Source organism: Barbus barbus, assembly GCF_936440315.1.
Source record: "Barbus barbus genome assembly, chromosome: 2".
In the NCBI taxonomy this organism is placed as follows: Eukaryota; Metazoa; Chordata; class Actinopteri; order Cypriniformes; family Cyprinidae; genus Barbus; species Barbus barbus.
Genome location: NC_136730.1, coordinates 1,593,993 through 1,660,242, shown reverse-complemented (window position 1 = coordinate 1,660,242; position 66,250 = coordinate 1,593,993). Strand labels below are relative to the sequence as shown.

The 66,250-nt window shown below is 37.8% G+C and overlaps 2 protein-coding genes and 1 pseudogene across 3 annotated transcripts; 2 read left to right on the top strand and 1 right to left on the bottom strand.

Annotated features, from left to right (window-relative positions):
- The first annotated feature begins 7,978 nt into the window (after positions 1–7,978).
- Positions 7,979–20,115, top strand: LOC306876794 (annotated as a pseudogene). Its single transcript has 10 exons — positions 7,979–8,066; positions 9,799–9,885; positions 13,971–14,080; positions 14,151–14,246; positions 14,325–14,421; positions 15,279–16,106; positions 16,174–16,488; positions 17,967–17,976; positions 19,604–19,754; positions 19,930–20,115. The product of its transcript is annotated as an uncharacterized misc_RNA (transcript).
- A 3,106-nt stretch (positions 20,116–23,221) lies between these two features.
- LOC306887843 (ependymin-like) lies at positions 23,222–27,495 on the top strand. The gene is made up of 6 exons (XM_079445843.1): positions 23,222–23,448; positions 24,725–24,759; positions 24,965–25,099; positions 26,052–26,238; positions 26,977–27,064; positions 27,162–27,495. The coding sequence occupies exons 1-6, from the start codon at positions 23,373–23,375 to the stop codon at positions 27,274–27,276; spliced, it is 636 nt and encodes a 211-aa protein (XP_079301969.1). The 5' UTR covers positions 23,222–23,372; the 3' UTR covers positions 27,277–27,495.
- Positions 27,496–27,791: 296 nt separating this feature from the next.
- dctn1a (dynactin 1a) lies at positions 27,792–61,731 on the bottom strand. The gene is made up of 26 exons (XM_079445834.1): positions 61,574–61,731; positions 54,900–55,151; positions 53,380–53,461; positions 53,237–53,268; positions 48,093–48,248; positions 47,691–47,888; positions 46,467–46,750; positions 44,417–44,576; positions 43,155–43,259; positions 42,880–43,071; positions 41,794–41,910; positions 41,533–41,685; positions 40,706–40,866; positions 38,702–38,870; positions 38,543–38,611; positions 37,599–37,811; positions 35,205–35,366; positions 34,676–34,807; positions 34,457–34,582; positions 33,930–34,072; positions 33,678–33,841; positions 31,255–31,385; positions 31,002–31,179; positions 30,017–30,090; positions 29,857–29,946; positions 27,792–29,780 (listed from the first exon to the last, which is right to left on the bottom strand). Exons 2-26 carry the CDS (start codon positions 55,125–55,127, stop codon positions 29,643–29,645), a joined length of 3,657 nt encoding a protein of 1,218 aa, XP_079301960.1. The 5' UTR covers positions 55,128–55,151; positions 61,574–61,731; the 3' UTR covers positions 27,792–29,642.
- Between the last annotated feature and the right edge of the window lie 4,519 nt (positions 61,732–66,250).

The window sequence follows — 66,250 nt, the reverse complement described above, 5'->3', positions numbered from 1 at the left end:
ATTCAGGAGTGTGTACAGAGTGTTAATGTCTAAAGTGTCATATGTCACAAAAGTATAGTAAGTAACATTATAGTCCAATCTAAAGGGTTAACTCAAAATACATAAATATAACAAGGCATTGTATTTTATGAAGATTAGACTCCAAAAAATAAAAATAAAGCATAACCAACTCGTTATTATCTTTATTACCACATGGTGTTATGGAAAAGAACCATGTGACAGAAATTAAAAGCAATAATTTGAGACCTGAAAAGCATCACATAACTGTAAGAGTAAATAATAATAATAATAATAATGACTATGCATCCGTTTGTAAGGAAGGTTGTAAATTAACTAATTTCTCTGTCCAAAACTGTCACGTCACGTGACAAAAGAACGAACGACTCAAACCCGAGACTCGAGAGGTGAACTAATCAATTCTCTTTCTGGCTCAGGCTGCGTTGGTTAAGCGTATGGGGCTGTCACGTGATGAACGAACGACTCAAACCCGAGACTCAAGAGGTGAACTAATCAATTCTCTTTCTGGCTCAGACTGCATTGGTTAAGCGTATGGGGCTGTCACGTGATGAACGAACGACTCAAACCCGAGACTCGATATAGACGAACTAATCAGTTCTCTTTCTGGCTCAGGCTGCATTGGTTAAGCGTATGGGGCTGTCACGTGATGAACGAAAGACTCAAACCCGAGACTCAAGAGGTGAACTAATCAATTCTCTTTCTGGCTCAGACTGCATTGGTTAAGCGTATGGGGCTGTCACGTGATGAACGAACGACTCAAACCCGAGACTCGATATAGACGAACTAATCAGTTCTCTTTCTGGCTCAGGCTGCATTGGTTAAGTGTATGGGGCTGTCACGTGATGAACGAACGACTCAAACCCGAGACTCCAGAGATGAACTAATCAATTCTCTTTCTGGCTCAGTCTGCATGGGTTAAGTGTATGGGGCTGTCACGTGATGAACGAACGACTCAAACCCGAGACTCGAGAGATGAACTAATCAATTCTCTTTCTGGCTCAGACTGCATTGGTTAAGCGTATGGGGCTGTCACGTGATGAACGAACGACTCAAACCCGAGACTCCAGAGATGAACTAATCAATTCTCTTTCTGGCTCAGTCTGCATTGGTTAAGCGTATGGGGCTGTCACGTGATGAACGAACGACTCAAACCCGAGACTCGAGAGATGAACTAATCAATTCTCTTTCTGGCTCAGTCTGCATTGGTTAAGTGTATGGGGCTGTCACGTGATGAACGAACGACTCAAACCCGAGACTCGAGAGTTGAACTAATCAATTCTCTTTCCGGCTCAGTCTGCATTGGTTAAGCGTATGGGGCTGTCACGTGATGAACGAACGACTCAAACCCGAGACTCGAGAGATGAACTAATCAATTCTCTTTCTGGCTCAGTCTGCATTGGTTAAGCGTATGGGGCTGTCACGTGATGAACGAACGACTCAAACCCGAGACTCGAGAGATGAACTAATCAATTATCTTTCTGGCTCAGTCTGCATTGGTTAAGTGTATGGGGCTGTCACGTGATGAACGAACGACTCAAACCCGAGACTCGAGAGTTGAACTAATCAATTCTCTTTCTGGCTCAGTCTGCATTGGTTAAGTGTATGGGGCTGTCACGTGATGAACGAACGACTCAAACCCGAGACTCGAGAGTTGAACTAATCAATTCTCTTTCTGGCTCAGACTGCATTGGTTAAGCGTATGGGGCTGTCACGTGATGAACGAAAGACTCAAACCCGAGACTCGAGAGTTGAACTAATCAATTCTCTTTCTGGCTCAGTCTGCATTGGTTAAGTGTATGGGGCTGTCACGTGATGAACGAACGACTCAAACCCGAGACTCGAGAGTTGAACTAATCAATTCTCTTTCTGGCTCAGTCTGCATTGGTTAAGTGTATGGGGCTGTCACGTGATGAACGAACGACTCAAACCCGAGACTCGAGAGTTGAACTAATCAATTCTCTTTCTGGCTCAGACTGCATTGGTTAAGCGTATGGGGCTGTCACGTGATGAACGAACGACTCAAACCCGAGACTCGATATAGATGAACTAATCAATTCTCTTTCCGGCTCAGGCTGCATTGGTTAAGCGTATGGGGCTGTCACGTGATGAACGAACGACTCAAACCCGAGACTCGAGAGGTGAACTAATCAATTCTCTTTCTGGCTCAGTCTGCATTGGTTAAGTGTATGGGGCTGTCACGTGACAAAAGAACGAAAGACTCAAACCCGATGACTTGTCAGATAAGAGGTGGTGCGCAAATCTTAGACTAAAGACCCAGGTAAACAATGAATTAATATTTTCTGTTTCTTATAGCATAGTTTTGTATTGTTTGTAGTGTGATAAACGTTTGCATAAGTAGTAGATGTGTTTGGAAAGTAACACGTAACATTTTAATTATATTTTGCTAAAATGAATGAAATGAACGAAATGACTCGAAAAAAGATTCGTTCATTTTGCTGAACGAGACTCAAAGGTCCGAGTCGGTAAAATGATCCGAACTTCCCATCACTACCACCTCGGCCGAGGTTCCAAGCGAGCCGTACCGTTACCAAAATATGATCTGTAAACTCTGCTAATCACTGATTGGCCGGAGAAAATCGTTACTGCCTGCGTCACTGAACTTTCGGCACGAGACACAACAGACCCGCTAGATTTAAATCAGCACAGCCAGCGAAGGATCGAACGCAACTGTTTTGAATGAGCGCACCTTTTTTAAACAACCAAAAAATGGCGTTGTCTGTTGAGGAAGTACAGACGATCCAGCGAGAGCGTGATGGAGAGACGCGGAATTAAAAAGAGATGAGTTTTCAGTTGTTGCTTGAAGATTGACAGGGATCCAGCATTCCGGATCCTGAACTCTGACGTCAATCAAACCCAGGTGCGCACCAAAAGTGCTAGTGTGAATGCGCCGTTATCTAAAGTGCTAGAAAAGAGAGAGTCCATAGTTTTTGTTACATCATCAAGTTGTTCTGAGCTATTGGATATGCTGAGGAATTGAGATAAATCAAGAAGATTATTTACAAAGCAGTCTTTTGTGGTAGAAGTAATGGTTCTGCCATATTTGTAACAAGTCGCTGAATTAACAGCTTTAACTATATGGAGTATACATGAGTAGAAAATGTTTTATGCCATTAACGTCAATTCCATGACAGTATTAAATCTAGAGTATGATTTTGACAATGAGTGGGTCCTGACACGTGTTGTCTAACCTCAACAGAATCCAGAATGTTTATAAATGCTAATTCCTGTAATGGAGTCAACAGTAGAAGCGTGTGGATCCATATGCCAAGTTTATTCTCAAACATGGGCAAAACAGGCAAAGGTGGGACAATGGCAAATAGGTATTCAGAGTGCAAGACAGAAGAGTTGTCCGATAAACAGGCGTCAGTCGATCGATGACAAACATAATCCAAAGGATGAGGCAAGCGAATAATCCATAGACAGACAATAATCCAGGCAAGGTATGAACAGAGTCCAAACAACAAGACAAGAGAGAAATCCAAGACAGGCAGGTGATCAGGAAACAAACAATCAGGCAAAACTAGACATTGCTAAACTGGACTAGAACTAGGAACTAGACAAAACTCAGACAGGAAACTGGCTCTGCAAAGTGCTATCACTAGGAGAGTGACAAACGCAGACAATACTCAGCGGTTTGCGAAGAATCATCTGAGTGAGTGTAATATAGTGTGTGTGTGTGAAGTGAAGTGACATTCAGCCAAGTATGGTGACCCATACTCGGAATTCGTGCTCTGCATTTAACCCATCCAACGTGCACACACACAGCAGTGAACACACACACACACAGCAGTGAACACACACACACACACACACACAGCAGTGAACACACACACACACACAGCAGTGAACACACACACTGTGAACATACACCCGGAGCAGTGGGCAGCCATTTATGCTGCAGCGCCCGGGGAGCAGTTGGGGGTTCGGTGTCTTGCTCAAGGGCACCTCAGTCGTGGTATTGAGGGTGGAGAGAGCGCTGGACATTCACTCCCCCCACCTACAATCCCTGCCGGCCGGAGACTCGAACCCACAACCTTTGGATTACAAGTCCAGCTCTTTGACATGCGTGCGTGCGTGCGTGCGTGCGTGCGTGCGTGCGTGCGTGCGTGCGTTTGTTTGACTGCAGGTGAGTCCAATCAGTGCAGTGGAACATGGTAAATGTAGTCCAGGGTGATGTGTGACAGAGTGAATGTGCTAGACTGACCAGCAGATCTGACTCCTATTGAATATATAGGACCAGTCATGAAAAGGAGAATCAGACAATAATGCCTATGGACTGATGAGCATCTGAAGTCTTGAATCAAGCGAGACTGGACAAAAGTTTTGCGTGCAAAACGTTAACAATTAGTATCCTCAATTCCCAAACAATCAAACATTGTAATTAGAAGAAAGGTGATGTGACAGAGTGGTAAACATGTCCCAACTTTTTTGAAGCATGTTGCAGATGTCAAAATCAAAATTTGTTTATATTTACAAAATCCATTTAAGTGGATCAGCGAAAACATTGGAAATCTTTTCGTTGTACTTTTGTCAAATAAAGGTTAAAGATAACTAACAAATCACAGATTCTTGATTTCATTACATTTAAATAAATAAAAAAAAACATTCAAACTTTTTCTGATTTGGGGTTGTAAAAATAAATGTGTGGCTAATAATACTAATACTAATAATAATGAATAATTGTCAAAGTATTAACCTAATTTATGATGGATCATTAACATAATTCATATTGTTATAGCTACATAATTAATTATACAAATGATTATACAATTATATCACAATTTTTTTTATTTTTTTATTTCTGCATGTATGTAAGCCTAAGGAAACACTGAGCCCTGCTTGACATCTGCAGGAGCAGTATGACATGAAAATACTCCTAGACCAATGGTTATTAATCCTGCTCATGGGGACCCTGCTCTGCACATTTTGTACATCTTTCTTCTCTGACACACTCAGTTCAGTTCATGGAGTCCCTCCTAACGAGCTGATGATCTGAATCAGGTGTGTTAAAATAATCTAGACACATTTGAATGTAAGTGAACATGAAAGGAATTTAAGAGCTTTTCAAGCAATCCAATACCATGCATGAGTCATACTGTTTTCTTTAATGTTGTGATTATGTGATGATAGTTTGTCAATAGCTTCGTGATGCTTCTTTGTCCAGTTTGCATGAGGATGAGATTTTTCCTGCTGAACTCTCCTCTTTATTTGTTTAGTTTAAAACAGACAGTGACAAATGAGCTCTGGGTTGATGTAATGCTGTTTAGGAGGTCAGATGAGGTTTTATTAACCCATGCAGTAACTAATGCAAACTAATGCAAACACTCTTTGCATATTCATGAATTTGTTAAGCTAATGGTGCATGTCAAATGCATTTACACAAATACTGACAAATCTAAGAAATTGGTTATTTGCATGGAGAGTCAAGTTTTCATTGACAATTGTTCAGGATGAAGAGTCATTTGACCTGGGATGATGGGATCTGCAATGTGTTTTTGAACAAATATCAACCAAGCTTTATTATATTTACAGTAGCTATTACAAATGGACTAGTAAGAATCATAAGAATTTGTTAATGTCTTGTCAGGAAACTGAACACAGGTAGATACAAAAATATATGTTTGTGTAGTTACAATAGTATCTTAATTTTGGAAGATAAAAAACAAAAATGCGACTCCGGTGGGACTCGAACCCACAACCTTTGAATCTCTTCGCTAGATTCGCCTAGAAGTCCAATGCGCTATCCATTGCGCCACGGAGCCACCTGTTGCGCGTGCTGAATATTACTATAATATCTATATTATCTCAGTCTCACTGTAGAGCTCTCGTGATGTGGATTCTATGAGTATTTGTAACTTCAAATGTCTGTTAACCCGTTACACTATGAATAATCGTTAACATCTTATTTTAGATCAGCGTCGTTTGTTTGTCTTGTGTCGCTTCAAGCATGCCATGCGATGCTGTGATTGGCTGAGACGGGCAGACATGTGACACGGAAGCGAACGCAACATGAATCGGATCCGATAGTGTTATTGTAACAAATAAACAAAGTCCACAAACATATTTTAGTATATGGTAAGTTTTAATAAGGCATCTGTATCTCAGCGGTCGTCGGACAGCGTATTGTTGTCATGAGTCTTACTATGAGAACCCGAAAGCATCAGACTCGCTTTCATAATTAAGATTGTTTACGGGGTCTTTTTTACCCCAAATGACTTTTGCTCAATTTTTAAAAAAATTTCCCTTTGTCCAAATGGTATGAAACCTTCTACGGCTCTCAACACTTTCTAGATCTACAAAAAAAAAAATTAATTGGAATGATATCTGTTTTTATGTTAGCGTGACAAAATTTGTGACACTCGTGGAAATAGACAAAATTCATCATCAAAATCAGAAACAACGCAGAACACATCGACAGAAATGGCACAAATAAAGTGGCACACTTCCACCAATGCAAAAAACATCCACAATGCTAAATTATATTGCTCACAACACACACACACACACACACACATAGAGGAACACAGTTTTGAGACTATAAAGACTGTTCTCTTATCATTTGTAAAATAAAATCATCCAAAATGCAGTAGGCTACCACCACAAAAATAAATTGGTGACACTGACACATTGAAAATGTGCACACACACACACACACACACACTCACACACACACACTCACACACACTCACACACACACACACACATTTGTAAGGCTATAATTTGTCAAATAAAATCATCCAAAATGCAGAACCAACACAAATATAAAGTGGTGACACTGACACCGACAATGTGTACTCACACACTCTCTCACACACACACACACACACTTATTGTTCCTCGTTGTTTGATTTCTTTTACTAAATTTGATCTTTTTACTGCTTTATTTGCTCACTTGTTATTGCTGTTCAGTTCATGTGTTCATATGTAATATAACTGTTCATTTCTGTTCATTTTTGTTCTGTTACAGTTAGTAACTGAAATATTGATTAAAATTGTAGAATTATGTTAAAAATAGATAATTGAAATAAATGATAAAATCTTAAGACTCCAACATTTCTCTTTGTAACATTTTGTTCAGGTTTGATTCTAATCATAATGTAACATTATTGAAAAACTGGGGGTTTTTCAGTACAAAAAATACTAAACTTTGACAAAAAATATTTTATTTTTGTTATAATTGTGATTTTATAATATTTAGATATGAATCCAACTGAATCCAACTTGTGAAAAGATATCTTTCAGGTCTCTCAAATAGCAAATAGTGGAGCTCTATGGCCATCTAGTGGTTAAAGTGATATTTTTTTATTTTAAAACTGCATTTTCCAAAAAATGGGTATAAATGTTACATTAAATCATTTAAAATGATCCATGTTATCCCCATGAATGAAAGTTAGAAAACTGGGCCTTTTATAAAGTGAATTTTACATCAAATGCTGTTTTTTTGTAAATTTGTAATTTAAATAAATATTTATTTATTTATTTATAGAAATTTAAAAGATATCATAAATCCTCCAAAGACTGCACAAATGTTGAGTAAAAACATTAACAAACAGAGTAAAATTACATTTGTAAAAAAAAATAACTATTATCTTGTTACAAAATTAAATGTTATTGTCTGGGGTCTCTGGAGACCCCCAAAAAAACTATAGGGTACAGAGATCTAAACCATCAGAGGGTTAAGGTAAAAACGTTTGTACTTTTATTTCGTATAAAATCGATTATTTTACCGGTACATTGTAGTTGTTATTTGTTCAAAATGATCTGTTTCCATGTTATTCGCAATGTAATCTTGTTTGGAAGTTTAAAATAGGTTGAAAAGTTGAATATATTAAACAGTAATTTATATTGATTTATTTATGAAACCCCAGTATTTAATTGGTAGGCTACTGTATGGCAATGCCTGTATGAATGCTGTGGTTGTGTTTCTGCATGTGAGAGCATGAGCGGTCAGCAGGTGTCGCTGTCGCTGCAGGAGTGTCTGAGGCGCGCGGTCACCGGACCTCAGGGAGACACGCAGCTCCACCGCGGTAAGAGGGCGCTAGTCGAGCAGATTTCTACAGCATCCGCCTAGTTTTAACCTAAAACAGGCTGTGTTTAACTCGAATGGGCGAGACTTCCGGTGTCGTTCACGGCCGGTTATGGTAACTGTACAGAAACAGGACGTTATGCTGCTTGATGTGGCAAACTGCATGGCATTTCTTATCATTATCATTTAAATTTATCATCATAATCATAAACAAACTGGCCTGTAGCACAAACAGTTTTAGCGTTCACTGCAATTCTGTCTTATTTACCTAGAATCATAAATCTGCACATTCACAGAAATCGCTTCCTCTTGCAAAGTAAAGACAATAGACCGCAGCCCAACAAATATTTATGCTTCATTCACTTAAAAAATAATGTTTGCATTAGGTAATAAAGTGCAAGTGGTGTTGATTTAAAAAGAAGTTAGTTAGCTCACGCACAAAAACAAATCATTTGGCAAAATGAAGGTTGTGAAACTTCATTCAAATGTCATGGTAATATAATGAAATGTTGCATACTGGATGAGTTTATTCCTTTCAACTCTCGAATACACAGAATGCAGAACAAATAGGCTACATTTTATATATAAATAAATATATGTATATGTGTACACACCCATATATACATATATTGGATGTTCGTCTAATGTTTTTGAAATGTTTCTACTTGTTTCTTGTTGCAGATGGTTGAAAGAACATTGAAAGTAACGTTCTCATAATGATTACAAAATGTTACAATTGAACATTCCTTTAGTGTTTTCTCTAATGTTCACATAACCAAGACAGAAAGTTCTGAATGTTCTCAGAATAACATGTTTGTAGTTTAATAGGAATGTAGCTAAATGTTCTTAGTGATCGTTCTTATTTTGGGTAGCTGGGTAGGACCTCATTGACTTTCACTGTCTGAGCCAAGAAAGACACGCAGCGTCCCGTATCCTTATTAAAGTCTTGACCTCTGACCCCCAGGGTCCTTCCCGGAGGATCTGAACACGCTCCTGCAGGAGGCCAAGGACAGAAAGTGCTGCAGTTACTGGTAACAATCAGACCGTGAGTTACGGCAAATAACGGCACTGAAACGTCGTGCCCCCAAGTTATTACAGCGCTGCGCATTATAGCCAATCACACACGAGTCTGTTGAGCTTATGAGTGCATGGACCAATCAGAGGCGTTCAGATGAGTCATCGCTGAAACACTGGTGTTTTGTTCGGTGATTCGCTGGAGAATTCTCTCATCAGAAACAACAAAGAGCTGATGTGCGGACGAATTTAACATATTCATTTGACAGTCTACACAGCTTCAGTGATTTTAATGAGAGAGAGCTTGAACTCTAGCTGGACTGAATGAAATGTGCTTTGCTCTCTTTCTCTACAACGAAAGTATTATAATTACTCAATTACAATGTTTTAATTAATTTCACATAAAATACAAAGTCAGTCGTATTAAAAAATATTTTATGGCATGACACCCATATCTGGTAGCCTACCTTGGGTTTTTTGTGTAGTTAATAGATTACACTGTTATAGTATAATATAATCTATAAAGGTGCAAAAGGCATTCACTTACACATATTTGAAAATCAAGATATTTCATGATATATGATGACCTGCCCAACTCAGTCCCAGCAGCTGAGTCCTTAGCCGTCTTCAGGAATCAGCTAAAAACACATCTCCATCTATATTTGACCCTCGAACTCTAGCACTCACTATTCTCTAGCATGCTGTTTCTGGTGATTCAGACTCGTGGTCGTATCAGAAGACCAGTGATCAGACGCTAGTGCAAGCCGTCAGTCTTCAGGTGCGAGGACAGGTGCTGCAGACGCTGGGTGAGATTTGCTCTAAAGCATCTAAACTCTGAGTGAAACAGGTTCAACAGCAATCTAATATTGTAGAAACATCCAGCTTCAGCTGCTGCTTCAGAGTCAAATCTTCTCTGATTTTGATCAAGTAAAGGTCAGAATAACTGCAGTCATATCTCCAGATGAACTCTTACTGGACTGAAGCAGCTCAGCTTTACTTGATTCTCCATCAATCATTTTCTAGATAAATCAGTGCGTCTCAAATCTGATCATCAGGATCTTTTGAGGAGCGTTTGTTTCCAGAAGCTTTACTTTCACTGTTCCTCAGCGGAGGAATGATCTTCATCTCACATCTTCTGAGGAGCGTTTATTTCTTCATCTCTCAATCATTGCATTATATGTTTGGATCATTTCAATCTCATCTTACTGAGACTTATTACTGGAGATATAGACCTATTACTGGAGATATAGACATATTACTGGAGATATAGACCTATTACTGGAGATATAGACCTATTACTGGAGATGTAGACCTATTACTGGAGATATAGACCTATTACTGGAGATATAGACATATTACTGGAGATATAGTCATATTACTGGAGATATAGACATATTACTGGAGATGTAGACATATTACTGGAGATATAGACCTATTACTGGAGATATAGACCTATTACTGGAGATATAGACCTATTACTGGAGATGTAGACCTATTACTGGAGATATAGACCTATTACTGGAGATATAGACATATTACTGGAGATATAGCCATATTACTGGAGATATAGACCTATTACTGGAGATATAGACCTATTACTGGAGATATAGCCCTATTACTGGAGCTATAGCCCTATTACTGGAGATATAGACATTACTGGAGATATAGACCTATTACTGGAGATGTAGACCTATTACTGGAGATATAGACCTATTACTGGAGATATAGACATATTACTGGAGATATAGACATTACTGGAGATATAGACCTATTACTGGAGATATAGACATATTACTGGAGATATAGACCTATTACTGGAGATATAGACCTATTACTGGAGATATAGACCTATTACTGGAGATATAGACATATTACTGGAGATATAGACATTACTGGAGATATAGACCTATTACTGGAGATATAGACCTATTACTGGAGATATAGACCTATTACTGGAGATATAGACCTATTACTGGAGATGTAGACCTATTACTGGAGATATAGACCTATTACTGGAGATATAGACCTATTACTGGAGATGTAGACATATTACTGGAGATATAGACCTATTACTGGAGATATAGACCTATTACTGGAGATATAGACCTATTACTGGAGATATAGACATATTACTGGAGATATAGCCATATTACTGGAGATATAGACCTATTACTGGAGATATAGACCTATTACTGGAGATATAGACCTATTACTGGAGATATAGACCTATTACTGGAGATGTAGACCTATTACTGGAGATATAGACCTATTACTGGAGATATAGACATATTACTGGAGATATAGTCATATTACTGGAGATATAGACCTATTACTGGAGATATAGACCTATTACTGGAGATATAGACATTACTGGAGATATAGACCTATTACTGGAGATATAGACCTATTACTGGAGATATAGTCATATTACTGGAGATATAGACCTATTACTGGAGATATAGACCTATTACTGGAGATATAGACCTATTACTGGAGATATAGACATATTACTGGAGATATAGTCATATTACTGGAGATATAGACCTATTACTGGAGATATAGACCTATTACTGGAGATATAGACCTATTACTGGAGATATAGACATTACTGGAGATATAGACCTATTACTGGAGATATAGACCTATTACTGGAGATATAGACCTATTACTGGAGATATAGACATTACTGGAGATATAGTCATATTACTGGAGATATAGACCTATTACTGGAGATATAGACATTACTGGAGATATAGACCTATTACTGGAGATGTAGACCTATTACTGGAGATATAGACCTATTACTGGAGATATAGACCTATTACAGGAGATATAGACCTATTACTGGAGATGTAGACATATTACTGGAGATATAGACCTATTACTGGAGATGTAGACATATTACTGGAGATATAGACCTATTACTGGAGATATAGACCTATTACTGGAGATATAGACCTATTACTGGAGATGTAGACCTATTACTGGAGATATAGACCTATTACTGGAGATATAGACATATTACTGGAGATATAGCCATATTACTGGAGATATAGACCTATTACTGGAGATATAGACCTATTACTGGAGATATAGACCTATTACTGGAGATGTAGACCTATTACTGGAGATGTAGACCTATTACTGGAGATATAGACATATTACTGGAGATATAGTCATATTACTGGAGATATAGACCTATTACTGGAGATATAGACCTATTACTGGAGATATAGACCTATTACTGGAGATATAGACATTACTGGAGATATAGACCTATTACTGGAGATATAGTCATATTACTGGAGATATAGACCTATTACTGGAGATATAGACCTATTACTGGAGATATAGACCTATTACTGGAGATATAGACCTATTACTGGAGATATAGACATTACTGGAGATATAGACATATTACTGGAGATGTAGACATATTACTGGAGATATAGCCATATTACTGGAGATATAGACCTATTACTGGAGATATAGCCATATTACTGGAGATATAGACCTATTACTGGAGATATAGACCTATTACTGGAGATATAGTCATATTACTGGAGATATAGACCTATTACTGGAGATATAGACATATTACTGGAGATATAGACCTATTACTGGAGATATAGACCTATTACTGGAGATATAGACATTACTGGAGATATAGACCTATTACTGGAGATATAGACCTATTACTGGAGATATAGACCTATTACTGGAGATATAGACATATTACTGGAGATATAGTCATATTACTGGAGATATAGACCTATTACTGGAGATATAGACCTATTACTGGAGATATAGACCTATTACTGGAGATATAGACATTACTGGAGATATAGACCTATTACTGGAGATATAGACCTATTACTGGAGATATAGACATTACTGGAGATATAGACCTATTACTGGAGATATAGACATTACTGGAGATATAGACCTATTACTGGAGATATAGACCTATTACTGGAGATATAGACATATTACTGGAGATATAGACATATTACTGGAGATATAGACCTATTACTGGAGATATAGACCTATTACTGGAGATATAGACCTATTACTGGAGATATAGACATATTACTGGAGATATAGAGTGATATTTAGATCATTTTATGTCAGTATCTGCTGTGCTGTTATAAAGATCTCATTGATGTATATTACAAGCATCAGAAGTTCATCATAGAAATATCATCAGCATCTGCAGCAAATTCATATTTTTGCTCAGTTTGAGTCTCTGAATAAAATTGAGCAGTTTTTCCTCCATAATCTTACTATATCATATAAGCCATGAATCCTGGACTGAATATGATATGAAACTTAAAAAAAAAGTCTATTCTGCAGTATACCTTTTTAATTATACTTTTGTCTTGTTTTCCAGTAAAAATATTTACTATTTATTAATAGAAATAGAAAATAGAAATTACTGTTTAAAAAAAAAAAACTTAAAAGACACATTTATTTAATGTGTAATAATTTTGCCATTTTTAATAGCTAAAATGCTTGCGTTACGAACAATGTCACATCCTCATCCTGCTGGCAAAGACATTTCTTGTTTTGAATATTATGCAACATAAACTCCACATATATCCTCTGTCTTGCACAGTCTGCTTCTAAATAAATGTTTCGATATTTTATTCTATATTTACTTGATTAAATGCCATGTTGAATTTATGCTGTCATGAAAAGAAAAACGAATAAACGATGGCATATGGAGAGGACTGTCATATAGCATTATGGGTAAGGATATGTTTGAATGTAATATCTCACGCCGAATGGTAAAGTATAAATGTTTTTAAAGCTCTGTCCACACTATAATGAGAGTGTTTACCGTATGTCTGTTAATGTGTAATGTGTAATGTGTCATGTTTGTGTTTATTAGGTCTGTGGCTTCAGGCTGCTGAACTCATATGGGATTCTCTGATTTTTACGCTCTTCCATAACCTGATAAAATGTTCTGGGCTCACTCTACACTCCACGCTCTCACCGTCTGTCAGTCCTTTTGCCCATACCTGTGTCTGGAGTTATAGTTTGTGAATATCACTCATGAATCTGTTTTCAGGGTATTGGAACGTCTCTTGGGCTCCTGGCAATCATACTGACCTCCATGAATGACCGAGACTTCGCTGCGCTTCAGAAACAGCCTCATATTGACCTGGTAATACAGTCCTAAATATCCTAAATCAGTGATTTACCCGTGTTGAGCTGTTATCAGATGCTCTTCTCTCTCGTTCAGAGTTTTCTAGGAGAGAGTCGCCTTCGGCTGCTGTCTGCGGCTAAAAATGGCCGTGGTGTTCAGTCAGTATGGATCGCTGTATGTTTTGGCTAATGTGGTGAGTCTTTAAGAACAAACAGAATCGTGTTCCCTTTTGTCTCGTTCCATAAATAGTTCATTTGATGTCTTGTGACATTTTTCTAAAGTATTACAGGCATTCAGTTTTCTGTTGGGACAACAATCATGTGACTGTAAAATGGTAAAAACATGTTATATAATCTAACCACTCAAGTAAATCTGACTTTTTATCTCATAATTATGACTTAGTATATTATTTGTTTGATGTTTATCTCATAATCTTGAATTTTTACTTACCTCATAATTTTGACTTTTTTTCCGCTTTGACTTTTTATCTCATAGTCTATCTCATAACTTATGTCATCATTTTGGCTTTCTTATCTCATTTTTATAGATTTATATAAAAATTGCCTGATAATTCTGACTTTTTTTGGGAAAAATAATCAGGTGAATATTTTATGAAAATATATATTAAAGGTATATTAGCATTTAAAAAGCATAGAACGATTTAAAGACACAAATAGGATAATTCAAAATTAACAAAAAGTTGAAATTGTAATGTAACAATCTTGACTTTTTATCTCACAATTCAGATTTTTAATCTCATAATTGTGACTTTTACTTTTTACTTTATATGTAATTTAGCCTTTTATGGCATAATTGTGATTTAAGAAAAAAAAATATATATATATATTTCTCGAATAGCAAACATGCGCAGCAACCCAATGACTTTATTTGGCATCCGTGTAAACACTGCATTCAGGTTCATCAATCGGAATTAATTGAGTCCAGTTGAAACAAAAGTGGTGCATGTAAACATAGCAAGTGACAGTTTAGTGGCCTGATATTCTAACACTAGATGTATTCATCATTTCATCTCCTGATGCTCTTTTGCAGGTCACCCAGGGCATTTGTTTACTATCCTATAGTTTCTCAAAAAAATGCCCTGCGGAGGATCAGCGGATGTACCTGGCTTTAGCTAAGGAGGCCTTTGAGATCGGCTTGTTAACAAAGATGACAGGAGACGTTGTCACCAGCAAGCTGGAGCTGCACACGTTCCTCAAAGCCGCTTACTGCTTAGCCACGACTCACAGACGGATGCTCGGATCATCTCAGCGATGAGCACCTGTCGGGAAGCCATGACTTTATTCATCGATTACTGTGCCAGAGCAGATTCCACGTTGTGCACCGAGATCATGGCGACGATACAGCAGATTAAGTTACTGTTGAAGGTGGAAACGTTTCATAATTCCGATCCGCAATCTTTTATTCCTGACAGCTACCGTTTAATGGAGTTCGCTCCTGTTTTGTTCATGCTCAGCGATTTTGCGAAGGCATTGGATGTTTTTGGAAAGCACCACAAGTATGTTTGCGAGGCGTTCGAGAACCGTGTTGGACGTGGTTCGTGCTCGAATCACATGCAGTGTATAACGGCGTTCCAGACGGACACAGAAGTTCTCGCAACAGAAATGCAGAAAGCAGATCATTCACATCCGTTTTCCTCCAGCGAGAATCCATCTGTTGAAGACAACCCATCAGAAACATCAAAATCCCAGCGGAGAGCAAATCAGAGGAACCAGAATGCAAGAGTGCCTTCGAGTTCCTTCAGCAGTGGTTCTTCATGGGAACGTGTTTCAAGACAGTCTCAAAGTGGCATAGAAACCGAGGAGGATGCTGCAGATCCCTCTCATGATGGCAACGATGCAAGGGTTGGTTGCACCAAAGGTGGAAGCATATCTTCGTTTTCCCTCTTCATGGCAAAAACTCCCCATAAGCCCCGTCTCTAATGTAGAACGACTTGAATTAACGCACAAGAAAGAAAGGACAGATCAGCATCTTGAGGTCCCAGACAAGATTCCAGAATGCCAAGGAACGACTCTGCCGTCCACTGAGAGCGACCTGTTTGAGGAACTGGGGTTTGAGCATCTGTCAACTCCCTCATCATCATGCAAGGACTGCTTTGAGAAATGCATCATGGGAAGCGACGTCCTGACTGAGCGTGACTACCGATCTCTCTTGGCTGGAGTTTGTCAGCGATGCCTGGTTGAGAGACTGCCGAACAAACCGCTGAAGCCTCTGGATCCCACACAACTGGAGAAGGCCTACGGTAAGTGATAGGGCTGTCAAATAAAATTTAGATTTTCAAATATTCATCAAATTTACAATAAAAATCCACATTCAAATGCAAAAAAACATTGCATTCAAATTTTAAGTGTGATGATGATGTACGTGTCATTGCTTTTGAATGTTTTGTTAGCCTATCCAGTTGAACCTACTATATGCGGTTGAGTTGTTCATTCAAAATATTGGAAAAAAAAAAAGAGAGAATATAAATGCAGGGAAGATAACGTCAAAACTGAAACCAAGCCGTTCACACAGAACACATATTTTTCTAGAGGAACATCTATCACCGTTGCACTCGCTTCTTGCACAAGAGAGCCGCATGTTTAGAAAGCCATGTCAAATTAATGTTTTTTCAAATTAACATGTCTTGAGACTTTATAGTGGTTTTTTTCATCCCACTGCATCTCGTGTTTTTAAATGAAAAAGTAATCGTTGTGATTGGCAAAGCGTGTATTAAACTATGCATACATGATGTTGTTTTGTTCATAATTGTTTGAGCAACTTAATTATATTTGGTTTATAAAAAATTATGCACTTTTTCACAGATAGTCGTGTTATTTTATTGCTTATAATAAATGTGCATTAGTAATGTTTTGCTCGATGCACACTCGATGCACACTCCCCCCAACTGAAATTATGCCTTTTAAATTCAAATATAATTGTGTGTATATAGTGTCTTTTAACAGGTGTGGTTCCTGCTTATTTGAAAGTGGCTACTGTCACACCTCACCTCAAGAAGCCTTCACTCGACCTGTCTGTTTTAAAAAATTACCGCCCTATCTCTGTTCTACCATTTGTTTAAAAGGTTTTGGAAAAGATTGTGTTTTTCCAGCTTCAATCTTTTCTTGCTCTAAACAGTCTGTTTGAACACTTTCAATCTGGTTTTAAGGTTGCTCACAGTACCGAATCAGCCCTCTTGAGAGTGTTAAATGACATCTTCTTAGCCACTGACACAGGGGACTCTGTGGTCCTTGTTCTCTTAGATTTATCAGCTGCTTTTGACACTATCAACCATTCCATATTAATTAATAGACTTGAATCTTGGGTGGGTCTCTCTGGCACAGTTTTAAAGTGGTTTCAGTCATTCCTGTCGGATAGGAAATATGTGGTTAGGCTAGGAGATTTCTTCTCTTCCACTTCCTTTTTTCCCTGTGGTCTTCCTCAAGGTTCTGTCTTAGCTCCCACCTTATTTTCACTATATATGCTGCCTCTAGGCTTCATTTTTAGGAAACACGGGATGTCATTTCACTTCTATGCTGATGACACCCAAATTTATCTACCTTTTAAGAAAAACAATCCTATGGCCATGAATGCTCTGTTGTCTTGTTTAGATGAAGTTAAATCTTGGTTATTTAAAAATTTCTTATCTCTAAATGAAGAAAAAACTGAGGTGATAGTTTTCGGTCCATCAGATAATATGAAGGACTCTGATTTTGACCTAGGACCTTTATCTGCTTTTAGGTCCTCACAGGTACGGAACCTGGGTGTTTTATTGGATGACACGCTAAAATTTGATAAACAAATTTCCACCGTGATTGGATCTAGTTTTTATCAGCTCCGTACACTTGCAAAAATCAAAAATGTTCTCACCGACAAGACTCTGGAGATGGCCGTTCATGCTTTTATTACGTCGCGTCTAGATTATTGTAATTCTTTATATTGTGGCATCTCTAAATCACAAATTGCCCGTCTTCAATTGGTCCAGAACGCTGCTGCTAAGTTTCTTTTAAAAAAGAAAAAAAGGGATCATGTCACTCCGCTCCTGAAGGCCCTTCACTGGTTGCCTATCCAATTTAGAATACACTTCAAAATTGTATTATTTGTTTTTAAATCGTTACATCATCAAGCACCCATTTACCTATCCGAATTGCTCCACCAGTATACCCCTTTGAGAAGTTTGAGATCCGGCGACCAGAACCTCCTCTTAATTCCACACTCTAGACTCAAGCGTAGAGGTGACCGTGCCTTTTCAGTAATTGGGCCTCGTCTTTGGAATGACTTGCCAGTTGAGATTAGAACGGCCCCTCTTAATCATCTCTTAAATCACTCTTAAAAACCTACTTGTTTTCAATGGCCTATTAGGTTGTATTTTATCTATTCCATTTCTTATTTATGTGTCTTGTTTCCTTTTAATTTTTCTTGTGGATGCTTCCAAGTGTAAAGCACTTTGGTCAGTCTTCTGGCTGTTTTAAATGTGCTATATAAATAAAGTAAACTTGAAACTTGAAACTTGATAATTCAAATGTTGATCATCTTCAAATGCAAAATCTGTAAGTGATGTGCCATGATGTTTCCATTGCAAATTGAGGTGAAACAGTTGTAATAGAAGCACATGTCCTCATCTGATTTGGCAGATGCTGTGGTCTTGAAGTACCTGAAGGCCTCTGACGTCTGGATAGGCTCAAGAATCAAAACATTTTCAGGGATGTGATCTTTTTTTTTTTTATACTGATTTTGCTTTTTACTACAGATTTTTGTATTTCCCGATCCACAAAGTATGGCCCAAGAACATTGCATAAATCTGAGGAAAACATGCTATTTTCAAATAGCAATCCTACAAAATACTGTAAATGTATTTAATGCATGGATTGCTTCCAACAGCATTGCATGTGCTAGCGGCACCACCTCATGGCTATTTGGGAAACCCTTAGCATCTCAGCCAGTGTCCAAAATTAACATGCAAATGTTTATAAATCTATTGTAAAAAAAAGAGAAGATTTTAGGTCTCAAAGCCTTTTTCCGCCAAAATAAAAGTTCTATAGTAAAGCAAAGAAATGAATACTATATATAAATATACACACATTTTACAGAACAACAATAAATTGTTATAATTATGAAATATTTTACAGTGCAGTATTACTGCAATAGTAATATATTTCTTTGATTTGTTACATTTGTATAATTTAAATAAAATAAAAATATTGTTTAAAATAATAATTATTATTAATATTATTGTTATGATTCTTTAGTCATATTTAATGGGGGGGGGGGGGGGGCTGGTTTTGCTTCTGTCTTGTTCTTAGAGGATCATATGCATGATTGCAGTATTGTATTCAGAAATGTTATGCTGTGTACGTTTGCAATCTTTCAATCTTCAGCTATGTAGCAAAGGAATACCTGAAGGCTAAAGGGCTCCATGCACTCCAGAGACAGATGACTGCACAATACTACGTTACTGAGTTTAATAAACGCCTTTATGATAATAATGTCACAACCCAGATCTTCTTCATCCCATCTGAAGTGCTGCTGGTGAGAAATACTTTATTTGCTTCATCAAACTGGTCCAAATAATGTATGTCTGTAGGGACCATATATTGATATTCTATTGTGGATATGGGAAATCATGTCATGGTTTATGAGTAAGATCCAACATTAAATCAGAAGTGTAGAGTTTAATGCAGCTGTGTTCATACGTCTGTTTCAGATTCTGGAGAAGGATCGAATCGTAAGCTGTTTGTCTGGGACGTTTGTAAAACTCACAAACAACGCAAGAAATACTGACAAGAAGCGTGAGGCGACTAAATACGGTATTGCCTTTGGTCATTTCACCTACGAGTTCTCCGGTCATCAGGAGGTCGTGGTGGATCTGCAAGGTGAGAGATCTGAGTAGAGCCCTGCACAGGTCTCAAATTTAGGTCCTAGCCTGGCCCTGGCCCGAGACGCTCAGGCCCTCGCCCAGCCCGTGTCCGACAGCTTATCAGAATTACCCACCCGAGTCAGACCCGAGCCCGTCTTTGTCCCCTCTTCTCCCAAAACAGCTGATACTACTGTTTCAGCTATTCAAATAGTTCAGTTTTGTATGTAATCGCAAATTGATTATATTTCGTTTCGTTTTTTTATTGTTAATTTAGAAAAACGTTTGGAGCATTTTTTTGTTCATTATAAGTTTTTTTTCTTTTTTAAAGTAACGACCAAGCGGCAGACCGGCAGGCTGATCATAGTTTGATCAATTTATCCTTCTCAGATCATCACGACTTGCCTAACATAAGATCTATAGATATAAAACAGTTCAAGCATATACCAATGTTTAAACGTTAAACCTAGATAAGTGTGCGCTGCATCAGTAGTTTGTGCAGAGACTTAAAATACTCTGTAATTTTTGCTCATAAAGGTAAGAGTAATACATCATTCGGAACTTTTATTTGTGTGCACTCACAATATCAACAAAATGTTGTGCTATAAAATAAAGAAAATAAACATGATGTCTTAAAAAAGAGCCCTTCACAACTCAGAACTGAAACTCAGCGAATACATGCCTCACAGACATGATAAATATATCTATAGAAAGCTTTAAATTACTACTTAATGGAATAAATCAAATCGAAAACAAAACTCTTTCATTATAATCATAATCCATAAAGATGCATTTCTCTCTAAAGGCTAATGAGGAGACGGCGAGTCCGGATCATCATCTTCATCTTTGTGACACTGACTCAGAAAACACTAGTTTATTAGTCAGTAATTCAGATATCTCCTTACTGTTTCATGCTAATTACTCTTGCTGGGGCTTTACTGCATGTATTTGAAGGCAGAACTCGTCTGCTGTGCTGACTGCATGCTCTCTCTGCTGCTGCGGGACTCTAAACGCCGTCGAGCTGCTCTCAGTCGCGGCACGGTCTCCTGTTGTTTCCAGCGCAGCAGTTGTTTTCATCACTTATTGATGGATGTCTAAAATATTAAAATAAGGAGAAGCCTAAAACAGGCCCGAGGCCCGGCCCACGTCTGAACTATAATGTGAAAATTGGCCCCAAGCCTGGCCCTAGGGATGTAAAAAAGTCTCAGGCTGAAATGCAGGGCTCTAGATCTGAGATCATAAAACAAATGTATAACCTCGTCTTATTGACAAATGCCTCTCAGTGTACTTTGTAAGCAGATTCTGTTAAGCAACTTGAAAGTCGACAAGATCATTTCCAACTACAGTCCTTAACCGCTGAGAGCTGAAGGACAAAGAACTCGTCTTTAGAAACCTTTATGGAGCAGTGTTTGTTTCGATGTCATACAAACATGATGGAATTTAAGGCAATTTAACCAATAAACAGCATCAGTTTGTTGATACCATAAAGAATTGTGTACATTTTTAGTATTTTTAGGTTTCTGAAATGTTATGTTTAAATGTGCAGTTTGAGGTATTATCTAATAAAATACACACTAATTTGCATCCACATTTTTCTAGAAAATGAATCTGAATGTTGGCTAAAGCCAGGCTCGTGGTTTGTGTATGATTGTGTTGTTGAAGGATTCTGGATTTCTCTTTTCATCGCTCCATAAATCAGAAAATACTGTCAACAGACAGAAAACAAACACATTTTCAGCATTTCTTTAAAAGTGCAATGTTGTACAAATATGATATGAATGATATCTGAACAACCCCCTCAGTGAAATCCTTCAGAAGATAGAGAGGAATAAAACTAAATATTGGTATCTGTGAGTGCTGCTGAAGTGCAGAAAGATTTTTATTTATTTAAGAAAATAGCCTTTAAAAATATGTATGGTTAAACTGAAATCTAGACGCAAATAGATAAAGTGCAATAATAAAACCAGGCAAATATCAGAATGTAGAGAGGTATAAAACATTGTTTTGTTGCTTCTTGCTGGAAACTAAAAATGTTCTGAAAAATATTCCAGCAACTTTCCCATTTTTAATGTTCTGTTTTTTCTCCTGCCTTAATTTACCCTAATATAAAATATGCTCCTATAAAATATCAGATGTTTTATTTATAGAAATGTACAGGCTATAAAAACAATGATCATATGAGATATGAGGAAGTGACTGTTGTTATCAGTTACACATTATCTGAGCGCAAGAGCATGCAGTTCCTGATTGAGAAATATCTGGGTTATGATCAAACAGAGTCATATGACAGTGTCATCATTAATGCTGCGGCGTGTCATGTGACTGAAACCAGATCGACTCCATTCCAGAGCTTCATAACAAACACTCAGCACTCCTGCGGTTACCCCCGACCGGCCAGGCAACAGTGAACATGCCTTATAATCTCAACTATTGCATCTGATTCTAAACGACTCGAAAGGGTTTTGGACAGTCATGAAAATATCAGACTTAAAAACTTCGATTCGCAAACCTCGAAGTGTTATCATGTCAAGTGAAATTGATTTTTGTAGTGTTTTTCACATTACATAACATTTTAAAGCAGCTTTACAGAATATATATATATATATATAAAATCAGACTACTTTTGACCTGACTTGTTTATGATGTTGATTTAAACAGGATAATGTTGTAGCATATTGATATAAAATTGAATCCGTTGGTTGACAGACAGCATGAAGTGCATTAAACATTACATTATCAAGCTTTCCCAAACTGGGGTTCATAGCACAAATGCAGGGTGTTTGTGAGTTTAATGAAAAGCAGATCATTCATTAAATCATAAAAATGTCAAATAAAATTAAACGTTTTAAAATAACATCAATAAAAATAAAAGAATTACTAAAAAATGTAAATATTTTATTTGTTTACCTGCGTGTCATGTGACCATTAACCAACATCAGAGACCTCTGAACATGCAAATGTGTTACATAATTATTATTACACACACACTACAAAACAATAACATATTTTTAGTATACATCTCCATATATCATAGTTATGCTCAGCCCTTTCAACAAAATAATACAAATATAATAATTTTTATCATCTATAAAAAACCTAAAAGTGCATTACCCGGAATAATAAAGAGCGAGTGTTAAATGAAAGCATTAGGATGAGGTTTCTGGAGCTGGTTCTGATCCTCGGGGCAGGCGCTGGAGTCTGGACTGAACTCTCTGTAGTGAATGAGGAAGTGCTGGAGGTGTTTAGAGCAGCTGAAGGCTCAGTGAGGCTCAGATATCTCCGCTGCTGTAAGCATGAAGCTGCTGCTGGGGTTGTGTTCGGCTCTGGTTCTGACTGGAGGATGCTCAGCACAGATGCCGCATCGATGCCGTGAGTCTGTACTGTGTTCAAATAGCAGTTTTATGGCAGATATTGTTTACTTCATTTCAAACATTTTTACAAACAAATCAGTTTCAGGTAACAATAACAGTCAATCTTTAAGACAGAGCTGAAATGTATTTTCAGGGATAGAAGTATCGCTTTTTATTTGCGTTTTTTCATTTATTTGTTTATTATTGAAATGTTGTTATATGCATGTGTCAATTTTATTTAATTTATTAATTTTCTTAAATATGTGGGTATATAGTATTTATAGAGTTCTAACTTTTTAGTTTTAGTTACTTTTTCTTATTTGTAAGTCGCTTTGGACAAAAGCGTCTGCTAAATGACAAAAGTAAGTATTTTATTTAAGGAAAATAGTGTTTTCCGATGTTGGTCACAGAGCATTTAATCAACATGAATGCATGTACAACTGTTACTAGTAGCTAGTTTATACATCATGAATCCTTCAGCCTAATAATTACACAAGAACACGGAAACATGTTGAGCATTTAAAGCATGTCAGTTCATCAGTAATCTGATCTCTCATGTAAGAGAACAGACCTAAAACACACGGCTGAGGGTCCAGACCAGAGGCCCTGAGCTCATATGAGATCTGCCTTGCATAATCAGATTACAAAAATAAAGTACTTGCAATTAGACTTTTTAAAATACTTGTAATCTGACTACAGTACACTGATTTATGGATTACATATTATTTACACAATAGCAATATTTACCAGTTCTCCCTAATTCCTCTTTTAAATGTGCCTTTCTAAACTAGTCTACAGCTTATATACAGTCAGAAAGCTCAGTTTTGTGGATATTCACAGAGATCAGTCATAAATCAGGCGCTACACTGCATTTAAACATCATCTCAGGTTTCAGAAGTGTTTCAACATTGCAGCAAATACTGATGAACACTGATTTTTAGTTGAATTATCACTCAGTTATTTGACCATGTATTTCTGTCTTTGGGAGGCTTTCCTTTCAAACACATTAAAATGCACAAATTCACAAACCTTGTTGTTGTTATCTGATCCTCTTTCTCCTAATATATTTACTTTGAGCACCCCTCAGATTTTAAAATATATGAATATATTTCCTTATGTTATAATGTCCCAATGTTATAAACGTGATAGGTGAAAAGTTGTTATTATACTATGATTGCCTGAAATGTGTCATGTAATAGATTACGTTACTGTAATTTGTAAACAGTAGCAGATTACAGTTTGTGCTGGCTCTGTAAAGCTGCTCATGAGTGAATGGTGTGGTCTCTGTGTTACAGGAACTCCTCCGCTGCTGTCCGGCAGTATGAGCGTGGTGAGTTATGACATATGAAACATTACATGAAGACAGAAAAGAGCAGCTCGTTAATGACCATCCACTCCCATGATGCACTGCTCTGAGAATCGGTCTCTCTGTGTATTTGCATTTCAGTATATTGTGCACTGTTCAGTTGGACTGCATCGTTCATAGTTAAACTGTTGTGTACTGTGTCCGTATAAAGGCCTGTAATGTGTTTCAGAGCGCTCGAGACGGCCAGGACTGGGCGGTTGCCAAATATCGTTATGATGCTTTCGGCCAGCGGATCCGTTTATGGGAGTTCGGTCAAGTTCAGAGCAAATCGTTCCATGTGAACATGCTGTTCCTGTTTCGAGAGGTGAAGCACAAACACAACGTGGAACTAGAGCTTGATTTCTCAGGAACAGAAACTGACTCGCTCCACATCCTCATCAGCATGCAGAAAATATCATTCAAAACATGTGAAATTCATACAAAAGTGTAAACACTATGCAGAACATATGCTGAAGTTTGAGCACTTTTGACTTTTAACGGAGTAAAATATGGATAAAGTATCTAAACAAACATTTACTAAATTCAGCAGATCTTAACTGAACCACAACTGTTTTTATGTCAGCATTATTATCATTATCTTAATTATGGCTTTTTAATGTGCTCATTTTGACTTTCTGTTATAATTTCAACTTTTTAACTTTAATTTTAGTCGTAATTGACTTTTTATTTCATAATTATGACCTTTTATGCCATAATTCATATTTTGACTTTTTATCTCATGATTATGATTTTCATGTAACAGTTGTGACTTTATTTCACGATTGACCTTTTATTATAATTACATTTTTAAATCTCATAATTATGACTTTTTGTTATGATTTTTACTTTCTCATAACTGTCAGAATTTTGACTTTTTAATCTTATAATTATGAGACAAGTCATCATTATGATGTCGATTTATTTCAGTTAACATTGTCATAATTTTGGATTTTTATCTGAGAATTATGACTTTTTATTATAATTTTGACTGTCAAAATGGACTGTCATAATTTCAGTTTATCACATAATCATTACTTTTTATATCATAATTTTGACTGTCTCTATTGACTCACAATTTAGACTTTTTTAATTTAGACATATTTGACTCATAATTTTGGCTTTTTAATCTCTTTTTGTCATAATTTCAATTCTCTCATAATTATGACTTTTAAATGATTTACCAACACATTTTTCATACGTGCCAGAAACGTGCTTCCATACGTTCAGCCATACGGTCATGTGCTGTAATCAATGTGTTTCTTCGTTTATTTGCTCAGAGTGTGGTCTACACCATCAGCTACAGGAACCGGACGTGTCAGAAGAATCCTCTCCATGACTCTTTCCACCCCTCACGCATTCCCCATAATGCCTCGCTGCTGTCGCAGGTGGTTCTGGGAGGATCATCGGCGCCCGGGGAAGGGCTGCTGGTCAACACCTGGATGGGAGACGTACCTGAGACCGGAGGTGAATGTCATGTGGATTTCACTTCATTTTTTACATTTACAAACTAGTAACAGAAATGAGTTCTAATAATTTTATAATTGTAATATCTATAGGATGCACAATGTATTTAAGATGATTTTTTATTAATAAAACATGCAATGCATTTTGTGATAAAAAAAAATGAATAAATCTGAATAAATAAAAAGGAATTTTTCTAATTATTGAATATAAATTTAAATATATTTAAAAAATCAAAAAAAAAAAAAATCTCTAAAATGCATTTAAGATATTAATATTATATTAAACAAGATTATAAAATGAAATATAATCATAAAATGTAATTAAATTATTTAAATTGTATTTAAATCTAATACAAATGAAATATTAAATTATGGTATAATTATTGTATAAGTATAATTTTGTTTTTATCAAATCTATTTGATAAATCTTTAATAAAAATATCTGTAGGATGCAGAATGACTTGCCATTAATAAAACAAGATGCAACTTTTTAACCAATTTCATGCAGATTAAACTGTTACTGATGAATGAAATCAAATCCCACATTTGATTGTTTGTACTGCTTCACAGAAATGGCTCGCATTACTAAGTGAACAGTATTGCACATTGTGTTTCCAGCTGAAGTGTTTTAGATGAGCAGTGCATTAATGCTGATTAATGTTTAATTAATGTAATCAGTTCCCCTCTGAACTGCTGTGTGGAGTCTACAGTTAAACTCATTGCATATTTTTATTCCCAGGGAAATATGTGGCCACAGTCACAGAGTTCGGTTGCATCCCGGTGTCGACGCTCTACTACACGGAGAAGACTGGCTGGATCGTCACAACGTAAGCCACAGTTCATATATGAGAAGACATTCTACACTGTTTTTATGCTTTTCTCTGACCGTAGAAATAAGTAACAGTCATAATGTTCATTTTTCAGCTATTTTAATGCGGTGAAGGGGATCGAGGACCCGGAGCAGTTCATTCCTCCCTCGTTCTGCTCCGATGCAGAGACTGAAGACGAGGAACTCGATTTCTTCAGCGCCTTTCTCTGAGGAATCTGTGTTTAACCTGATGTAACTCTGCCACTGAAATAAACACTTTATGATGATTTTAACCATTCTAAACCAATTAATTTAGCATTAGCAGAATGCTTGTTACATTTTAAATGCTGTTGCTGCTCTTTGTGATTGGCACATTTAATGCATTTACAATCTAAAGCACTTTCATCACTTACAGAAGGGAAAATAAACTTTTTTTCCTCAGACACTAAATGTGAAAAGTCTTTTCCTTTCTGGCTTTTTCACCAGTATGTTTGCATTTAGCGGACACTTTTCAGGTCTCTGCATGTCTTATAAAGGGGACATTTTTAAGACTTAAGACCAAGATAAGAACACAATGTCTCTAAAATCAACTCGGATGAAAAGGAAAACAAGTTTTCATTCCCCAGTCACAGATCTGTGTTTTAAGCATAGACTCATTTGTTCAATTTCTCAGAAAACAAAACTAAACTTCTCCAGTAAATCTATCTTGATGTTTAAAGATTTGCATTGCAAGACAAGACAAAACTACTGTGCAAGATATTCATTTAATGCCATGACTTTATGAATTTAAGCACATGCCACTGCATTTTTAAGGCCTTCATCTGTGGGAAGGAGGCTTTTTGATACTCAGAAAGTGAGCTTGAGTGGATACAAAAAAAAAAGCACAATTTTTTTTCCTCCCAACTTTATTGCAATCGTTTCTATTGAGAAACATGTCAAATGCATAAACTATTAAAACACTGACCCAACCATCAAAGAGAATAAAAGCAAATCAACCAGAGAGGAGCTCAGAAGAGTCACAAAACATCTGCAAGGGGTGTTAAATACAGGAACGAGTGACTGAAAACACACTTGTGCTTCGTACAAACGATCTGCCTCTTAATAGTCGTGGCTCTTGATTGGTCCTTTGATTCTAATGAAGCGCTAATATATGAGTTACTGGTGCAAACCTACGATTATCCAAACCTACTGATCTCTTAGTGCTGCGTTTCATGTGAGCTTCGCTACAGCGTTAGTACAGTTAGCCTCCTTTACCAAAGCTTTATTCAGAAAATGACATCAAACAAACCTCCATGCCTCATTATATGAAATGTGAAACCAGACGATTAGACTAAATCCAAAAGCAAAGCTATCTGTGAGCCGTTTAAAGCATTGCAAGCACTATGGCATTACGTTCAGGTAATTCAAAGTTAAAGGTGTTTGACCGCACAGGTTCAGCTTGGAGTAAGTCTTCCTCTGTTAAAGGAATAATTCAACACCACGGGCTGAGAGTGTTTCCAGAGAAAAACTAAAGCAGAACTTGCTCCTTTTGAGTTCCTCTGAAACATAAGAAACGTGCTTCCGCATGGAGAAATAACAAAAAATTACTCACAATTCAAGACTTTATTTCATGCTATTCTTTTGAAATTTTGACTTTAGATCTTGCAATTTTCCTTTTTGCACGTTTATATAATTCTGAGTTTACATCTCGCAATTCTATTTTTTCATTTCCACCATGAAACAAAAACCGTTTTCTCACAATTTCAGGTTTATAGCTCCTAATATTTAATATCTTGAAATTCTGACTTTCATTCTCAGAATTGTCAGAAAAAAGTCAGATATGCCATATTTAATCTCTTAAGTTTACAAGAGAAAAGCCGTCAGAATCGCAGTGCTTTCATAATTCTGAGTTTACATCTCACAATTGTTTTTTTGCCACAAAATGTTTATTCTTATCATTTTTATATCTTCCAATTCTAAGATTTTGCCACAATTCTAACTTGTGAGCTATAAAATGAAAACAAGAAAAGTCAGAACTGCCATATAACTCAGAATTCTGACTTTTTTCCACAATCCTGAGTTGACATCTCGCAATTCTGTTTTTTTTGCTTTCCGCCACAAAAATGTAGACTCAGAATTACAAAAAAAAAAAAAGAGAAACTTAGATTTACTTTCTCGCAATTACAAAAAAATGAATTACTTTATCTTGCAATTTGACTTTTTTTTTAAATCGCAATTGCAAGTTTATATCTAACAATTCTAAGATTTTAATTCTAACTTCTGAGATATAAACTCAAAATAGTCAAAACTGCGATATAACTGATTCTGTTTTTTGTTGTTTTTCACCACAACATTTTTACTTATTTTCTGACAATTCTGGCTTTTTGGCTCAGAATTGATTCTGCATTTTTTTATCTTGTAATTATGTGTCAGAATTCTGAAAAAAGTCTGAATTGTGAGAGAAAAGTGGCAATTATTTTAGTTTTTTTTTTTATCCCATGTCAGAAAGATGAAGGCTGTGTTCAGGCGCTGGAGGACAGAAGACGAGCTGCTGGACTGTGATGCGTCTTTGGCGCCGGATGTTTCCTGAGAGCGTGGGATTGTGGGAGGAGGCGTGTTTACGTCATGAGCAGGCGATGCACGCGCTGCAGCTGCTGCTGCGACAGGACGAGGCAGTGCGTCTGCTCCGCGCCGCGAGCGCAGGGAATCATCACCTTCCCCACCAGCACCGAGCCGCTCTGCTGCTCCGCTTTGGCCTGAGGCACACGTCTGCAGGGTTACTCCTGAACACACTCACCGAGCGACAGACTGTGTGTGTTTGTGTGCTCTTACCTTGACGAAAGACGCGGAGGGGAACGAGGCGAAGTCTGAGGACACACGAGCTCCAGGCTGCTGCGACACGACGTGCTGAGACACTTCAGCCTGAGACAACACACACCGTCAGACACCGTCAGCACACACGTACTTCATCAGAACACACTGTCACACTGACCTTCAGTTTATCCAGCGCGTCGCTCAGAGACTTCAGTCTGGCCGTCTGCTCCAGCAGCTGAGCGCTCGCACTCGCTGCAAACACACATATTACACTTGCATATATCTACATCCACCGCCGCTCAGTTTGGAGCACAATCATTTAGTTTTTGGAAGAAATTTATACTTTTTCTCTCATCAAAAAAAAAAAAACTGTTGTTCCTCACAAAAAAGTTCTCTTATCAAAAAGTGTTCGTTCCTCATGAAAGCATTTTTATCCCTCTCTTTTTTCCATCATTAAAAAGGAATTTTCGGTCATCAAAAAATCTCAAAAACTTCTTATGCTTCAACATTTTCTTCTCACTAAAAAAATTTTTTACTCAAGATTTTTTTTTTTTTTTTTGAGCAGATTTTTTTGAACTTTTTGAAGAAAGAAGATAGAACAATACAGAAGCCCATTTCTGCCGCGCAAGACAAAATGCATGCCTTAAAGTCTAAATTATGACAAATCATTATTACAAGATAAGTCAAAATTATGACTTACCATCTCGTATTTATGACTTCAGTCATTATTACAAGATAAAAGTCTAAATTATGACAAGACATTTTTACAAAATAAGTCGAAATTATGACTTAAGTTGAAATTGTGACTTTAAAAGTCTCATAATAAAGAGACTTTAATTGAGACTTTTAAAGTCATAATTTAGACTTTTTCTAAATTTCTCATAATTATGTCTTGTCATAATTTCGATTTTTTTTGAAGGCATTAATTTTTTTTTCTTACGTGGTGGAAATGGGCTTCCATAACAAAAAAAAATTAAGGAGAAAGAAATTATCTTTTTGAGAAAAATATTTTTTTGTTTTGTTTATTAATATCTAAAAAAAAAAAAAAAACCCCAGCACAAGAGCTATGAAGCAGTGTTTCTGGTGGTTTCCTTCAGCAGTTAGCGGAGTCGGGTCTGATTTTCTGAGATGCTGCAGGTAATGTGATGGCAGTGGTGGCTCACCTGAGGTTTTTCCGCTGATGTCGACGACTCTCAGGCCGGCGCTCATCTTCAGCAGGTTGTTGAGCAGCAGGTCAGTTCTGCGGTACAGAGGTCCGGCCGGAGCCTCCTTCATCACCGCAGTCATGTTCGCCGGCTGCAGCGGCGGCAGAGACGACAGCTGCGCTCGCATCTTCTCAGCCTGCCGGGGTCAGAGGTCACAGAGTGAGAGTGTGTGTGTGAGAGTGTGTGAGTGAGTGTATCTGCCCACACAGACCTTCAGTCTGTAGTTTTCACTCTTCAGCTGCTTGATGGCGAGACGCTGCACGTCGATCTGCTGTTTGAGGAGAGGAGAGTCCACCACCTGAAGCACACCTGAGACGCCGCTCACGCCTGCCAACATTCCTCCTGAACACACATCTCTTTTAGATTTACTGTCTTCAGTTTCATTTTAGTTTCAGTTTTAGTAATTTAGATGAATATGATTAAAAGATGAATATGAGACAAAACTACAGAATTGTATTATTAGCCGTTTCAACACAAAGATGTTTTACCAAATAAAAAGAACAGCACTTTTAGAGTTCATCCCACTCATTGATGAGAGCATAAGTATTGGAGCAGTTGAACATAAGGCAGATATAAAAGATTAAAAGCTATTATTTAGTTGCAGATCCCTTGCACACAATCACAGCAGTGAGTCTGTGACCCATAGACATCACCAGACTCTTGCTCTCATCCTTTGAAATACTTTTCCCAGCCTTTAATGAAGCCAATCCCAATTGTTGCTTGTTTTGTGGAGTTTCTGCCTTTACTCTCCTCTCCAGCTGCTGAAATTCATGTTCAATCAGATTTAAATCTGGAGATTGACTTGGGCAATCTAACACTTTCCATTTCTTTGCTCTTATAAAGTCCTTGACTGAACTGGCAGGGTGTTTTGGGTCATTGTCCTGATGCAATATGAAGCACTTCCTAATGAATCTGGTGGCATTTTCTTGAATATTGGTTGGCAAGATGGTTCTGTACCCTTCCAAATTCATTCTGCTACTGTCATCATACATTAAGTCATCAGTAAAGTTGAGAGGGTCTGTTCCAGAGACAGCCATGCATGCCCATGCCATGACACCACCTCCACCATGCTTTACAGATGAGGCTGTATGCTTGGGATCATTGCAGTTCCCTTTTTTCTCCACATTTTTGCTTTCCCATCACTTAGATAAAGGTTCATCTTTGTCTCATCGGTCCATAAACACAGTTCCAAAACTCTTCTGGATCACCTTTGTTTGGTGCTGGTCAGAGGTTTGCATCTTGCTGTGTAGCATCTGTAATTCTGTGTCAAAGTCTCCTGAGGACAGTAGATTGTCAGAGCATCACCCCAGCTTTCTGGAAGTTGTTGCTGATTTTACAGACACGTCTTTTAGGATTCATTTTCACAGCTTTTATGATTTGTCTGTCATCATCTACTGTTGTTTTCTCAGCCGATCAGGTCGTTGTTGGTTGCTGGTGTCGCTGGTGGTTTCCAAACTCTTGATTTCTCCATGTCCTTTGTTTTTGCTAGAGCTCTAACTGACTTCCTCTTTTCTTTTAGCATCCAAACTGCTTGCTTTTCTCTCAAAGTCAGCTCCCTCGTCTTCATCCTGGTTTGTGTGTCATCATTGAATGCAGGATTCAGAATACAGAAGTAATGGATATAAGTGATACGACACATTCCCTGCTTTTAATATCTGAAGAATTAATGCAACAGGACACAGCTGATCACTTAGAAAGACCTGAGAGGCAACTGCTCCAATACTTATGCTCACATCAGATAGAGGGATGAACTCTAAAAGTGCTGTTCTTTTTATTTGGTAAAACATGTATGTGTTGAAACGGCTAATAATAAAATGTGACATTCTGTAGTTTTGTCTCATATTCATCTTTTAATCATATTTGGAAATGTCTTGACTCCACAGCCAACAGAGCAATTTTGTCTTTACTGTTCCAATACTTATGGAGGGGACTGTATATTAGTAGCAATAGACAACATTGTATGGATCAAAATTATACATTTCTCTTTTATGACAAAAATCATTAGGATATTAAGATAATTTTCCATGAAGATATTTAGTAAATTTCCTACCGTAAATGTATCAAAACTTCCTTTTTGATCAGTAATATGCATTGCTAATAACTTCATTTGAACAACTTTAAAGGAGATTTTCTCAATATTTAGATTTTTTTGCTCCCTCAGATTCCAGATTTTCTAATAGTTGTATCTCAGACAAATATTGACATATCATAACAAACCATACATCAATGGAAAGATCATTTATTCAGCTTCAGATGTAGTATATTAATAATAAAAATAAAAATATATTAATGGTCATAGTTTTAGTTAACTATAATATCTTTTTTTGTATAAATGTTATACTATCATAGTTTTTGTTACAATTTTAAATTTGATTTGAATTATATTTTTTCTATTTTCACTTTAAATGTAGTTCAAGTTTTAGTACTTTGATTTTTTTTATGTCTACATAGTTTATGTAGCTATTACATGGTTATTTTTAATTATTAATTTAAGTTAATTTAGTTTTGACAATTAGCTGATCTCAGTTAATGTTTATTTTATTTCAAGTAGCAAAAATGTTTTTCTAATTTTAGTCATCTATAGTAACCCTGTTGTGTGTGTGTGTGTGTGTGTGTGTGTGCGTGCGTGTGTACCAGCAGCGGTTCCCGTGACAATCGAGGCGATTCCAGATGCTTGCGGTCCACGGAAACCTTCGGCGGCTCGTGATTGGTTGCTGATCCTCAGCTTTAGCTCCGCCTTCTCTGACTCCAGCTGATCGATGTCGGCCTGCAGTGCATCCATCGTCTCCTCAAACTCCCTTCAGACAGAGAACAGCACTCATTAAACGCTTTAAATAATGAACGTTTCTCGCCGGGGTCATCTGATATCAGCGGAGAGACTCGTACTTCTCCTTCTTCTTCAGCAGAGTCAGAGCCTCGTCTAGTTTGGTCTGGATCTTCTCCACTCGCTCGTCTGCGTCTCTGGTCGACGTGTCCAGCTTCTTCTCCAGTAAACTCAGACGAACATTCGCCTCGCTCAGCTCCTCACCCTGGGAGATTGATCACATACAGATTTCAGCATGTATGCGTGACCCTGGACCACAAAACCAGTCATAAGGGTCCAAATGAAGTTCTTAGCAATGCATATTACTAATCAAAAATGAAGTCTTGATATATTTATGGTAGGTCATTTACAAAATATCTTCCTGGAACATGATCTTGACTTAATATCCTAATGATTTTTGGCATAAAAGAGAAATGTATAATTTTGAGCCATACAATGTATTTTTGGCTATAACTACAAATACACCTGTGCTACTCATGACTGCTTTTGTGCTGCAGGGTCACATATTACCCACTGTACATGTATGTACGCATGTATGTTTATAATGTGTCATATAAAGATGGACGTGATGGGTTTCCTGCTATCTGACCTTGATCTTGAGGGATTTCTTCAGCTCTTTGATGACCGTCTCTCGGTCCTCCAGCTTGTTTCCCAGACCCTCGGCGTCGGTCATCTCGGCTCTGACAGCACCGGCGCGGATCTCCACCGGCGGACGCTGCACAGAACACATGCAGCGCATCAGACAGAGCAGTGGCAGCATGGGATTGAGCAAGCGTTACAGTCAGAGTGTGTGTGTGCGCATGTGTACCGGATGCTGCGGCCGCTCCGCGTCATACTCTCCCTCCTGCATGGCGGTGGCCATCTTGTTCATGGTGGCGATGACCGCAGCGCAGGACTGACGCAGACACTCGAATGCATTGAGTCCATGAGCGCCGTACACCTGCAATCACACACATGCGTGCTGTTAGTGACTGAAAGCGTTCTGAGGAGTGAGTGTGAGTGTGTGTGTGTCTGTGAGAGTGAGTGTGAGTGTGTGTGTGTGTGAGTGATTGAGTGTGAGTGTGTGTGTGAGTGTGTGAGTGAGTGAGTGTGAAAATGAGTGAATGTGTGTGTGTGTGTGTGTGTGAGTGAGTGAATGAGTGAGTGAGTGAGTGAGTGAGTGAGTGAGTGAGTGAGTGTGTGTGTGAGTGATTGAGTGTGAGTGTGTGAGTGAGTGATTGAGTGTGAGTGAGTGAGTGTGAAAATGAGTGAATGTGTGTGTGTGAGTGAGTGAGTGAGTGAGTGAGTGTGTGTGTGTCTGTGAGAGTGAGTGTGTCTCTGTGTGTGTGTGTGCGCACCTGATCCACTGCTTTGAACATCACGTCCTCTATCTTCAGCGGCGACAGTCCCTCGGTCTCGGCCAGCGGAGCGATCATCTGAGCTCCTGCCGCTGCTACTTCCTGCAGAACCGCCACCACACGCGTCAGCTGCTTCCTGCAGTCCGCCAGCGCCTCGCCCACCTAAACAAACACACATATACAAAATTATTGAAATTATTGCACACAATATCAAAACGTAATAATGAAAATACCAAAAAAATTACCAAGCACAAAATTAAAATGGCATTAGAGGGTTACTCCACCCCAAAATGAAAATCGTCATTAATCACTTACCCTCATGTCGTTCCAAACAAACAATTCAACATTTTTGGCAAATTCAACAATTCGGCACCGTAACGCCATTTTGGAGACTATCGTTGCACGGAAAATGTGTACACTCTTCCGTGTCAGTTGCGACATAGGGATGCACTGTTTGCGCTCAAATCAAAGCGTCAATCCACGTAAGAAAACGCATCTGTGTGTCCTGATATTCTCCAAAATGGCTCTACGGTGACGTTACAGTGACGAATTGTTGAATAAAGTCGTTAATTTTGTTTTACTTCCATACAAAAAGCATTATCGTAGCTTCATAATGTTACAGTTGAACCACTGATAGCAGATGGACTATCCTGACGATGTTTTTCACACTTTTCTGGGCCTTGACGGTGTAATTTACTTGGCAGTCAATGGGACAGACACAAACCTCCCGGTTTTCATCTAAAATATCTTAAACTGTGTCCCAAAGAAGAACGAAGCTTTTACGGGTTTGGAACAACATGGGGGTAAGTGATTAATGACAATTTTCATTTTGGGGTGGAGTATCCCTTTAACATTAAAGCTGCAGTACCTATTTTTTTTGGGTTAAAATGATCCAAAAATCAATATTTGAGCAAATACATAACCAGCCAGTGTTCAAAACTATCTCCTTACTTTAGCTTATAATAATGTTTTCTAATTCGAGTGGTACGGGTAGGTTTCCGTGAGAGATTCGAGCATGGCACTGCGTCATTATGTCACGTCTGTAAACAAAGAAGTTGTCCTGGCTAGTAGTTTATCACATGTGAGGATCCTGCAGGTGGAGGATCGTTTATAGCCTTTTCTCACAGCAGCTGGAATACTTAAATGTATCATTTTGATGGCGGATTGTGATCCAAAAAGGATTGTGTGTTTATGAAAGACGTGAATGAAATTAAATTATATTCCAGTTTGAAATGTGCTTCTGATTACAGAAGCCTGGGATTACACAGGTTTTGTATTTTAAAGAAAACCAGTTCGAAGGGAGAATAATTAGCTCTTTGGACTGGATCTTAATAATAATAAATATCAATAATACTACAGATGCACAAATGTAGGATAATAATAATAATAATAATTATTATTATTATTGAAACAATAACAGCAAAAATAATGTGGATATTAATATATTTATATAAATAATAATAACTACTACTATTATAATCACACTAATAGTAAAAATATTATAATATAAATGTGGACAATAATAACAGTATTAATATGGCTATTAATGATAATAGTAGTAATAATAACATTTTAATTATAATAATTACAACAATATGATAAAAATCACAACAATAAAAAAAATTACAATAGCAATAATGATTATAATAATATTCATATAAATTCTAATGTTATTTTTAAGACAGAAATATATTACTATTGTAATACAACTGCGCTGTAAAATAAAAATAAATATTTCATAATAGGTACATTCATTATTTTACTAAATGTTTCAAAATTACAACACTTGTGACTTAATTTCTTCTCTCGCAGGAGTTAAATCTCTGAGCTCTTATACTTCCTGTGATAACAGCTTTACAAACACATCTCGTTACAAATCCAGTGAAAGCATGATCTGCTGTAATCAGTCCATAAACATCCGTTTGCTTTCAGAAGGAGCAGCATTTAATACGCAGAGCCGTAATCACTGACAAGCTACGCAATATCACGTTCATTATCGCAGATGAATCACATTCCATTATGAACGTGATATTGCGTAGCTTGTCAGTGATTACGGCTCTGTGTATTAAATGCTGCTCCTTCTGAAAGCAGGCTATGGAGATTTACTACTGATCACAGAACCGGCTTTACTGACGAGATGCGCATGATCATCGAATGCGATTTATCGTGCAGCCCAACATCAGTGTGTGAAAAACAGACTCTTTTTTGAGGATGTGGATGTGTGTGGAGAGATCGTGTGTGTGTGTGAGTGAGCGTGTGTGTGTGTGAGTGAGTGAGTGAGTGAGTGTGTGCGCGTGTGAATGCGTGTGTGAGTGAGTGAGTGTGTGCGCGTGAGAGAGTGCGTGTGAGTGAGTGTGTGCGCGTGTGAATGCGTGAGTGATCAGATGTGAGCACCTGAGGAGTGAAGCTGAGCGCAGCAGGAATCCCCGGAGCGTCTGTTCCTGGCATCCTCCTGCGGATCTTCTTACAGAACTGACCAATGTCTCCACAGGAAGTGTCCAGGTCCTTCAGCAGCACAGAGACCTCTGCCCCTTCCTGTCCCGGCTGCAGGAAGGCCCGCAGACGGCCGACCTCTGACCCCATGCAGTCTAGAGCGCTCTGGGTGAACTGCAGGTCACAGATCAGTCGTGTGTTACAGCATTATTCAGACGCGCTCAGAAACCGAGGGACGCGTTATTATTTAAAAGAAAATGCTTAAAAAAAAAAAAACTTCAGCTAATTGCCAAAATGTCATTTTTTATTTTCTTTATATTGAACTTAATTAAAACTAAAGTAAAAAAGAACTATATAGACATTTTAAAATAACAAAAATTTCAAAAACAAAAAGCAGCAAATAAAACAATTAAATTATACAAAATTAAAAACGAAATCAAAATATTGATTAAAACTGTAATAGTATATCAAAGATAAAACAATAACACCAAAATTACTAACTGGAAATAAATAAAATAAAACTGAACTAAAACTAAAATAAAAAATTAAGTTAAATGGTAATATAAAAAAAAAAGTCAAAAGCACATAAAATTACAAAAGAAAATTAAAACGAAAACTAGAAATCTAAAAACAAAAATAATTCAAAATATTAATAGAACTATGATAGTACATCAATAATTATTACACTGAAATCACTGTATATAAATAAGCCAAAACTGAAGTCAAAATAAAATAAGAAACCTAAATAATCATTTTAAAATGAATGAATGCAAATTGCACATAAGAAAATGAAAACTGAAAATAAAAACTGAAAAGCTACTTTGAAATAATAAAGAAGCAGTCAGAATCGTACGAGACGAGAGGTGTGTGGTGTTCAGTGGTCTCTGATGACCGAAGCGCTGTACCTTGATGTGATCCGCCAGCTGGACGGTGCAGTCCTCGTGTTGATCCGACAGATGAACGCTGTACAGTTGCTGCAACGATCAGCATTCACACACATCACATCACTGACATGCTACAGAGATCTGATACCCAGAGGTGTGTGTGTGTGTGTGTGCGCGCACCTGGTAGTATTTGATGGCTTTGGTGAGCGGCTCCACCTGCACCGTCTCGTCCAGCTGGTCTTTATGCAGCAGATCGATGAGGAAGTCCAGCGATCGCTCGTGAACGCTCATCTCCGAGTACAGCGTGCCCATGTGCTTATACACCTCCACATCACACTGAGCCAGAGCTCTGAGACACACACACACATTACTGCAGCACCACACACACCTCACCTCACGTCTGAAAACAACATTCACTGAGAGAGAGGTTTTCTTATTCTTATTTATTTATAATAAGGCTGAAAACCATGTATATTTACACACCAAAATACATGTGTGTGTGTATGTATATACACTACCATTCAGAAGTTTGGGATCAGTACGATTTTTAGTGTTTTCAAAGAGGTTTCTCGTGCTCATTAAGGCTCTATTTATTTGATCAAAAATGCATTTAAAAAAAAATAATTTTGTGAAATATTATTGCAAATTAAAATAACAGGGTTAAGAGCTGCTCCTAGTAACAAAATTCTTAGAAATGTGGGTGTTTCCTCTTAAAATTAAAGAAAAAATCCTAGTAAAGAAAAAAGTAATTCAGAAAGCATCTTAACCCTTAAAAGAGGTCTTAAGGTCCAAAATTGTTAGGAGTGTGGACGAGGACTTTTAAGGGGGTTAAGAGTTTCTTTAGCAGCGGAGGAAATGGATGAAACATGAAGAGGGAGAAGAAATGTGTTGCACACAATGCATGAGAGTGAGTTAATAAGACGCTACACATCAGATCGTGCTGGGATCATGTTTGTGATGATCTTATTAAAGACATGCTAACATCTCCGACACCACGCAGAATTGCCATAGCGCCAGAAATCACTACATTAACATATTTGGCAACTGGAAAAATGCAACTATGCAGCAGTGATGATTTGGGTCTGTTACAGCACTTATTAGGCTTATATGTCTCTGTTCATTTCCTATAAAACACGGTAAGTATAGAATATATACATATATATAATGTGTGTGTGTGTGTGAGAAAGAGAGAGAGGAAAAATTAAGCCTGTAATTTCAAAGTGAAGGCTTATAATAAACCCTACTCTTAAAAGCGCTCTTTTATTTCCTTCTTGACAACCAGCCAATCACCGTCTTCAAAAGACTGTCATTCCTAGCAACGGGGTCAGGCCCGCCTCCTCACTAAGATACAAGTGTGTGTCTTTTCCTCGCTCAGAGTTGCTCTCAGATTGGTCCTGAATCACTCTAAAGCTAAGACTCCTAGTTAGAAATGTTGAAGCTACAATAGGAGCTCTCTGAGAGGATTCTTAGAACCTTTAGGAATACGGGCCCAGATTTCTATTTTAATATACTTTAAACTGTAATATATTCCTGTGATGCGCAGCTGTATTTTCAGCATCATTACTGCAGTCTTCAGTGTCACATGATCCTTCAGAAATCAGTCTAATATGCTGATTTATAATCAATGTTAAAAACCGTTGTGCTGCTTCATATTTATTTGTAACCTGTGACACTTTAAAGAAATTAATGCTTTCCTTCAGCAAGGATGTGTTAAATGGATAAAAGTGATAGAAATCCTAACAATACAAGTCTTACTATTTTGAATAAATGCTGTTCAACTTTTCTTTTTTTTTTTTTTTTTTTTTTAAATCAAAGAATCCTGAAAAAAGCATCACAGGTCCCAAACAATATTAAGCAGCACAACAGTTTCTAACATTGATTATAAATCAGTATATTATTATGATTTCTGAAGATCATGTGACTCTGAAGACTGGAGTAATGATGCTGAAAATACAGCTGCGCATCACAGAAATAAATTACAGTTTAACACATATTCACATAGAAATCTGTTATTTTAAATTGCAATAATATCTCACAGATTTTTCGATCAAATAAATGCATGTTTGATGAGCAGAAGAGAAGTCTTTAGAAACATTAAACATCGCTCTGATCCCACGCTCCAGAACAGCGCTGTAGTGAGAGTTGTCTGATCTGTCGAGCGCAGGAGTAATGATGGACACCTACAGCTCGTATTTGTGCAGCGTGGCCTGCAGCAGCGTCAGGGAATAAACCAGACCGGACGCGAAGCTCAGCTGCTCTCCGGCGGCTCCTCGCAGTCCAGCGCGCTCCGGAGAGCCTCCGCTCAGATCGAACTTCTCCTGCGCCTGCTTGCTGATCAGCTCCGCCTGCGACAGCATCACACACCATCACTGCAGAAACCGGCCAGCCTCAAGACAGTAAAGCTCAGGCGGCTTGAGCCAGCGCCTCATTTACAGCTGTTCCTACGAACGCAGAGGACGCCTGGCGCATCTTCAAAATACCTTCATGGAACATGATCTTAATATCCTAATGATTTTTGTCATAAAAGAGAAATGTATAATTTTGATCCATACAATGTATTGTTGGCTATTGCTACAAATATACCTGTGCTACTCATGACTGCTTCTGTGCTGCAGGGACACATTTAGGTTAATTTATTTTTATTTCAGTTTTAGTTTGTTTTTTTTCCAATTCAAATGTATATTTATTTTCCAGTTATAAATTTTAGTGCATATTTAAATATTACCATTTAGGTTTTCATTTATTTTTATTTCCTTGTTAGCTTTAATTCAGTTTAATTGTTTATTAAGAGCTTCGTCTTGAACTTGTTTCATCTAATATTTAAATGTTATCTTATTTCAGCTGTATTTCAATGAACAAAGATGTTTTCGACAGTCTTAATTCAGTCTAAAGTCGATATTAAGATTAAAGCTGCTGTAAGCAACGAGCAGTAAATGATCTTAAATCCTGAAAGACATGTGTAATAACAGTCCTAAAGGCTCTGCAAGCGGTAAACAGCGTCAGACAAGAACCTTGCAGATGAGTCTGGGGATGAGCAGCAGCACGAGGATGCAGTCGTGGTCTCCTCCATGTCTCAGGAAGGACTCCGGCATGAAGGACATCAGCAGAGACACCTGACGGTTCGCTTGATTCACCTCCATCTTGCGGAGCTCCATCTCGATGGCCTGCGCGCACACACACACACACACACACACACACACACACACACACACAGCTGTAACGCTCGTTCTCTGTGTGTTTCGAGGCTCGGCTGAAATGAGGGCTGAACGTACCTTGGCGTAAGCTTTGGTCTCAGCAAACTTGATCTTGAAGTCGAAGAGTTCTGTGGTGGGCTGCTGCAGCTGCTCGGCCGAGCTGCTCTGCTGATTGGTCAGCTCTCGGTTCACTTCCTGTTCATGCAGCGGAGAAAACCTCAGCTTTACAACAGTGGCATACAGTGGAAGAACGAGGGATGCACAGGAATGTAGAGAATCTGGGGCAAAATCTGAGTTCATATCTAAATTTGACTTAAAAAGCAGCACCAGAATGGATCCAGGTTTAGTCATATTTCATGTAAACGCCAGCAGTAGGATTACTATGAGACATTACCATAATTATTTTTCTTTTATTCTTTAAAAATGATCTACATTTAAATGGAAAATACTTCACAAAAATGTAATTATTTAAACTTATTTCAACCCAATCAGTAATGGTAAACTCAAACCAGCTTAATTAATTTAGTGATCACTTTAACAAACAAAATAGTTAGAACTACTGTGTTCTGCATATCATACAGTAAATACATAAGAAATATGATCACTTTGAAATAGAATTTGTCACCTTTACTTTTATAATATAGCATTGTTTTAAAGTCAATATTATATTGATCAACACTGACATTTGCATAATCAATGTTTTTCACATACAGAAAATGTTGTGAAAATATTACATAAAAATAATGCTCACTTGAGCTAAAAGAAAAGGTTTTATTGTGATAACTTTATATTAATCACAAATGATAAGATTAGATTATAAATTCTAAAACTTTTTCTGGCAAAATTATACTAAACACTTTAAGTGAGTTGACTTCATAAAAGTGTTTTCTACATGCATTAAAAGCTGGACAGTCTAAGGATTGCAAGAAAAAGTCAGAAGTGCAAGTTTATATCCTGCTATTTGGACTTTATAACTCGTAACTGTTAGTTTATATTTCACAATTGCAAGAAAAAAGTCAGAATTGCAATAAAAAAAAATTTTTTTTTTTTAATTCAGTGGCAGAAATGAGCTTCCATAAGAACCCAAACAGATCTATTGAAGTTAAGTCTGTTTGCATGCATGTTATTCAGCTGCTCCTCAACAAACGTCTGCGTCTCACTGACCTGCAGGTGCGTGGTGAGCTCTCTGTATTTGCTGATGGTCTGCTGATAATCGGCCACTGTCTCCTGCGCCGCCTCCACTCTCTTCTGAGCCTCTCGAACCCGAGCGCCAGCCAGATCCAGCTGCTCGCGCAACTCCAGCTCCGTCTCACGCGCGTTCTCCTGCAGCTCATCATTCATCTCGTTTATCGCTTCCTGAGCGACGCGTCAGAGAACCAAGATCAGTGCACATAATTAACTCTGATGATTAAAACGCTGAACGCGAACGAGCGTCTCACCAGGTCACTGACGGTCTCTCGGAGTTCCCGCACTTTCTCTTCCAGGTCTAAGTTTCTCTCCGTCAGCGTCTCCACCATCTCCTCAGCTCCTAAAGCCGCGTCCACCTGAAAACACACACACAATATATCATACGGTTCATACAAAACAAATCCTGAGCTTTAAAATTCTATCAATTTTATCACCAAATTCAATCAACGAATGATGTTTTTGTGGCTCTTTAATGTCTGGTGACAGATTACTGCAATAAAGCGATCATCTTTTCCTCTTTACTACTAGTTGCAGCACCAAATAAACATCAGAAGCAACCTATCATTGATTTAACCACAGAAAGACGTCAATAAAACACCTTGAGATCAATAAAGTAATGTCACATATGCATTTAATGACCATAAACTCGATAGTGGACTATAAACTTGAAGTTATTATAATAAATTTGTATCATATAATACATTTTATCATAAAACAGCCTTGTCTGCAATTTAACTGTTTGTTTACAAATCACTTCAATGTTAGCAATATGTGACCCTGGAGCACAATCCAGTCATAAGGGTCAATTTTTATGAAATTGAGATTTCTACATCATCTGAAGCTGAATAAATAATCTTTCATTGATGTATGGTTTGTTATGATAGGACAATATTTGTCTGAGATACAACTATTAGAAAATCTGGAATCTGAGGGAGCAAAAAAATCTAAATATTGAGAAAATCTCCTTTAAAGTTGTTCAAATTAAGTTCTTAGCAATGCATATTACTAATCAAAAATTAAGTTTAGATATAGTTACGGTAGGAAATTTACAAAATATCTTCATGGAACATGATCTTAATATCCTAATGATTTTTGTCATAAAAGAGAAATGTATAATTTTGATCCATACAATGTATTGTTGTCTATTGCTACAGATATACCTGTGTTACTCATGACTGCTGCTGTGCTGCAGGGACAGATACTAGTAATGTACCAACTGACGGTTTATTGTATTGCTTCAGTAGCGAGACCTTTATTCCTTGAAAACAAACTTATGTACCTGATTGTCTATATATTCAAATGAATCAAACTGAATTTAATCTAGTAGTAGCCCTTTATTGTCACTAGTCACAAGTACCAGCGAAATTAGCCATCGACCTGTCCATACATACAATATGACAAGGGAATCTAGACTGAAATCCTACTGAATCGCAAGCTTGTGAATCAAATCATGGAATAATCTCAATACCCAGCTCTACTTGTGTGATGCTGAACACGTGTTTCTCAAACTAACCTGCTCCTTGAGCTCATCTATCGTGGCTTCAGCCTGCTTCATCTCCTCCTGCAGCTTCTCCTTCTGCGCTCTCAGAGTCTCCAGCTCAGAGTTCTTCTTCTCCATCTGTTTCTGGAGCTTCACGTGCTCCTGCTTCTCCGACGACGATAGATCCCTCATCCTGAACACACACACACTCAGGTGAAGATGCTGAGCACATCTCAGGAACATGCAGAACAACACAGATGTATGGCTGGGCGATAAATCGATAATGATAATTATCGCAATATAATTTTGAAACAGCGCTGTGAGATCCGTGTGAAGCGCTTTAAAATCAGCGAGTCATTTGTTGTTCGCTGAGTTCAAGCCAGATGAAAGCTCTGACTAACAGGAGAAACACTGTGCGCAACGACACAGTCAGGTTTTTCAATCTACAAATCGCCATCATTTACCATGGATTTACCGTAGTCACAGTAACTGCACTGTGGTATTACAGGAGTAATGGAATATAACTATAGTATTTTGATTAAGCTATAGCATGTGTGCATTTATACTAAATGTCTTTAGACTACTGTTTTTCATACACATACCTAAAAACCATAGTTATATTTTCACCATGGTATTGAGGTGCTATGTGTGGTTTTAACTGTGATTATCATGATTTACATGAATGCTACTATGGAAGACCAGCGATTAATAAAAAATAAAATAAAATAGTCAGAATAATTTCATTTCACCATATAATAATGAGGTTGCTACAATTCTTACAGATGTTACTGATTTTGATAATGATGAAAAAAGAAAAAAAAAAAAAAAAAAAAACATCGCATCTGCATCCTAACAAGCTATTACTACTATTAAATGTATTTTTCTAAGAGACAAAAAAAAGTAATATTATTATTAATATTATCAGGCGACACAAACCTGTTTCTTGATTTGAAACAACATCACTCATTAGAACATGCAGAAACTAAGAAATTAATGATTCTATTAAGATATGTATTTTGTTAACAGTCTGGTTTCAATAGCTTTCACTTTGGAGCAAAAGTCTGCCTTTAAACTTGAAATAAATAAAGATTTGACCAGAGGCCCTGTCCAGTTGGTGGCAGCAGAGCGCGGGATCATCAGCTCCAGAACAGTAATTCTGCTGTGTTTGATTACACAGGCGAGTATCCACTATTAAAGCGAAAGAGATGATCAGTGCGCTGCCGCTTCGCTTGATCTGAGGTGTCTACTGCGATCGATCACGCCACATTAAACTGCGCCAAAACAGTATTCATTGCTTGAATTTCCAAAAAAAGGACAGAATTTGAAATCTGAGACTTTGTTTCATATCAAAAGTAACAAAGCACAAAACTTAGCCTATTGCGATTTACTGGATGAGAGGCGCACTTTACGTACGGTTCATTCATCAACTGAAAACAGCATCGATTGGGATTTAAGGATCAATATTGTTTTTTTTTTTTACCCAGCCCTTGCATATTTAGTTGTGTTTCGTTGCCTCCGCTGTCACTGCGGGGGGTGTATTGAACACACACAGCCTCTGTTTATCTGTTCTAATCATAAATAAATGCATAAGCCTATATGCTCGTAGGTTCATTATTAAAAATGAAAGTGTGAACAAAAATACAAGCAATTAAACGTGTTATTAAAATTAAAACACGAAAATTAAAATGACGGGTAATAATTAATGCTGTCAAACGATTAATTGCATCCAAAATAACAGTTTGTGTTTACATAATATATGTGTGTGTACTGTGTATATTTATCATGTATATATAAATACACACACACATAGTAAATATTTAAGAAAAATATGTTATGTTTATATTTTAAATATATACATGTAAATATTTTCAAAATGTGTGTATTTATATATACATCATAAATAAACCGTACACACACATATATTATGTAAACAAAAACTTATTTTGGATGCAATTAATCATCGTTTGACAGCACTAATAATAATAGATCATGACAATGTTAAAGTCTAATGTTTGACGTTTCTGGTGACAATGACCGATATGGAGTGATATAAATCAAATGATGGTGATGAGCCATGTTTTACCTGACCAGAGCCTCCTTCAGACGGCTGTTCTGCTCCTCCAGCTGCTTGAGGTGGTAGCTGGACGCCGCTCCGTCCGAGCCCTTCTCCTCGATCTCGTGCTTCAGGATCTCCAGGTCCATGGTCAGCTCCTCCACCTTCTCCTTCAGAGCCTCCACCTCCTGCTGCATCGACTCGGCCCGCTCCTCCGCCATCTCTTTGTCCAGCGTGGCCATCTCGATGGCGTCTGCCGTGTCGGCCATCTCCTCCATGTATCGGTCTTTGGCCTCCAGAGCCTCGCGCGCCTCCTGCGCTCGGACACAGAGCAGCTCAGGGTTTGATCGGGTCAGTTTAGCTTCAAACAGCTGAATTACTCTGAACCACATTCACATGATACACACATTTTAAAGCAGTTAAAACAGCCAAACGTGTTTCTACTGAGCTACACCACAGGCTACTGAACAATTAGCTGATTAATACCAAAGCTATTAATGAGGGCAATCTAATCTAATCTAATCAATCAAACCTGCACTTGAGGCTGAACTGAACAGTAAAGCAGCTCTTTGAGATAATCTCTCTACATAAAATCTGTTTTTTGTTTTTTTTCTCCACATCTCGTTTTATTTGCCTAATTAACTGAAATCATGACAAGTATACAATTTAACCACAATTATTAAACGTTCATCAAAAAATTTATTTTTAAGGCCCAATGAAATCGTTTTCATTTTTCAAGATTCAGTTTTAATAACTAAATTAAATTTTAGTAATAAAAATGGATGTTTAATTAATTGACAACACCAATTTATTAAAAGCCTAACAAAAATGACATTTTCAGGGTCTTATGAAGTCAGTATTATTTTTTGCCAAAATACATTTTATTTTTTCCAAATAGTTTTTATTCAATTTTTCTGGATCCTGTTTTATTGATTAAATTAAATGTTATCAAAAATTATGTCTAATTAATTAAAATCATGCAACCTTAATTTATAAAAATTTATCAAATACATTTTATTCTTTCCAAATTCTGTTGCTATGTTTTAGTTACATCTTAATCACAAAGCATGTCTAACTTTAACTTACAAAGCTATTAACTATGATTTGTTTCAGACACTGTCTGTTCTATTCTTTTTTTTTTTTTTGTCCAGAATTGATTAAACTGTGTGCCATTCTGAGTTATACTGTGAATTATAATTGTCACGGCCTGATTCGCTCTGTGTGACTGATCTGAGTGTGCTCTGTCTCCAGCACCTTCTTGGCCTCTTTGAGCTGCTTCTGCAGCTCGTTCTGCTGCTCCTGCATCTTGTTCTTCCACTCCTGCAGCTGCTCCAGCTGGATCTTGTGCTTCTCCATCTCCTTCAGTTTGGCTTTATCCTCAGAGCGCTTCATCCGCAGCGTCTCCAGCTTCTCCTCCAGATCCTTGACCTGAGCTCGGAGACTCTCCTCCTCCTACAGACACACACAGAGTCATTTACATCTGCCATGACAGAGGCATCAGTTACACACACATCCTTTACTGGGACAGAAGCATAAACCTTTAACTGTATCGCACAATTCTGTACCAGAAGTGCATAGACCATGCTGTGGTTCTGTTTAATATGACATCAAATGCAGAGGGAGAGTGCCGTATAATGAAGGTCAAAGGTCGCTGACCTTGCTGGGGGTGGCAGGAGGAGGGGCGCTGGGTGTGCCGCTGGGCTGGGGTACGACCGGAGCTCCCAGTGCAATCTGGGAAGGTGCTGTGGACTCATTCTCTGCTAACACTGACTCTGAAAGCCCTGACCCTCCGACAGAGGCACGACCCGTCGCCTGCGGACAAAACAGATGCAGTTATTCACAAACAGATGATGAGCTCGATCCTGTCTGACCTGTGACCTCTGACCCCAGCACACACACACAGTGCTCACCAGACCCCTGACAACAGTGCGCTTCAGTGACCGTTCTATAACATCACTGGCCTAGTTCACACCTGCATTTACTGTATACTCAGTACAGGTGTAAACAGATCCAGTGTGTTCAGTAATTAAACCCCCTTCCATCCACGGAAGATCAGGATGAGTTTGTTTCTTCATCAGGTTTGTAGAAATGTGTCTCTGCATCAGTGTCTCAGCAATGGATGCTCTGCAGTGAATGGGTGCCGTCAGAATGAGAGTCCAAACAGCTGATAAAAACATCACAATAATCCACACCACTCCAGTCCATCAGTTAACATCTGGAGAAGACTAAAGCTGAAACAAATCCATCATTAAAGAGATAGTTCACGTCATCATTTACTCACCCTAAAGTAGCTCTATACCTGTATGAATGTCTCTGTTCTGCTGAACACAAAGGAAGATATTCTGAAGAAAGTCAAAAACAGAGCAGCTCTGGGGTATTTTCTTTTTCCTACTATGGAAGTCAATGGTGCCCCAATACAGCCTGTTTCAGCTTTAGTCTTCTCCAGATGTTAACTGATGGACTGGAGTGGTGTGGATTATTGTGATGTTTTTATCAGCTGTTTGGACTCTCATTCTGACGGCACCCATTCACTGCAGAGCATCCATTGCTGAGACACATTTCTACAAACCTGATGAAGAAACACACTCCTCCTGATCTTCCGTATGGATGGAGTAATGTTACAGTTACCATTAATATGGTAATTAATATGGTGTTCCGTATTAATTACTGAACACCTGTACTGAGTGCAGCTGTAAACCGGGCCAGCGATGCTGTGATGAATGGTGAGGGTCTCCAGAAGTGTGTGGTTCCCGCTCAGAGAGGGTTTGAGATCTGGGACGTACCATGATGAGAGAGGGGAGGGAGCTGGAGCTGGACAGACGGCCGGGTGTGAGCCACTGTTAGGCACATTAAACAACATCACACACCTGCCTACATACAGACACCAACACGTAACATTACACACACGCTTGTTACCATTAAAACACCGGGTGCTAGACGACCTCAGATGATCTAATCATTAAGTCACGCAGATTCACAGAGATAAACAGGAAAATAACCGTCTTAATGCTGCAAAAGTCATCAATTATGAAACTAATTCACTTCCAGCTGCTCTACAGAAATCAACAGCATCATTATACAGATCAATTCAGATTCAATGTGGTTCCAATTCAGTTCAATAACAGCGTTGACGATGCAAAATTGGTCAATTATGAAACAAATGCAATTCAACTATAAAGCAGCTCTAGAGAAAAGTCTCGTTATTCCGCTGAAGTTGTGTTCTCATTCAATAATTGATAATATTACTGATATAAATGATTTAATGCTAATGAGAACACTTCAGCGCAGTCAAAGTGAGAATAAAGCAGATAAATGAGAGCGAAGCTGAGTTGGGATGGGAATACTAGCACATGTTCCCAAACAAACCATCAGAAAAGATGGAAAATCATCTCACCAGATAACATGTGAAAACTGTTCCAGGCGCTACTGTGTTACATTAGTTGCATGGTTCATTTGGTGACCTCCAATTTGAATCTCAAACCGTAAAAATAGTATTCCATCCTGAACACGGCCCTACATTGGCCCAGACATTTCCCAGAATGCTTTGCTGCGGTGTGCAGGCTCACCTTGGTACTACGGCGCATAGGAGGCTGGAGGAGGAGCACAAAACACACACAGGGGAACACAGAGAGAGAAGAGGGTACAGTTGAGGGGATTGCAAAGAGAAAACCAGCAGGAAAGAGATTTCAACAGAGAAAGAGAAACACTGCATGAATGGATGGAGGAACAAACACTGAGGATCTGCAGCAAATGAATAGTGTCCATAAAACAAAAATGCATTTAGGAAATTAATATGATCCCACAGCCACAAAAGTATGGAAACTCATTTCTGCCATGAGATAAAAATAAATAAAGAAAATAATTTTCTCTCAATTCCGAGTTTCTTACAAATCTGACTTTTTTTTTTCTCACAGCATTATGGGATCTAAACAGAGGTGCAAGACATAAACTCACAAGTCTTTTCTGGTTTTATTCTGTGGCAGAAACGGGTCTTCATGAAAATGTCACAGATATGAACTTCAGCATGAGGAACTTTGGCTGATGCCGGGAGATATTTTGATTATTCTCTAAACACTGTGTGTGGAATGATTTTGCTGATGATATAACTATGCACTTGCATGTTATTGCTCTTTTGTTGATTTTGATTGCTTCTATTGTCCTCATTCGTAAGTGGCTTTGGATAAAAGCGTCTGCTAAATGACAATGTAAATCTAAAATGAAAACCTTCATATTTTGTAATCCTAATTATGTTGATCAAAGTTTGGAGCAGGTAGATTATTATTAGATAAACCTTGATTTAATCTTTTAATCTAAACGCCCAATCCTTATCGCTGAGTGTTTTCCTCATGCTGAACTGATCTGAAGGATGCTGCTCTGCTCTGTGACGCCTCAGAATATCTGGAAGGTTAAGATCTTTATCATCAGTCAATCAGCATGGTTTCTGACAGTGGTGACAAGGAAAGATGATTTGCAATCCGCATGAGATCATGCAAGCATTCGGTGCGTGGGTGTTTCAGATGCTGGCATGGAAACTGCAATTTTACACCACAGAAGTGAAAACCACCAAAACAAAAAAAACAGCCAACAACTCGTAAAATAAAGAGTGAATGTAAACAATGTGCAATGCCGTGTTCGGACAAATGAACTGAACCCACAGAGTACTCATCTACCTTCTTTGCTGATGGAGTCTTTTCATCATGTTAGCAAAAACAGCCAAGCACACACAAAAAACCTTCACTTCCATCTTAAATATAAATTTATACATGCATAGATACATATATACAGTGCCCTCCATAAGTATTGGAGCAGTAAAGACAAAATTGCTCTGTTGGCTGTGGAGTCAAGACATTTGCAAATATGATTAAAAGATGAATATGAGACAAAACTACAGAATTGTATTATTAGCCGTTTCAACACAAAGATGTTTTACCAAATAAAAAGAACAGCACTTTTAGAGTTCATCCCACTCATTGATGAGAGCATAAGTATTGGGACAGTTGAACATAAGGCAGATATAAAAGATTAAAAGCTATTATTTAGTAGCAGATCCCTTGTACACAATCACAGCAGTGAGTCTGTGACCCATAGACATCACCAGACTCTTGCTCTCATCCTTTTCTCAGCCTTTAATGCAGCCAATTCCAATTGTTGCTTGTTTTGGGGAGTTTCTGCCTTTACTCTCCTCTTCAGCTGCTGAAATTCATGTTCAATCAGATTTAAATCTGGAGATTGACTTGGGCAATCTAACACTTTCCATTTCTTTGCTCTTATAAAGTCCTTGACTGAACTGCAGGGTGTTTTGGGTCATTGTCCTGATGCAATATGAAGCACTTCCCAATGAATCTGGTGGCATTTTCTTGAATATTGGTAGGCAAGATGGTTTTGTACCCTTCCAAATTCATTCTGCTACTGTCATCATACATTAAGTCATCAGTAAAGTTGAGAGGGCCTGTTCCAGAGACAGCCATGCACGCCCATGCCATGACACCACCTCCACCATGCTTTACAGATGAGGCTGTATGCTTGGGATCATTGCAGTTCCCTATTTTCTCCACATTTTTGCTTTCCCATCACTTAGATAAAGGTTCATCTTTGTCTCATCGGTCCATAAACACAGTTCCAAAACTCTTCTGGCTCACCTTTGTGCTTTTTTGCAAACTCTAATCTTGTCTTTCTATTTTTGGAGCTGGTCAGAGGTTTGCATCTTGCTGTGTAGCATCTGTAATTCTGTGTCAAAGTCTCCTGAGGACAGTAGATTGTCAGAGCATCACCCCAGCTTTCTGGAAGTTGTTGGTGATTTTACAGACACGTCTTTTAGGATTCATTTTCACAGCTTTTATGATTTGTCTGTCATCAGCTACTGTTGTTTTCTCAGCCGATCAGGTAGTTGTTGGTTGCTGGTGTCGCTGGTGGTTTCCAGACTCTTTACTAGAGCTCTAACTGACTTCCTCTTTTCTTTTAGCATCCAAATTGCTTGCTTTTCTCTCAAAGTCAGCTCCCTCATCTTCATCCTGGTTTGTGTGTCATCATCGAATGCAGGATTCAGAATACAGAAGTAATGGATATAACTGATACGACACATTCCCTGCTTTTAATATCTGAAGAATCAATGCAACAGGACACAGCTGATCACTTAGAAAGACCTGAGAGGCAACTGCTCCAATACTTATGCTCACATCAGATAGAGATGAAACTCTAAAAGTGCTGTTCTTTTTATTTGGTAAAACATCTGTGTTGAAACGGCTAATAATAAAATGTGACATTCTGTAGTTGTCTCATATTCATCTTTTAATCGTATTTGTAAATGTCTTGACTCCACAGCCAACAGAGCAATTCTGTCTTTACTGTTCCAATACTTATGGAGGGTACAGTGTGTGTATGTTTAAACATTTTAAGATTCATTTTCGCACATTTCAAAAAATATTATTTTGCAGCTAATGTTTCTCATATCTGAAATATTATTTGGAAGGCTACCTCTAAAATCTTTTTTTTTATTTTTTCCTAATTAAAATAAAGCTGAAATAAAATACAAATATTAGACAAAAATGTATTTTAATTAATTACAAAAGCAACATTTCTGTTAAATGTCAAAATAACAAATAAATAAATAAAATCAAAATAATAATATTTTAATTAATTAATAAATAAAATCACAAAAGCACAAAACTAATTTACTAGAGATTTAAATAAAATGGAAACAAAAAGTAAAAAAAAATAAATAAGTAAATAAAAGCATATTCAAATATGAATAAAATCTATAAGAGAGTATAAAACGTTAGTCTAATAACACTGGTTCATACCTGCTTAACAGCTTTTGGCGTCTCCTGGACTTCTGTAATATTGAATTGAGAGACAAATAAAGCATCATGTGGTTGACTGAACACCACACATCATCTTACACAGCGTGAATACGATGGCATGAAGGAATCTGAGACGCTCGCACCTTTCTTCAGCAGTTTGGCCACACCTGAGTCAGGTGTTTCTGGAGACGTAGCAGAGCTGCCGCCGTCATCGATGAGCTGAATCTGAAGAAAGAAACCAAGAGATCATGACTGGGTCTGTCTGTGTGGATTCAGGCGAAGAACGCCGTCAGCAGGGTCTCCTGCAGGAAACAAGACTTCTTCCCTGTAAGGACGCTCACAGGACAGAGAGGTTTGCATCACATGACTGGTTTATATTGGTGCATGCTTCAGCACAGGTTTGGGTGGCAGAGGCGGTTTCTCTGCTATATACTGCACGAGTCATTTGGGCTTCAGTTGTTTTGTTCTTGACTTTATGGACGCTGTCATTACGGTGAGACACTACAGATAAAACACTTTATGCACTGGACAATTTAGAAATGTTGGTGTATTTTGCTGTCACAGCATTTCTGCTTCAGACTAATGACAAAAAAACTAACAAAAAACATCCAAAATACACATTTAAGGGTTTCATTACACTTCATCTATTAGATTAAAGTCTGTTTTCTCTAAATGAGTTCATTCCTCTCTATATTCTGAAGGATTCTACAGAGGGTTTTTGGATATATTATTCACACTAGATAATATATAACATTTTATTCCTAAAAACAGTGAAAATGCATTTATTTCTGTCTGTTGATTTATGGAGTGATGAAAAGAGAAATCCAGCATCCCCTCTGGAAAAGCATTTAAGTTTAATACAGGGCTGCATAATAAATCGCATGTGATATTCATGCACATCTCGTCAGTAAAGCCAGTTCCGTGATTAGCGGTAAATCTCCATCACCTGCTTTCAAATGGAGCAGCATTGAATACACAGAGCCATAGATCACTGACAAGCTACACAATATCACGTTCATTATCGAAGGCGATTCAGCTGCGATATTGCGTAGCTCGTCTGTGATATAAACCAGTCATAGGGTCAATTTTGTGAAATTGAGATCTATACACCATCTGAAAGCTGAATAAATAGCTTTCCATTGATGTATGGTTTGTTATGATCGGATAATATTTGTCTGAGATACAACTATTAGAAAATCTGGAATCTGAGGGAGCAAAAAAATCTAAATATTGAGAAAATCTCCTTTAAAGTTGTTCAAATTAAGCTCTTAGCAATGCATATTACTAATCAAAAATGAAGTTTTGATATATTTACGGTAGGAAATTTACTAAATATCTTCATGGAACATGATCTTAATAACTGATTTTTGTCATAAAAGAGAAATGTATAATTTTGATCCATACAATGTATTGTTGGCTATTGCTACAGATATACCTGTGTTACTCATGACTGCTTTTGTGCTGCAGGGACACATTTAAATAACATTTCATAAAACTTGTAATAGAAAACAATTGTCATGATGTACTGTGATTATTCAACTGGGGAAGTATGACTATATCTATTCGTTTGTTTTTTTTAAACCGGTAGCATATTAAGTGTTGTTGTACGGAAAAAGAGCGTTTCCGTCATACGTTATAATTGACATAAATGTCTGATTCTTACCTGAGACTGTCTGACGAATATCCCATGATTCTCCTCGCAGGTGAAGTAGCGTTTTCCCTGCACCGTGCCGTCGTTCTTCCCCTTGGGTTCGTCCAGAATGACCCCCACCCATTTCCCCGAGGCGAACAGGGTGGCGCCGATGTAGGCCACAGTCCCACGTTGCCCTTTCCCGATGACCTCCACCAGAGAGCCCACCTTCACAGGCCTCCCGCCTCCATCTGAACTCATCCTGCTGACCACAGCGCTCTGCAGCTGACACACACACACACACACACACACACACACATACATAAGACCACGTGTGTCACACACTCCAGATAAACTACCTCACCTCACTGATCGACTCTCGCCGGAGAACTGAGAACTTTTTACACAATATTATCATTAGCTGTAAATGTTTTAATCTGCATGTCAACTCAACATAATGCTCTACCTGTCAAATATGCTCTTCTATACAACAGCAGTATGCATTAGTATTGGAAATCAGGGTTATTATATGTATGATCCCCACTTAAAAAATAAATAAATGAATGCAAAGTGCCATTAAAAAAAAAAAACACTTTTTCACCAAGATGTCAAGGCAGCATTTATTTTCATTTAAAATGTTTCATTTCGCAGTGAAATGAAAATTAATAAAACTTATGACACATTTAAAAAAAAAACTGAACTTAATTACTAAGACATGAATAAAAATAATGAATACAAATAATAATTGTATCACACATAAACAGAAAGACGCATTTCTTAAAGCAATATTTCTCAATTTTACTTTATCCTAAAATTAGTCAAATTAAAACTGAAGAAATATTAATAAATATTAATAAAAACTAGAGCTGTCAAATGATAAACTGTGACTAAATCGCATCCAAATTAAAAGCTTGTTTACATAATGTGTGTGTACTGTGTGTGTTTATTGCATGCATGTATATAGTTAAGAAAAACATGTTATGTTCATATATTAAATATATTTTTCTGTCATATAAAATTTAATTTGATACTGTCATTTCGGTGTATCGCATAGAAACGAGATTGTATTTCACACGTCCACAGCTTACAGTTCAGTGCATTTTACATATAAATTCAATAAAATTATTTAAAATACTACAACACAAATATTCTAGTAAAATTATTTAAAATGCTCTAAATGTGTTAAAGATTAACCACAATAAAGTCACAAACTCTGATTTAGCAGCCTAATTGCTGTGGGAAGAAAGCTATTCAACAGCCGAGTTGTTCTGGTTTTTATGCTGCGGTATCTTTTTCCGCGGTAAGGCATTGTTGGGCCTTCTTGATAACAGCTGAGGCGTTATCTCTGGAAGTCAGCTTGTCTGTCAGATGGATCCCCAGGAACTTGGTGCTTTGGACCCGGTCCACCTCAGAGCTGTTTATACGGGAGATGGTGATGTTGGCCAACCCTCCTAAAGTCTATGACCATCTCCTTTTTCTTATTGGTGTTGAGGGTCAGGTTGTGCACCAGGCTGTGAGTTTCTCCACCTCTTTCCTGTATGCCGATTCATCAGTGTTGGTAATAAGGCCGACAACATCTGCGAACTTGATGACATGATTGCTGGCAGTACAGTCATATGTCAGCAGCGTGAACAATAAAGGACTCAGAACACACCCTTGTGGTGTACCTGTGCTCACAGTTATTGTTTTAGATGTTAAACTCCCAACTCTGACTGACTGTCTGTCGTTTCTGTCAGAAAGTTCACAATCCACCTGCGCACTCCTGAATCCAGACCCAGCAGCGACAACTTTTCCACCATTTGTTGAGGCAAGATTGTATTAAATGCTGAGCTGAAGACCATTAGTAAGATCCTGGCGTAGGTGTTCTTGTTTTCCAGGTGTGTCAGTGTGAGGTGGAGCAGGGTGGAGGTGCCGTCCTCAGTAAAGCGCTTCGCTCTATACGCAAACTGAAGTAGGTCCAAATTTGTAGGAAGACAAGACCTGATGTGACTCATCACTAGACGCTCAAAACACTGGAGGTCAAGGCTACTGGACAATAATCGTTCATTGAGGATGGATAGGGCTTTTTTTGGGAGTGGAATAATAACAGCTTTTTAGACAGGTGGGTACACTGGCCTGGCTGAGAGATGTTAAATATGATCTGAATGCAGCGTCGCGGCGCCTCAGAAAGGAGCAAACTTCACCTGTCAGCCACGGATTATTAGTAGTACACCTTGATAGATTTTTTAAGTCACATCATCAATGCAGTTGTTTACAAAACCCAGCACAGCTCCTGCACATTCCTCCAGGTTTATACAGTCACCAGATGTTGTAGCATCCCTAAAGATGCTCCACTGTGTGCATTCAAAGCAACCTTGTAGAGATAAAATGGCCTCCTGTGGCCACACTCAGATTTCCTTCACTGTGGGTGGCTCTCTTCTCACCCGCGGCCTGTACGCAGGCCTAAGTAGTACAGTTAAGTGGTCAGAGCTGCCAATGTGAGGTAAGGGGGCTGCAGTGTATGCTTTTGTGATGTTAGTGTAGTGTATTTTCCCCTCTTGTTAGCCAAGCGTTGGTCGTGCCGCCATCACGGTGCTCATATTCAAAATATAAGAATATAAATATATTGTGTAAATATTTACTATGTGTGTGTGTGTATTTATATATACATAATAAATATAAAAGTAAAGTCGTGACGTATTGTCAAGTATGGTGACCCATACTCGAAATTGGTGCTCTGCGTTTAACCCATCCAAGTGCACACACACAGCAGTGAGTAGTGAACAAATCCACACACACACACACACCGTGAACACACACCCGGAGCAGTGGGCAGCATTTATGCTGCAGCGCCCGGGGAGCAGTTGGGGGTTCGGTGTCTTGCTCAAGGGCACCTCAGTCGTGGTATTGAGGGTGGAGAGAGCGCTGGACATTCACTCCCCCCACCTACAATCCCTGCCGGCCCGAGACTCGAACCCGCAACCTTTGGATTACGAGTCCGACTTTCTAACCATTAGGCCACGACTATACACAATACACACACATATATTATGTAAACACAAATGTTTATTTTGGATGTGATTAATCATTTAACAGCACTAATAAAAACTATAGGGTAAACATACCCATTAAGCACACTTCCGTATTTAAGATCAGATTATAAAAGGAAAAGTAATTTATTATCCTACTTGATGTCTTAATCAACTGATGTGTTTGTTACTATATACCTCCTATAATTTGAAGTCAATCAGATCATAGCACGCTGAGATAAGGGTCTCCATGTGTTCTCTGTCTGACGGACATCTTGAAAGCTGTCGGAAAACTCTCCAAAAGAGGAGCCCCTTAAATATGCGTTTTTAGACGTTTAAGTCTTTATTTTGGGTAAGTTTCACTACTTACTATATAATTAAGAGATTAATGTTCAGACTTCTGCATATTATAACCTGTAACTTGTGGGACATAATTCCATCAGACGCTACAGAACACAGTTAGCTGGCTAGCTGGATAAGATCGTGTGCTACGCTAATATATTACTGCACAGGCATTACTGGCTTGTACTTTTACATCCATAATATTAGAAATCAACAGTTTATTGCTGGTCTGTGGTTGTACAAGTGTGACATCAATAAGAAAAAGTATCATTTCATAAATATTGTTAATAATAGTTGTTCATATTAAAATATGTATGAACTTAATACATGACCAAGACATGCATTTAGCTCAAATCCTGTCATTTTAATAAATATTACATGAAATAAGCTCAGTGTGCTCTCTTCTGTAAATGCGTCATAAACAGTCTTTAAATATTAACTGATGGTGGTCACTAAGTCAAGTTAATGGATTTTCTATGGATTCTGACTCAAATCTGCAGACTGGCTCTGATCTTTGGGAACTAGCATCAGCTTCTCCAGACGGGAAATCTGTGGAAATCAGGGCAACATTCAACCAGCCGTAAGAGACTATAGAGAAGTTTACATCCATGTAATAAGAGGCAGGTTTCTGTGTTCACCCCCATGAATCAAACGGTTATTGGTTTGTTTTATTTGACTGTTGAATGTGTTATTTAGCTGAAAGTGGACTAGTAGATGTTTCAATGTGCTTTAATCACACGACTTGAATGCTTTGCTTCATTTTAGTGTTCTGTTTTTTTTGTACCTTCGAAAAATATATATTTTTACAATTATTCTTGCTTAAAATAAACAAGAATTTAATGAAACCTGATGTGGGTTTAATGAGAACAGCAGTGTGCTTAAAGAACACAGAAACGTACCCGGCCAGACCTTCTGAATTTAATGATGTATATCTTAATTGAAATGCTTTTGTCATTTAAAATCAAATTAAATATTTTTGTGTGAGAGATTAATATTTTATTTTAACATAACTTTTTGTACTGAAACCAATATCTTGTGCACTAAAACTGTCTCAAAGTAGATTTTGGTGAGTTTAATAGGTATGTTTACCCTAAAGGCCAGACTTTAAAAATATAATAAAAATTTAAAAAGCAGAGAACTAAGCTAAATTACTAAACCTTTAACTGAAATTAAAATGAAAAAGGAAAATGAAAAAAAAAAAAATTTTTTTGTGTTTTGATATTATTTTAGCTTTGTCTTTTAATATTTCATATTTAAGGCTTAGACTGATGATATCGAATCAGGTTTTGGTCTGGTGCCAGATGAGGCTTAGGAACAGTCATGTGCTTTTCCAAACAAAACGATCTCTGTTGAGAAAACAGCAAGGGCCTTTCAGTACAACACCGACCTGATCACCACAGTCTCGGAGCTCAACATCACATGCCTTACAACTCTCTTCACTTCAGGAGACCTGCTGTATGATCAAGAACTACGAAACAGGAGATGAACCTCTACTGGACCACAATGTTTTACTCTGATCTGGATGATGTCTTTCACATGATTGAATGTCTCCAGCTTCCAGAGGTTCACCAGCTCAACCCAAATATGAATCAATCAACCGGAGAATCGACATGCATCTTCAACTTATGAACACGGTGAGCTTGCATTTAACAAAGCTCAATATTACACATTACAGAAGATCAACCACATGATGAACAAATAACCAGTAAACAAAGGAGGAATTCAACAGTCAAATCTGAGGTTGTGTTTATAAAACAAGCTGTCAAATTCAATTACTAATGTATGAACCGTAAGCCCTACGTCTATTTCCATAATTTTACTCACTCACCCGAGGAGTGCATGAATTCCTCCGTGCCATGGACATGTTTGGCTTAATTTCTCTGGATTTTCAAGAGTAAACCCGAACCGTAGCACAGACGTTTATAAAGCCGACTACTGAGTGCTCTAGATATACTGTCATATGACTGATGCCAGCGGCAAAAACATGACTGGACCACATCGAGAGAGCTGCCTAACATCACACCATTTATTACTAAATGTATTATTCTAGTTTTAACATTATTTGTTTGCTCTTTAAAGATAAGTATCAGCTCTATGCAAAACGACCTATATTTTGTTTTCAACCACGGAAAACGGGTTAAACCCAACTATTTGGACATGGAGCCACACTGAGATCACCATATCTCTGGAACTGAACCATATAGGGCCTTAAAAATGAAGACACTCAAAGAAAGGTTTGTTAAGAACCAGAATCTAAAAGGATGTTGTTGAGATATCTTTGATACGTCTTGAGGTACAGACATGCAAACTTTGGGAAATCATATTTTTGTCAGACAGGTACGCTATAGTTTTGATAGAAGGAAACGAGATTTCTAGGTTCAACATTATTTGGTCTTCAGCGATGCATCTTTAACTGAGATCCCAATATCTCTAAAACTGAACCATAGGGCCTTAAAATTAAGATACTAAAAGAAAAGTTTAACAACAACCACAGACTAAAAATGATCTTCAGATATCTTTAACACTTCTTGAGTTACAGGCATGCAAACTTTGAGAAACCACACACATTTTTGAATGGTCACTACTGACACAATGAAACAAAGCTTGCTAAAGTCTAAAGAGCTACCAATCTCTGTGTAAAATAACAATAATGCTGCTTCCTGTAATTTGGCTCCAAATCTGAGGTAAAAATTATCATTTCGACCCTCCCCTACAAAACAGTGGCTTACTCCGGAAATATACTGCCATGATATCTAATATTTTGGCTTTCAGCACAATCCACGTTTATCTTTCTTCAGACAAATATGAACAATCAAAAATCTTAGCAGAGGAAGCAATAACACAATATCATTATAATAGTTTTTATTGGCAGTTTACAGGGTTATATAATGATAAAGGCCTATGTTTGATTCTGGTTTTGGGGATGAATGATATTTTCATTCTGAAGCTCAATGCTGCAATTAATGCACTAATTATTGAAAGAAACAACGGTCAAATGTATATTTCAGTGAAAATAGACATTTTAGCTCAACTGTAAACAATGAGATCGTGCAGATAAACCTGTCCACGTGTAAACAACAACAGCCGATCAGTTAGCATTAGCTGTGATGCTAACACCGTCATGTTTGGTCTGTCTGACGCTGAAGAGTCTGTAGTATTCGCTGGAATCACTTAAACGCCTCAGAGCAGCTGAATGTGTTCTTAAAGCGGTGTTTTCTCGTGTTAAACGCCTCAGAGCAGTCGAATGTGTTCTTATAGCGGTGTTTGTCTCGCTAAACTGGGCGCAGTCTCGCGCTAGCGTTTCCTCGGCGACCGCCGCTGTTGTCAGGGAAACGAGCGGTTTAATCGCGCGCTTACCTGTAGATGACACCTCTAACAGACAGCGACTCGACGCGGATGGACTGCCGTTTGTAAGGTTTGCAGGTCAGAACGAATAGCTAACGGACAGCAGCGCTCCGGACACTGAACAGCGTTTCACTTCCTGATCGGGTCACGTAATGCTCCGCGATGCCTCTGATTGGTCCGATCACTCCGCTCTCCGGCCACGTAGCCGTGATCGAATATACTTTTCACATTTAATAACGCATGTATGTGATCAGTTTTGTGTCTCGCTATATATATATATATATATATATATATATATATGTACTTTTCTAAAACAATATATTAATTAATTTAAACGGCGTTGGCTGCAGATATTTCCGGTTAGTTGGACGTCGACCGGGACAATGACGTCATTAGAAGCTGCGTCCGACCACTTTTTATTTTATTTTATTATTTTGTTTATTATTATTATTATTAATTAATGAACAAAACGTCAACACATTCAATACAATTCAATTACAACAAATGCAAAATAACCAAGAAACTTATTTCCACATATAGTGTTCATACAAACCCTGATTAAGGTAATAAAGTGTAATCTGTGTTCAACTAAAAATAACTGTGCATTCAGTAAATAAATAAATAAAGTCAACATGCTGTATCCGTTTGAAATGTTATTTTTAACACAGATGTAACAATTACACCAAACACAAAAGGAGCAATATATTCCCCATCATCTGACCCGTAAACACACCGCAGATCAAAAGACCTGCAGAACTTCAAGCTGTTGGCTTTTATAAGTTCACACAACCCTCGGTATCTCTGTACTTTAAACGCATCATGATGTTCTGAAAAATGTTCTGTGAAAAGTTTGTCAACATGAAAATGCACGGTGCTGTCAATGAAAACTGAAAACAGGAATTTCATCCTCAATTTCACTGCATACAATGAGGTCTTGTCTATATTCTGTCCCATCTATTTTGACCCAGTTCATGGAATGCTTCTGTGTATGGGACTCTGTAGCATTTCACCATAGTCAACATCATTCCAGCAGAATGTTTTCATTGGTCCACACTCAACTTGACTCAATGGTGTTGTTTCCCAAAGATAGCCTATAGACATCTGATGACTTTTTGCCAAAGATTTGGTGATGATTTTGAAATTCTTTAGTGTACCAACAGCATGGTGAAGGACTCCACCCATCCCTCCCACAGTCTCTTCCAGCTCCTACCATCAGGAAGACGGTACCGGAGCATCAGAGCCAGACTGCTCAACAGCTTTTTCCCCCAGTCTGTGAGAGCCCTGAACTCAAACCACCCCGCCCCCCTCTCAAACCCCATGCAAACCCCTACCTGCTGAAACTCTTTAATAATTCATGGTGCTCAATTATTAAATACTTCAGGTGGACAGTCAAGCCTTTGGAAATACAAGGGGAAGTAAGAGCAGGAGCAAATGCCAATTTTTATCACCCAAGGGTACAATATCACCAAACAGTAATGGAAAATTTTTGATAAGACAGAGTGCCTGGATGGAGTTGAGCCCTATGCTATTTCCACTGTGCTCTAGATTAACCTTTGTGGGCCGATTTGTTCTCTCCAAATATCCATAATCAAATGAATATATTCTGGAGAACAATTCACTCAGTGGTTTCATTTCAAATTGCACAACTCCATCCAGAAGGTTATGCATCACATTTAGAGAGTAGTTGAGACACACATGAAAATACTGCAGACTATTAAGTGTTGAGTTTCTTTTGAGGCCATGTGTTGACTTGAGTTGAGGGTCAGATGAAACGATTCTGTGAAGCCAATGATTGAGTGCATTACCAAGTTGTCCCCAATTACTTGACATATTGTGTCATAAACTCTACTCGTTGATATAGGTAGTTCAATACCATCCGTCTCTAGAATCTTTATGTCATGAATCAGTGGTTCCAAGATGGGGTCAAATCCATATTTTTTCACATCTTGTTCATGAAATCGAGCTATCAAATGGATATTCATCAGTGTTTAATTAAATTTTGGAGTACCAACCTTGTGTACCCCACGTTTAGAGCCACGAGGGTTTGCGGTTTCAAATTTATCATAGTACACCTGAATTTGTAAAGCTCTGGGATGTTTTGAGAATAACGGATGGCTCTGGACGTAACTTCCATCACAGAAGTACGCAAAATGTGATTTCTGCCTTCCTGTAAATTCTGTCAGCAGTGTACATACGTCTACATTTCAACATAAATTTTAATGTTTCCAAAATTGGGACATACACATGTGTTTCTTTTACTGGGACCTGATCATATCATCCAGTCTTTTTGTTTCATATCTCATGCCAAGCACAATTTCAACAGGCTCCACGACACCCCATTTGTCAACAAGATAATTAATTATTTTAGTTTCTGTGCTAAAAAGGGACTCTCAAAATGCCCCAAACTATCTTTGACAGCTGATCTGATGGGGTTATTAAAAGGAATGACAGAAATCTCATCTTGACGAGTTTGTCTGCAGTTCCGTGGTGAGGTCCTCAAGGTCTGAAACAGCTATTGGCTACTCCACTGCACTGTAATCTGGCCACAATTGAGGCACATATATCTGCCATCTCTCTCCTGGAAAAGGTAACATTATTCTCAATGAGAGCAACTTGGGGATCACTGTCTCCGACAAACAAAGAACCTGACTGATTATTTACATTTTGAGATGACAGTTCACCAGATGGCACATCAAAAGCTGGACTGGCATCAACAACATGAAAATTGTTCAAATGCTTTCGAAAAGGATAGAAACTGTGTGTGACTCTTAAATGAGCTATCAAAGGGCTGTTTGCATGCAAACTTTTACAGAGGAAACACTTCAACATTTAAACTAATTTAAAAGCTTTGCATGCAGTTCCCTTACTCTCGAGACTCACAGTTCCTGGAACCTGGTACTTTTTTTAGTACCACCTTGGCCGAGGTTCCAAGTGAGCTGTACCGTTACCAAAACATGACGTGTAAACTCTGCTGATCACTGATTGGCCGGAGAGAATCATCTCTGCCTGTGTCATTGAACTTTCAGCACGAGACACAACAGACCCGCTAGATTTAAATCAGCACAGCCAGCAAAGGATCGGACGCAACTGTTTTGAATGAGCGCACCTTTCTTAAACAACCAAAAAATGGCTGTTTCATTGAGTGTTGAGGAAGTACAGATGTTCCTCTCTTTGATAGCCGAGGAGCGGATCCAGCGAGAGCGTGATGGAGCGGTACTAATCTGCAGTGGAAACGCAACCCGAGCCGAGCAGAGTCGTACCACGCAGTGGAAAAGTGCCATATGTTGTAAACTGTGGTCTGCAGGAAGGTAAAGAAGTTGACCGGGGCTTCCTCGTAGGACAGGTTGAAGACATATCGAACTTTAAAAAGTTCAAAGGCACTCAAGGAGCTGGTTCCAGCGCAAGGGATGAGGCGTTTGTCCACAACGACGTAAGAGTGGTCGATCCTGCCCTTATTCCGTCCTGATCCCAGTCCCAGAGATACTGGTGCAAGACCGGAAAAAACCCACAAACAAAAATTAGATGAAATAAACCAGGGGAAAAAAAACACTAATTACAATTAATGTGAAATTATAAATGCATAATTAAAAAAAAGGAACACCTGTAACACACCTTAACCAAATACTTGCCAAACAAAACCAGTTGATATCATGCTTTGTGTATTACAGTGAAAGGAAAATGTCATTAAATGAATTCTCACCACCCCCCACAAACATATATAAATTAAAATTACATTTTCTGACACATCCTCAGCCAAACCAAGCTATGTGACTGACTTCATTAGAACATAAAATTTTTATATAAAAAATATTTATATCCAAACTTCTGTATAACCCCAAAAATAGTTTTTTGGTTACTCTTTGAATTTAGAACCGTCTCACTGCAAATATGTTATTAATCTATTGTTATTTCTTGCTAAATTTGATATGCATACAAATATGAAGATGTTCCCAGCTTCTCTCTTTTGCACATTTTGTGGTCATGCGTATGAAAGATTAATGCATTCATGTTTGTATTGTGGATTTATTCGGAAATGTCTTTTTCCAGTCTCTCAATTTAAGATATTATTTGTTACTAACACCTCTGATGAGAAATATAACGTTTTATTATAATTTTCCCCCCATTATCCATAAGCAGACATTTTTGGGCTCGCATTCTACTCTCACTTTTTATTTTATTTTATTATAATTTCTTTTTGTGATTGAGGACTCACTATTGAAATCTTTTTAACTAGTATTAAAAATATTTGTATGGACTATGAGAGATTCTTTGTTGGATTGTAATCTGCTTGTGTGTAGGGGTTTCCATTTGATTGATTTATTTATATTTATTCATTTACACGACTTTAACATTTTAAATGATATCAAATTTAAAGATTTATTTCCTATTATTTATTCATTTTATTTAAATTTTATTTTAAATGTATTTAGTTTGTTTGTTACTTGTTTTATGTAGATGCGCTTCAGTGTTCTCCTAAAGACGGCACAATTTCATATACGTTTCTTTAATAAAACAAAACAGACCTAATGCAGAATTTGAGTAACACAAGGGAAAATCACTTTATACAGGCTTACTGCTGTAAAATATTGAACGTTTATCCATCTTAGAAACATATGTATTTGTTTCATACCTCCATGCATTTAGTTCTTTATTTCTGTATTGTTATTATTATTATTATATACTATTTTT

Coding starts and splice junctions, on each gene's coding strand:
- LOC306887843 (XM_079445843.1), top strand. CDS start 23,373: ATGAAGCTGCTGCTGGGGTTGTGTTCGGCTCTGGTTCTGACTGGAGGA. Junction 24,760..24,964: donor TGTCCGGCAGTATGAGCGTG/GTGAGTTATGAC, acceptor AATGTGTTTCAG/AGCGCTCGAGACGGCCAGGA. Junction 25,100..26,051: donor TGCTGTTCCTGTTTCGAGAG/GTGAAGCACAAA, acceptor TTATTTGCTCAG/AGTGTGGTCTACACCATCAG.
- dctn1a (XM_079445834.1), bottom strand. CDS start 55,127: ATGAGTTCAGATGGAGGCGGGAGGCCTGTGAAGGTGGGCTCTCTGGTG. Junction 44,577..46,466: donor CTGAAGGAGGCTCTGGTCAG/GTAAAACATGGC, acceptor GTGTGTGTTCAG/GATGAGGGATCTATCGTCGT. Junction 31,386..33,677: donor TGTCACGGGAACCGCTGCTG/GTACACACGCAC, acceptor ATGTGTGTTCAG/GAGGAATGTTGGCAGGCGTG.